This window comes from Gastrolobium bilobum, unplaced genomic scaffold (assembly GCF_033153095.1).
Source record: "Gastrolobium bilobum isolate Gb01-03AN ecotype WA unplaced genomic scaffold, APGP_CSIRO_Gbil_v1 utg211162, whole genome shotgun sequence".
Taxonomy (NCBI): Eukaryota; Viridiplantae; Streptophyta; class Magnoliopsida; order Fabales; family Fabaceae; genus Gastrolobium; species Gastrolobium bilobum.
This window is the reverse complement of record NW_026898434.1, coordinates 1-52,726: the sequence shown is the minus strand read 5'-3', so window position 1 is coordinate 52,726 and position 52,726 is coordinate 1. Positions and strand designations below refer to the sequence as shown.

At 37.0% G+C, this 52,726-nt stretch overlaps 2 protein-coding genes and 1 non-coding gene across 3 annotated transcripts; 1 reads left to right on the top strand and 2 right to left on the bottom strand.

The window, feature by feature from the left end:
- Positions 1-4,257: 4,257 nt before the first annotated feature.
- On the top strand, positions 4,258-32,493 carry LOC133316313 (exosome complex exonuclease RRP44 homolog A-like). The gene is made up of 13 exons (XM_061518052.1): positions 4,258-4,320; positions 4,783-4,889; positions 16,184-16,238; positions 16,359-16,458; positions 24,850-24,961; positions 30,247-30,367; positions 30,609-30,668; positions 30,746-30,851; positions 30,925-31,020; positions 31,223-31,304; positions 31,399-31,464; positions 31,639-31,839; positions 32,155-32,493. Exons 1-12 carry the CDS (start codon positions 4,258-4,260, stop codon positions 31,835-31,837), a joined length of 1,167 nt encoding a protein of 388 aa, XP_061374036.1. The 3' UTR covers positions 31,838-31,839; positions 32,155-32,493.
- Positions 32,494-36,896: 4,403 nt separating this feature from the next.
- Positions 36,897-37,301, bottom strand: LOC133316312 (uncharacterized). The gene has a single exon (XM_061518051.1). The coding sequence runs from the start codon at positions 37,299-37,301 to the stop codon at positions 36,897-36,899; it is 405 nt and encodes a 134-aa protein (XP_061374035.1).
- Positions 37,302-51,640: 14,339 nt separating this feature from the next.
- On the bottom strand, positions 51,641-51,747 carry LOC133316314 (small nucleolar RNA R71). The gene has a single exon (XR_009752183.1). It is a non-coding gene; the product is annotated as a small nucleolar RNA R71 (small nucleolar RNA).
- Between the last annotated feature and the right edge of the window lie 979 nt (positions 51,748-52,726).

The following is a 52,726-nucleotide window of genomic DNA, read 5'->3' as shown; positions in this document are numbered from 1 at the left end:
ATACTCTTCATTTCCATCACTGCTCTACACTTATCCGGGTTAGCCCCTGCATTCTTTACTCGAGCATATTGTGCCAAAGGGCATGACGTTATAACAATAGACAACATTTTCTGTCACAAATGCTGTCTTCTCTTGGTCTTCTTTCCATAATGGAATCTGATTATACCCGGAGTAGGCGTCCATAAACGACAACAATTTGTACCCTGATGCCTTATCTACCAGATGATCAATATTGGGTAACAGAAATGGGTCTTTAGGACAAACCTTATTCAAATCTGTGTAATCCGTACACATCCTCCATCTCCCATCCGGCTTCTTAATCAACACTGGATTGGCTAACCATGTGGCATATTCTAATTCTCTAATGAACCCTGCTTCTAACAACTCTCTGGTTTTTTCTTCAATCGCCTTCCTCCTTTCTGCACAGAATCTCCTTTTCTTCTGGGCCACCGGCTTCGCTCCCGGAAATATTGCTAATCGATGGCAAGATAAAGCAGGATCCATCCCGGGCATATCCGAAGGTTTCCATGCGAACAGATAAGCATTTAATTGCAATAATTGCTTCATGCTAGCCTTCACATCAGGTTCTAACTCGGAACCCATTTTTGTAACCTGCTCTTTACCCGCTCCTAACTGAACCTCTTCCATGATTCCCACGGGTTCTACCCTCTCCGCATTATTTTCTACCCGGGGATCCATCCCGACTACCATTACTTGCTCTTCTTTCTTTTCCTGTGCTTCTGTCTTCTCTTTTGCCTTATCTCCTATCAGTGCTCGGTCCTTATTACTTTCATGTGAAATTCTCAGACTCATATTATAATAGCTTCTTGCCATTACCTGATCCGCCTTTATCGTTGCCACTTTGTCATCCTTAGCAACAAATTTCATTGCCAACTGATCAATTGACAAAAAGATCTTAAATTTCTTCATGAATGGCCTGCCCAAGATAATATTATACGCGGAACTCAAATCCACTACCGCAAACAACAAAATGACTGTCTTGTGTGTAGGAGCGGTCCCCGAGGTTAACCTCAATGGAATGTATCCCAAAGGTTTAATCTTGTCTCCTGAGAATGCTAATAAATCAGCTTCGCATGGCTCTAACTGGTCATAATCTAAATCCATTCTTCTGAAAGCATCCCAAAATATAATATCTACTGAACTTCCTGGATCTACCAACATCCTATCCACTTGATAGTTTGCCAACAACCCCGAAATCACTAAGGGATCATCGTGCTCCGGGTCTAATATCTCATCGTCTAAATCCTCAAACACTACCTGCTTGCCTGTCTTCTGGCGCTCTTTAAAACGCGGTTTCTCTGAAATGGCCATACACATTTTCAAGTGCTTTTTCCGGGCATTCCCAGATTCTCCTCCTCTTGCTCGCCCCCCAGCTATATTAATATGCCCAACTGGAACTCTATTCAGAGATGGTTGTCTTGCAACTTTTTGGTTTCTGTTAGGCTCCTTGTTCCTTCCCCCAGACGGGCTACGACTTCGGTCTAGCCGTGAGGGCTTATCTTCCTTACACCCCCGTTCTTCTCTTCTTACATATTTTTGCAGTTTCCCTTTTTGAATCAACCTTTCAATAACATTCTGCAAATTAAAACAATCATTCGTGTAATGTCCATAACCCCGATGAAATTCACACCATTTCGTTTTATCTGCTTGTGCATAACTCGACCGAATCGGCGGAGGCCGTGGAACATGCTGCATTTCTGTAGTCATTACCTCCTTCAATATCTGGGCTCTGGACGTATTCAATGGTGTGAAATCTCTCTTATACGCCTCTCTAAATCTTTCCCCTACTACGCGAGGTCGCCTTTCGTCAAACTGTCCTCTCCCAGCGGGCTTGTCTGGCCTTCTAAACCCTTGTTCAATTTGCCTCTGAGAAGATCTGAACTCTTCCAAATCGATGTACTTCCGAATCCTTTCTATCAACTCTTCCTTTGTAGTCGGTCCTTTTTTAGCCAAAGAATCCGCCAACCTGCCAGGTTGTAACCCGGTGGTAAATAACAACAAATACGTCTGATTCTCCAACCCTTTCACTTGTCTAGCTTCTGCTTGGAACCGTTCATAATAGTCTCTCACTTTTTCTCCTGGTTTCTGTCTCACTCCACATAAATTGTGTGTGGTCTTTGGTTGAGGTCCACAATGAGCAAACTGCTGTATGAAACGAAGAGATAAATCAGCCCAACTGTCAATGGAATTGACTGGCAAACCGGTATACCATTCCAACGCCTGCTTCCTTAAAAAGACTGGAAATGTCCGACATAACAAAGAATCTGATTCTCCGCATAATGACATTGCTGCCCTAAACACTGTTACGAACTCTTTCGGATCGGAGCTTCCATCATAAGCTTTCATATCAGTTGGTTGTTTGAACCAACTCGGAATAGGCTCCGCCCTCAATCTCCACGATAAAGGGGTTCCTGACAAACCTTGACCAGCAATAGGCTCTTGAATCTCCTGTGGCATCCGTTGTGTTAATCTTCTCGTCTGCTCATTCCGGCTTGGGCCTTCTGGTCTCATCATCTGTCCTTCATAGCCCTGTGGACTATAATTTTCTACAGATTGCCAATCTCCTCTCTGGACCCGGGTTCCGGGTGCATAATAATATTCCTCCTCTTCTGGCAGGAAATCTTCTCTATAACGACTATACTGTCTTCTTCCATCGATCCTCCTCCTCTCATCAGTTTCTCTATAACGTCTCTGGCTTCGCTCCTGCCCTCTATGGCGAGCGTAATACTGACAACCTTCCTGTTGTTGCTCATCTACCCAAGCATCCGTCCAAGGTTGATCCTCCACTTCACCTTGACGTATATGTCCTCTTCTTGCATCTCTGACATTCGCTTCATAAACTTCTTCTACCCTCCGGTTTACTCCCCGTCCTTCTCCCAGATAATTTCTCCTCTCTAAAAGACTTCTGGATGTCTGAGATCCTTGCCCCCTTCGAAATTCGGTCCTCCTATTCTCAATCTCTGGTGGAGGTGATAACGGAATGTAATCAGGAAAGGGAGATATAGAACCTCTCCATCTCTCCTCATCATGTGGCATATTCAATCTTTCTTCTGAATATTGCCTTCTTCCTCGTCTTTCTGGATGTTGCCGGTTCCTTATCTCCTCCATCAACTGCATTAAAGCTTCTCCAATGGTATCTAATGATTGGCTCCCTCCATTGGATCGGAAAGACTCCTATTCCCTTTTGTTTTCTTCATTCTCCTCTACTTGCTCATCATGGTTGTTGCTTGCCATGACTCAAGAAAATGCGTAGGATTAGTTTTACCTATTCCCACAGACGGCGCCAAATGTTCTGGACGAACATTAATCTGGATTCTCTCTGTGTAGTTAATGTCTGCTCTTATCTTAACCCTTAGACTATATATAGGTGTAGCCTTGGAACGGTTACCTGTGTCATGGGATTGGTGGTTACCATCGTGACATCGTGGCAGGCCCACTTAAAACTCCCTTACTGGAAGTGCTGGCTGGCTCAACTGACTGCTACTCCAGTACGCGCAGTCGTTAAGGACATGCTTACTCGCCTATTCCTGGTTCCGAGTATCTCACTTTTACAAGCCCGTCTAGCTCGCTGTGTTAACCCGGAACATTATATATATATATTTTTTATTTATTTTTTTAATCTCTTCTTATCTATCATTGGGTTCATCTACCACCGACCCCAGTTAACTTGGGTTAAAGGTGATGTAGATGTTGATATATATATATATATATGGGACATGATCCTTTGACACCGGTGTCAAATTTTGAATTTCGACATCAAATCCTAACAGTTGATTTTCACCAATAACGGTTGTAATTTCCATCAATCAAACTCATTAATTAATTTTTTATTCCCAATAAATGATAACCGTTGATTGACGGAAATCAATGGTTATAATTTGGTGTCAAATTTCAAAGTTTAACACCGGTGTTAAAGGATCCTATATATATCTCTCTCCCTCCCTCTCTCTCTCTCTATATATATATATATATATATATATATATATATATTATTGTCGCTGTACAGCCCACATATGTTCACGAAGTTGAATCCTGTTCATATTTAGTTGACCAACTAGTAGCAATCAACATTTTAGAGAAAAAAAAGTATTGCTTCTGCCTTGGTCCACAGGTACCAACCTAGGGTGTGGGGGTCTCCATCTTCTGAGTATGGAATATGCAGAAAGGGCATATGCATTTATATTGACTATTTATTATTCTTCCAAGTTCATTATATCTACGCTGTCTTTGATACGAATGTTAAAGTCAAAGGAAGAGCACAAGGAGCAGCCTATGGAACAAGTTGGAAGGTTTATACACGTAAGAATGTAATAAAAAAATAGGAAGTTTGTTAAGAGCTGGACATTCTGTTAGGGTGTGATGCATTAGGTGCTTGTTTTTGGCAGGAGTGTGGGATAAATGGTTTCTTGTTTAGGCACTTACTATGTAATAAATTGTTTCTTGCTTATTGGTTAGATAGAGAAATCTTTCCCAGAGTGAAGGGACCTTCCCTTGTTAAGTTTTCATAGCTTGTACTGTTTGTCTGGTTATTCAATAAAACAACTCTCCCATTTGCCCTGTTCCTTGTTTTTCTTTTCAATTACAAATCCCAGCTCTAATTTTTCAGAACCGGATCAGTCTTTAATGATATGATCAAAATGTTAATATGTTTACAGAATAGTTTGAATGTTCCAAAAGAAGGATGTCAACTGAAGAAATTTATATTTAAGTACATTTTATTGTCTACATTGATATGCACTTAAGCTATTTATAAATGTTCAGGAAATGACACCTGAGGCGGACATTATTTCCAGCAGATATACAAAAAGTGTCATTAAATCTTCTGCAGCATTGTCTTATGTTGAGGCACAAGCTAGGATGGATGACAGGTATTCTTTTATTTCTCCATATATCCTTTGTATTGATATGGATTGGCATGTTTTTAATTTAGCACTATTTGTAATAATTATGACTGAAATAAAAAAGTATATAACATGACGAATGTTTCTGTTCTAGGATTTGTTATCCCAGAGTAAGTGCCTGCTATCATTGGTTATGAAATAGCTGTACTGACTTGAGTGATTCTAGAAAAATAAACAAAAGGATAAGCTATAGGGTACGGATTCTGATAGTTAAAGTTAACAAGAACGAACAAAATATTATTAATTTAATGTGTAATAAAGCCTATACAATGGGTACCTTTTTGTAGAGAAGCTAATAGGCTTGAAGGAGTAAACCCAATCTTCGAATACAATCTGACTCAAATGAAACAATCTGGCTAATAAAGGAAACAAACCAATACAAATATTTTCTATATTTACAACACTCCCCCTCAAGTTGAGGAATAGATATTTATCATTCTCAATTTGTTAGTAAGTACTTCAAATCTATCGGTGGGAAGTTCTTTGGTCAGAACATCCCTTTTTATCCTTTTGTCTTTTGGCCGAGTCCATGCCAAAGAGACCCTGAGCTTTCTTATATAGTTCCAATTCATCCATAACCTGGTCCATCTCATCTCCATTGGCAGTTAGTCTCTCGAAGCATTTTAAATAACCATTAACCACTTCTAAATCTTCATCAAGCTTTGGATTAGAATAAAAATATTGAGGGTTAAGATAATGCATTTTGAATTGCTTCTTTGGCCTTATCCATTGCTTCATAAATGTAATCCGTTGCTGGCTTTTTTTTCATTATCAACCATCCTCAGCACACCCACAAGAGGCCCCATAGCCTTACGACAATAAACGTCATTCCAAAAAGATGTACTGAGTACTATATCAGTTGCCTTTTTCCCCCTTAGTGTCTTTGGCAGTCTTAGATTTTACCACTCATCAGAAGTGAACATCCTTCGGAGGTTGTTTTTCTACTTATACAACCTTTGCAATGTCAGGAATGTGGTGGCAAACCTTGTCACTCCGTGCCTCGCCAATTCTGTTTTGCTTGTGAACTTCCGCATAGTGTTCAATGCCAATGAATGATTATAAATGAAACCTACTCGATCAAGCTTTCCAATGTCTTCTACCATCAAGTCCAAGCAATATGCAGCATATGGAGTCCAAAACAAATGACATCTCTTGGCTTGTAAAAGTTTCCCTAATATCACAAGCATAAACTTAATTAAGAAAATGAGTCACAAATAAATTGAAATATTAACAATTGAACGAGTTTATTGTCTCTTACCAGCCAAACATAATTGCTTCCGTTGTCGGTCACCACTTGAACAACATTTTGTTCACCAATCTCCATCACAAAAGTGTCCAGAAGTTCATGTAATTTCTCACCAGTCTTCATATAATAAGATGGAACAATTCATAATTCCTAATGGACAATTCACCCAAAAATTGATCAAAGTTCTAGCCATCTTATTTGTCCATCCATCAGACATAATAGAACATCCATAGTTTACTCTCTCTATCTCACGCTCCTTCAGTAATTGTTGTGTGTACTCTAACTCCTTTTGAAGGAGTGTAACTCTACATTTATTATAATAAGATGGAACCTTCAAATGAGGACCATAGTTCTGTATTACTTCAACCATCAACCTAAAACTTCTAGAGCGTACAACATTGAAAGGTATTCCATTCGTTACTAAAAACCTCTCAATATATTGAATTATTCTTGCTCTAGCTTCTCTATCACAGGCATCATTGATACTTGTTTGCCTTTTCCCCAACTTGATGTTGTTTTCTGGTTTTTTCAAAAGAAGTAGGTCCATGGGACCTTTCACAGTCTTGCCTTTCTTGGCAGCAACAACAGAGGAATAACTACTGGGTGTTACTCCCTTTTTTCCAGTTCTAAGGTTATGGATTTCTTCCACCTCTTCAAGCTCATCATCATCTTCTTGTAGCTCATTTAGGGAAGCATTTTTATCAGCTAGCTTTTCATATGCTTCCTTCAAAGCATTTCTTACTTCTGGGTTTTTTTTCTTACATGGTGGCTCTACATCTCCCTTTATCCCCATTTGGTGTAATTTAGCCCTGGTACATTTGATGAGACCTTAGGATGCACCATCCTAAAAGCTAGCTCAAAGGGTGGGAGTGCCCAAGGCCTTATAAACCCCACATTAGTTGCTCATACAACCAATGTGGGACTCCAAGTCCCATACCTTGCAAATGAAACCCCAACATAACATGTCACGTTTCTTTTGTTATTAATATCCTTCAAGGAATTCCATTGCCATGCTATATCTCGATAAGGACCCGGGGGATTTAACCAAAGCACAAGAAGGAGATTCTTGTGTGCTGTTGTTGGATGCCATCACTAGCTATATTTATTATTATAGACGCAAACAAAAAATAAAATAGAAATCAGAAAAAAAGATAAAATAAATTTCAATATTTTTCTGTCCCCGGAACCACATTTTAGAAAAGGAAGGAAAAAAAGCTAATTTCAATTTCGTTATTTTTCTGTCTGGGACCACAAATCATCCTTGTCATCTACAATATAATGTATATCACTAGACGACATACTAGTAATGATCTTTTTATTTTTAATGACAAAAAAAATAGGAGGCCAGAAAAAAAAATATAGAAGGTAAGAAAAAAAAAAGGAAGAGGTAAAAAAGAAAACACAAAAAAAGGGAAGAAGTAAAAAAAAAATCCACAGAAAAACCTAGAAAAGAAAAAGAAAATAGGACGGTAGAAAAAAAAGCAAATTAAAATAAAAATAAATAACGTTACCTACGAAGAGGGAAGAGATGATTCCCAGTCAAAAGAGAAAGCAGTTCAGATGAATAAGAGATAAGTCAAGAGATAAAGGTAGACTAGAGACGCTGTTGACCTAGAATCCTAGATAATATTGTTTTTTCCAAAGTGATTGTAATTGTAAATGACTCTTAATTTGATATATATATCTTACAGGATAAAAAAATATGTCGGTCACAAATAACATAATATCTTTTGATTTAATTCTTTACCAATAAAATATAAATCAGTTTTTGACTATATATCTTTACTCATAAAAAATATATTCACTTTTCAGTGTCCTGCCCATTACTCAGAAGAGAGTGAGAGCGCTCCATTTTATAAAATAAAAGTCACGTGGGAAATAATATTATAATAAATATCAGATTCAAAACAAATTATACAACTCACGTGGGTTTCTTTCTCGTCTAAATCTTTATAACGCAGAAGAGAGAGAGAGCGCTCCATTTAAAAACGTAGAATAGAGAGAGAGCACTCCATTTCAGCCACGATTTTTGCCGAAACAACGCGATTTCCTCCGCTATTACGGCCGCTAAAGAAGCGATTACTTTTCGAAACGGTGTGAAGCTGTTTCTCGCGGTCGACCACCGCAACCCGCAAACGGTGCGGGTAGCGCCGCTTTAGTGCCGCTTTTAACTACTATGCTTCATAGGTCCTTCATACTTTAATGTGAGTTCATGTAGAATAATCTTCAGCCATAATAGTTCACATATGCCTAGAGCTATAGTCCAAAACTTTGCCTTTGCACTTGGCGGAACAATTACATTTTGCTTCTTACTCCTCCATGTCACTAGGTTCTCACATAGAAACGTGCAATATCTGAAAGTTGAATGTCGATCAATTATAGATCCTGTGTAGTCCGCATTAGTGTAAACTTCTAGGGAGATGTTTCCTCCTTTCTGAAATAATAACAGTTTAAAAAAAGAGATTATCTTATTGATAAAAATTGTGTATTACATCTGTACAATTGCTCTCTATTTAAATAGACAAAATAACCTAATGGGCTAAGCCCAAAGAAGATTCTAAAATGAAAATAAATAAGTAAATAAACAAATACAATTATTTACAACACTCCCCCTTAAGCCGAGGAATAGATATTTATCATTCTTAGCTTGCTAGTAAGCTCTTGAAACCTTTCTGAAGGAAGTCCCTTTGTCAGAATATCAGCTAATTGACGTCCAGAAGGGATGTATGGAGTGGTGATTAACCCGTTATCAAGCCTGTAGTGGTGATCCACCCGTTATCAAGTTTCTCTTTGATAAAATGGAGGTCGACCTCAATGTGCTTAGTCCGATCATGTTGAACTGAATTATGAGCTATACAAATGACTGACTTATTATCACAAAACAGCTTCATAGGTCCTTCACATCTTATTTTAAGATCACTAAGTATAATTCTCAACCACAATAACTCACAAACGCCTTGAGCCATAGCTCGAAATTCAGCCTGAGCACTCGATCTGGCAACCACGTCCTGCTTCTTACTCCTCCATGTAACTAGGTTACTACAAAGAAACATACAATAACCAGTGGTAGATCGACAATCAGTTACGGATCCAGCATAATCAGCATCGGTATAAACTTCTAAAGAGAGATTGCCTTTACGCCGGAATAAAAGTCCTTTACTAGGAGTGGCTTTAAGATATTGAAGAATTCTCTCCACTACCTGCATGTGTTTTTCTTTTGGATTATGCATGAACTGACTTACAATACTGACAGCATATTATAACAGCTTCTTGCCATTACCTGGTCTAGTATGAGCCAAATATATTAGTCTCCCAACTAACAACTGATATTGTCCTTTATCAACTGGAGGTCTCTCTTCTTCATAACCCATCTTGTGATTCTGCTCAATAGGAGTACTAGAGGGTTTACACCTAAGTTTTCCCGCTTATTTAAGAAGATCGAGGACATATTTCCTCTGGCTGATAAAAATTCATTCCTTTGAATGAGCTACCTCTATCCTTAAGAAATATTTCAATCTCCTAAGATCTTTAATTTCAAACTCAGAGGCTAGCCGTGCTTGTAGAAAATGTTTCTCCGTAATATCATCATCTGTTATAATAATATCATCAACATATACTAGGAGCACAGTTTGCTTCCTATCTTGGGAGTGCTTGAAGAATAGTGCGTGATCTGCTTAACTCTGTTTATATCCTAAGGCCAACATAACCTTAGTAAATATCCCAAACCAGGCACGAGGAGAGTGTTTCAATCCATACAAGGCATTTTTTAACCTGCAAATTTTCTTTCTTCCATCCATAGAGCCAAAGCCATGTGGGTTTTCTATATAGACTTCTTCTTCTAACTCTCCATTAAGGAAAACATTCTTCACATCAAATTGATTCATATCTCAGTTGTAATGGGCAACAAGGGACAACAAAGCTCTCAGAGTATTCATTTTTGCAGCTGGGGCAAAAGTTTCTTCATAATCAATGCCATAGGTCTGAGTGTAACCCTTGGCAACTAACCGAGCGTTATATCTCTCAAGAGTACCATCAGAATTATATTTCAAGGCATAAACCCATTTGCACCCTACTGCTTTCTTTCCATTAGATCTATCAACAACCTCCCATGTTTTATTTTTCTCTAAGGCATTCATCTCATCTTGCATGGCTCGAGCCCAATTCTTATCTTTTAATGTTTCATGTATTGATTTTGGAATTGAGATAGAATCTAGTGCTGCACAAAAAGGTTAGTAGAAGAGACAAAATGAGAGATAGGGTGTTGGGTACAAAATCTTTTCCCTTTTCTTAGGGCAATAGGTAAGTCATTAGAGGTACTGGGTAAGCTATCAGAAGCAACAGGCAAATCATTAGAGGCAACATTATTAGGTTCAGAAACAGGAGAAATATTAGGATCAGAAACAAGAGATTTAGGACTTACCAGTGGTTCATACGATTGAGGTTGCTGGTAAAGCAGTGTGGGCTGCTTTCTCCTGTGATATACCAACTCAGGTGTCACAATCTTCCGTATTTCCGGTGTATCAGATGGGTCAGACACACAAGAATCAGAAACAAGAGAAAGAGGTGTAGGAGAAGACATGAAAGGTCCAGACTCAAAGGTAGAAGGTGATGAATCTACTGAAGAATTGCTCTCCCCCTAAAGATGAGGACTTGGGAAAAAGGACTCAGATTCATAAAATTTGACATCCATTGAGACAAAGTATTTCTGACTAGCAGGATGATAACACTTGTAGCCTTTCTTATAAGAGGCATAACCAAGGAAGATACATTTGGGAGTCCTAGGATCCAACTTACTGTGAAGATGTTTATGAACATGGGCAAAGACAACATACCCAAACACTCGTGGCTGAAGACTCTGGCATAGAGGGAAAAAAGGGAAAGATTGAAGTCATTGAGTGAAGAAGACTTACATTGTCAAGGACCAGAGAGGGCAAGCGGTTGATTAAGAAAGCTGTAGTAAGAATGACATCTTCCCAATAGCACTTGGGTACATGATTCTGAAAAAGTAAGGCACGAGCAACTTCAAGACGATTCTTTCTCTCAGCAACTCCATTTTGTTGAGGGGTGTCCACACAAGTAAGTTCATGAATCATGCCCTGATCTTGGATGAATTTGGAAAGACGCTGATTGACTTATTCGGTACCATTGTCAGACCTTAGTCTTTTAATTCTTTTTCCAAATTGGGTCTCAATCATTTTATAAAATCGAAAGAAAAATTGTGGTACCTCAGATTTTTCATGCATTAAATAAACGCAGGTTACACGAGTGCAATCATCAATGAAAGAAACCAACCATTTATTACTAGAAGGATGAGGAACTTTAGAAGGACCCCAAAAATCAGAATGAACAAGATCAAAAGGCTCATCACTTTTAATGTTACTAGAAGGAAAAGAAACACGATGGTGTTTAGTAAACTCACAAACATCACAATGAAAACACTCAACAGACTTAGACAAAAATGATGATGGAAATAAAGACTTGAGCAAACGAAATGGAAGATGCCCTAAGCGTTTATGATGGAGCCAAAACAAAGAGTCGGAAATAGACCGAGACTGAGTCAACAAGGTGTGATCTTTAGCATACTTTGCAGAAGATTCTGGCACCAGTTAGTACAACCCACCTTGCTCCTTAGCATCCTCAATCGTTTTTCCCGTGGCGAGATCCTAAAAAACACAGTGAGTAGGGAAGAAAAAGAAAGTTACAATGCAATTCAAATCTTTGGTAATTTTACGGATAGAAAGAAGATTAGTGGAGAGTTTGGGAACATGAAGAACATTTTGGAGATGTAAGGAAGACTGTAAATATATGTTACCAGAACCCGCAACTGATGTGTGTGAGCCATCAGCTACGGCTATTGTATGGGTGCCAATAGTAGGGTTATAAGAAAGAAAGAGTCAACACAACAAGCCATATGATCAGTAGCACCAGAATCAATAATCCAAGAATGTTTAAAATCAGTACAAGAAGAAAAAAAAGAATGAGTAGTGGAGCTCATAGCAGTCATAGTCAAAGCACTAGTATTAGATGGCTTACTCAGAGAATCAAGCATAGTCCGAATCCGCTCCAACTCATCTCGGCGAATAGAAATAAATTCCGAAGATTCACCATTTGAACCCGCCATAATGTTGAGGTGAAAATCACATAAACGCAAATGCAAATGTTGTCTGACCGAAGAGAAAAACACAGATCTGGAAAGAGGAGACAAAACCAAGCAGTTCTGTCCTGGAATAGTTTTTTTTTAGTGAACAGTACCCAGTGAACAGTGTTGATGAACAGTGCGCGCGGTGAACAGTGTTGATGAACAGTGCACGTCGTGAACAAAGAGAGTAAAATAATCAGATCTGATCAAAGGAGGCGCGAGTGGCCAAAAAGATCCGATTTTTTATGACGAGATGAAAGACCCACTGCTAGAAACGTACGTAGATTGATAGATCTGGAAAAACAGAGTCAAAAAATGGTCCTCTTGGTCCAAAAGGTCCCCGGAAAATTTTTCCGATGACGGCTAGTGGCGTCGAAAGCTAACAAATTGGATTCTGCTCTAAAGGCAGCAATTGCGGAAGCAGAGCCCTTCGAGAGCTCTGTTACCAAGTTGAAAAAAAGAGATAATCTTATTGATAAAAATTGTGTATTATATCTGTACAATTGCTCTCTATTTAAAGAGACAAAATAACCTAATGGGCTAAGCCCAAAGAAGATTCTTGAATGAAAATAAATAAATAAATAAACAAATACGATTATTTACAACAATAACCCTATCCTAGGAGTAGCCTTCAGGTCCTGAAGTATTCTCTCCATAGTATGCAAGTGTCTTTCCCTTGGATTGTGCATGAACTAACTAACTATGCTAACAACTTTGATCAAATTTCTTCTAGCATGGGCTAGATAGATTAGTGGTCCCACAAGTCGTTGATATTGTGCTTTGTCAAGTGGAGAAGTCTCCTCAATCTCCAACAAATGATTTTGTTCTATAAGGGTGCTAGTGGTTTTATACCCAAGCTTTCCATCCTTTTTCAAAAGATCAAGTACATATATATGCTAACAAATAAAAATACCTTGCTTGAATAAGCTACCTCAATTCCCAGGAAATATCTTAGCTCCCTAAGGTATTTGATTTCAAATTTGGCAGTTAATCTTTCCTGCAGAAGTCATCTCTCAAATTGGATCATCATCTGTTACAATGATATCATCTACATAAAAAAGAACAGTTAAGTTTTCCTTGTTGAGAATGTTTGAAAAATATGGTATGATCTCCTTGACTCTGCTTATATTCAAACGACATCATGACTTTGGTAAACCTTCCAAACCAAGCTCGGGGAGATTGTTTTAAGCCATATATGGTCTTCTTCAATCTATAGACTTTGTCTCCAACAGTTGTAAAGTCAAACCTTAGTGGAATCTCCATGTAGACTTCTTCTAATTCACCATTGAGGAATGTATTCTTCATATTATATTGATTTTTGACCCAATTTAAGTGAGCAGCAAGAGATAAACTGCAAATTTGAATAATATAACAAAATTGTAAACTGCAAATTTAAAACAATAGAAAAAAACAAAAAGTAAAAACAGCCAATTAAATTATAGAATTTTTTTTTTTGAAAAGGATGAAAATCTGAAACATGTGGATACATTTAATTGAAAGTGGGAAAGTAGAAAAGACGTTTCTTTCTTTCTCTCTCTCCCATAACCAGAGGTTCGACGTTTATCTCTTTCTCTCTCTCCAATAACTAGGTTTGTTTGTAGAGGACACGACGACGTTCCTCTCTCTTTCTCCAGAATGGATACATACATTCTGCATCTTCTCTTCTCACTCTTTCTCATCCACACATTTCTCGCAGATTGATGATAGAGAGGAAAGGGTTAGGGTCCGCAAATGGCTGCTATTTGGCCGCAAATGCGGCCGCAATGGCGTTTCGGAGCGGGTTCTTGAGGCGAGGCAGCACAACTCGCATCCGGCGCATATGGCTGAAATGAAACTTTTATGCTGTATAGAAAGGTTTTTAGATAAGATATATTGAGAAATAGGGTATTGAGTACTTGATCTTCTTCCTTTTATTAAGGCAATCAACAAGTCACAAAAAAGCAGAATTATTAGTGTCAGGCTCAGAAATAGGGACAATTGTGTTTTCAGTACTTACCAGTCAATGGTTCAGACGTTGGTGGTAGCTACTGGTAGAGTGGGGTTTTTCTTTCTCTGATATAGCAACTTAGGTGTCCTTGGCGCCTTCTTTAGTATGCACTTTTGTAGGCTGCCAAGGCTCACGTCTTTGTCATCTGTTGAATCTTGCTCATCATGCGATACAATGATAGGCTTTGAGGCAAACTGAGAAGGTAATGGCAAAGGAGAAAGCTCGGGCTCAAAAGACAGGGTTGAAAATTCCAAATTACTCTCCCTTTGAAGGTGAGGACGAGGATAAAATGACATATCTTCATGAAATGTAACATCCATGGAAACAAAAAACTTACGGTTCTGAAGGTGATAACATTTGTATCCTTTTGTTTGGAGTATAATCCAAGAAGATACATTTAAGAGCCCGAGGATCCAACTTACTTCGATGTTATTTATGAATATGGACAAAGGTCACACAACTAAAAACTCGAGATTGTAGGCTTTGCTAGACAGGAAAAGAAGGACTTACACAACCAAGAACTCGGGATGAGAGTCAGTTGATCAGATAAGCCGCAATTAACATAGCCTCTCCCCAATAAGACCTGGGAACTGAAGTTTGGAAAAGTAAGGCTTGTGTAACTTCGAGCATGTGATGGTTCTTTCTTTTAGCAACTCCATTCTATTGAGGAGTATCAACACATGTGAACTCATAAATCGTGCCTTTGTCTTTAACAAACTGTGATAGGTGTTGATTGATGTACTCAGTGCCATTATCAGACCATAATTGTTTAAAACATTTACCAAATTGTGTTTGAATCATGTGATAGAATTGAACAAATAAGGCTGGCACCTCTAACTTGTCACGCATAAAAAATACCCATGCGAGTACAATCATCAATAAAAGTAACGAACCATCTTGTTCCAGAGTAAATAGCCGACCCCCAAAACGCTATAGCGGGTAGTGGTAAAGCTGTTACTGTGAAATCCATATAAATACTTTTAATAAATTATACCACATATAAATGCTATAAGATAAGAAATCACCTAAAATAGGAGGAAATGAGGAATATAAAATATAATACTACACATTCAAGTCAAGGATTCAAGGAACATAAAGGAAGTAACATACTAGTTCAATCAAAGTATCTAAATTAATAACAATACAGCCAAACACATTTTTTTAAGGTCATTCTTATTACTTCAAAAGATCAATTATCTCATATATTATTTAATATGATTTATTTTATGTCAGAGAATTCTAAATATTAATGAATAAATCAACAATAATAATTTTGTAATTTTCTATTTTAATATAAAATTGTAAATTGTAAATTATATATATATATATATACATATTATGGTAACAAATTATTTTTATATTACATTATAAGATCATGCAAATTATAATTTATCTAAAGTGTATAATATAAATCTTGATTAGTAAAAATAAATATATTTTATTAAAATGTGAATTGATGGATAGAAAAACAATGGGACTTCTCATGGTGCAATATAGGAGATACCTCATGCTATAGACACATTAGTGGGGTCCACCATTTAAAAAAAAAAATTAAAAATAAAATAAAATGGTGCACATTGTTCGAAGGGTCTGCATGAAGCATTCTCTTTCTCCATCAACATGATACTTATATTTCCCTTAAATAAAAGCCCATGCTAAATGATTGGGATCATGTTCATACTAACAATTCAAACTACTGTCTTTTTATACTGTTGTGATTAGAAATAATAACTGATTATTGATCTATGCTCACTTCTAATGCGCTAAAATGACTATTTCTTTTGTTGCCTTGTGGATGGCTGATCATTTCTTCTAGTCTTTTACTTAATTATGCAATTTTAGTTTCATGAAGTAGTTTGGTTACTGTATTTTGTGTTCTCTTCGGACAGTCGGTTGATGGATCCACTAACTACAGATTTGAGGAATATGAATAGTTTAGCTAAGGTACGGATTTATGGATGCAGGTTTATGTTTTACTCACATATATATTTATAAGTATGGTTGTGTTTGCATGCTCTGTTATGAAATTTCCTGAAAGTTATGAATTTGTTTATGATCTATCAGAAAATGAGATTAAGGCGTATTGAGAGAGGAGCTTTGACTCTTGCATCTGCTGAAGTCAAATTTCAAATTGACACAGAGACTCATAATCCCCTTGATATTGGTAGTCTTCTTACCTCTTAATGTCATTTAGTTATTCTTTTTGAGGTTTTAGAAGGTGAGCAATTTTGTGTTATTCGAATTGGATAAGAAGTTCTACTGGTGCCATTAGATTGTTCATAGTAAGAAGAATGAATGACCTGTCATCTATTGATACTCTGTCACATTTTCCAGATCGTGCTACCTATGTGTCCTTTGTGTCCCTTGCATTCTGTACATCATTTAGAGGAACCCATTCTGGAAGTATTTACCAGCTAGTTGATATCATTTAAACCACAAAGCTCGGTCCATGAATATGTCTGCCTTTAGATTAACACTGGTGTCCTGAACGATTTTAATTACTTTACTTTTTTGGGATGCTGGAAGTTCAGAAAATTAACATTATTTTGTTTTTTGTTTGATGTTTCTACACGTTTAATGCATTAGCTGATATCAATCTGGTACGATGTGTCATGATATGTAAGCATGAGTGTGACATCAAATGAAGAGATATTTATGAAGTTAATTAATCTTAAGGACTGATAAATGATAATAAGAGGGGCATAAAAAGTTCAAATTATTATGAAGGACGGTGTACACAGTTTTTTTGGGGAAAGGGACAATTAGATTTCTCTTAATATAGAAAATAGCCTTAATTAAAACCCTTTTTGCAACTGTTAGCCATTTTCTGAAAACAATTAGCCTCTTAATAATAAATAAGCAATAGCCATTAGTAATCTTCCAAACTAGTATCTTTACATTTAGAACTTCATTTACAATTGTGTGGTGTTGAACGTTGATTAAGTAGGATGGAGAGAGGACATCTCCCTAGAATTGAGATGGTAAATTAGTAGCCATCATGCTGGTACTTACCTTGTCTGTCTCAAATTTATATGAAGAGGGTATATTGACATGCTTTTCCCTTCCATAAGACAACTTTTCAACTGCCGGTTTTCCATTATTGAACCAGCATGTATTTTCTGTGTGGCTTGTCTTTCTACAATTCACGCCAAGTTCGATATTTTTTTTTTCCTGTTGAAAAGGTGGCTGATTGGACTGATGTCCTTTAGCTGACATGGCTGAGATTTTCTAACTAAGGCAAAGAGTTTGAGCTTCCCTTATCAACTTAGAAAATATTTGTGAACCTTTGCTAGTGGCTTGGTACCAACAATTGTCCCACTACTTCATCAAGCTTCTTATTAAGTCCAAGAAGGAACTTGTAGATCCTGTTGGTAATTGTGTTCAGCAGCAATGACATCACCTGGCTGTTCTCGAGTCTCATTTGTGGTTGTGATATGGACCAGCATACTAAGGTGTATGGGAGGGATAAGAAAAGGAGTGTGTGGGCCAGGCCCAGTGATGAGTCAGCTTGGAATTCCCAAATTGGCCCTCAACAGAGTGCAATGCTGGCAGGAGTTAGTTAAAATAGGCTTGAATGGAAGGAGAGGGGGTATTGAGTAGTCTTTGCTGGAATTGGTACCTAGGAGAGTGAGGAGCCTTTTGATTAATTGTTCTGTCTCTGTTTTAATCTGCTGTTGATACTGTTTCCATTGTTATAGTGGGTGTAATTTTCCATATCAGAATACAGAGATTTCACTTTCTTTGATCTATTGAAATCTACACATTTAGTTGAGCTGAGAGTGGATTGAACCTATAAGGTTACTAGGATCATCTTTCTCCGGTTGTTTGCCATCACTGATGATGTACTCTTTCCTTCCCTTTCAATGGTGAAATATCTGAATTAAGCTGGCCCATTGAATGAAGTTCTGGCTGTTCGGTTTGTAGCCAATGATAGGAAGAACAAGGCCTTCGAGCGGGTTGGTTCCAATCTTCGATTAGGATACCACCTTTGAGGTGCCACTCTCCTGGTCGTTTGCCATGGATGAAGCAATGATGAAGTTTGTAATCAACCCTGGCTCAGATCATGCTCTAATACCATAAATAAAACATTGTATTTTTCCTTTTTCTGTTGATTACAAGATGGTAGTACAAATAAGGAATTAGGGTAAACACTGTACATTAATGGATGTACCTTAATCTAGGCCTAAAAAACTAGGAGAGGAATTCTCTCCCTACAGATAGGAAATCCCTAAAACATAGGAGCTAATAACTACACCTAGCTGTACATAAAAGAAACAGAATCAGGAGATTCTATCTGAAGAAAAGAAGAAGTGGAAGAAGTGTTTTATCTAAATAATACTTTCTTGATTCATTGAGAGACCCAGTGGGACCTTTTTATATTGAGTACATCCAACTACCTCAACTACTTTAATAAATATGCAACCTCCAACTACATCAATAAATATACAACTACCAACTAAATATACAACTACCAACTACATCAATAAATACTATCTAGAATATTCTACATATTCTACACTCCCCCTCAAGTTGGGAGATATATATTGATCATTCTCAACTTGCAGATCAAATTCTCAAAGGTCGGCTTAAGTAATCCTTTGGTGAGAATATCTGCCGTCTGTTCCTTGGTAGGTATATATGTCAAGCATACACTACCTTCTTCTAACTTCTCTTTGATAAAGTGACGATCAACTTCCACATGTTTTGTTCTGTCATGATGAACAGGATTTTGAGCAATGCTGACAGCAGCCTTATTATCACAATATAATCTGATAGGTAGGGAATAAGAGATCTTCAACTCCTCTAGAAGCCTTCGTAACCAAATTCCTTCACAAATACCATGGGCTAGAGCCCGAAATTTTGCTTCTGCACTGCTTCTTGCAACAACAGTTTGTTTCTCACTTCTCCAGGTCACAAGGTTTCCCCAGACATAAGTACAATATCCTGAAGTAGATCTTCGGTCCATTGCAGAGCCAGCCCAGTCTGCATCTGTATAGATTTCAATCATCCTTTTGTGCCCATTTTTAAAGAAAATTCCTCGACCAGGGGTATTTTTGAGGTATTTGAGAATTCTATAAACAGCACTAAGGTGTTTTTCCTTAGGAGAATGCATGAATTGGCTAACCATGCTCACAGCAAAAGCAATATCAGGACGAGTGTGAGACAAATAGATTAATTTCCCCACTAGTCTCTGGTACTGCTCCCTATCAACATCTTCCCCGTCCTCAACACCCATCTTGATATTAGCTTCAATTGGAGTCTCTGCCGGCTTGCACCCAAGCATACCTGTTTCTTGCAACAGGTCTAGAATGTATTTTTTCTGAGTTAAAGAAATTCCTTCCTTCCTCCGAGCAATTTCCATGCCAAGAAAATATTTGAGAGATCCAAGATCTTTTAGTTGAAACTGGTCAGCTAAACATTTTTTTAAAGAGGTTATCTCCTCGCTATCATTACCAGTGATAATTATGTCATCAACATAAACGATCAGAATAGCAATTCTTCCTTTGTCGGAGTGTTTAAAAAATAAGGTGTGATCAGTCTGAGCTTGGGTGAACCCTCTTCCCTTAACAGCTTGAGTAAATTTCCCAAACCATTCTCTGGGAGATTGTTTAAGTCCATAGAGAGACTTCTGCAACTTGCACACAGAACCATCCCCTTTTTCAAAACCAGGAGGTGGATCCATGTAAACTTCCTCATGTAGATCACCATTCAAGAAGGCATTCTTAACATCTAACTGTTGCAATGGCCAATCAAGGTTGGAGGCAAGAGATAGCAGAACGCGGATAGTGTTAAGTTTGGCAACAAGAGCAAATGTCTCCTGATAATCTATCTCATGAGTCTGAGTAAATCCCTTAGCAACTAATCTGGCCTTATACCTATTGATGCTATTGTCTGCATTGAATTTTATTGTGAACACCCACTTGCAACCAACAATTTTCTTTCCTTTAGGTAATGCCACAAACTCCCATGTTCCATTTTTTGTAAGTGCATCCATTTCTTCTAATACAACATTCCTCCGTTTTGGGTCATCAAGTGCTTTTTGGATATTTTTGGGTATCCTGGTACTATCTAACATAGTGTTGAAAGCACGAAAACCTGGAGACAACTTTTCATATGAGATATAATGGGAAATAGGATGAGCAGTGCAAGATCTAGTACCTTTCCGAAGAGCAATAGGCATATCAATGTTGGTTGTACTAGTACATTCAAGTGGGTTGCTGGAACAAGGACTCGAATCAGGATCCTGGCAGTCTAGAGTATCTTCATGTGTTTTGCGCCTGCTATAAAATTTTCCCCATTTACCAGGAGGATCATTAGATTCAGGTATAGTTACTCCCCCTGTTTCCTTCCCAATAACTCCCCCTGTTTCCAAAGGCCAAGGTAAGACAGCAGCATCATTTGGTTTCCCAGGCTTATCATCATCCATACCAATACCAATAGACTCCCCCTGAAGAGAAGTCGGGGAAAAAAAGGATTGTGTCTCATAAAAGGTAACATCCATGGAAACAAAAACCTTACGGAGAGAAGGTGAGTAACACTTATAACCTTTTTGATTAGGGGAATATCCTATGAAGACACATCTAACAGATTTAGGGTCAAGTTTGGACCTGTGATGTGGAGGAATATGCACAAAAACCACACAGCCAAATATTCTGGGAGGAAGAGAAGAAACAGCACTGAAAGAGGGAAAAAATTTAGTAAGACAAGATAAAAGAGAATGAAAATTTAGTATCCGAGAAGGCATCCGGTTAATGAGATAAGAGGCTGTCAAGACGGCTTCCCCCCACAGATATTTAGGGACATGCATCGTGAATAAAAGAGCTCGAGCAACTTCAATTGGATGTCTATTTTTTCTTTCAGCCACCCCATTTTGTTGAGGGGTGTTATGACAAGAACTTTGATGAATAATTCCATGCTGGTTTAGGTAATCTCCAAGAACAGAATTAAAATATTCAGTACCATTGTCTGTTCACAGAATTTTGATAGAGGTCTGGAATTGAGTTTGAATCATAGCATGAAAATTTTTAAAGGTGGATGCCGCATCAGACTTATCTTTCAAGAGGTATACCCAACATACCCTAGAATGATCATCAATGAAAGTAATAAACCAACGAGCACCCGAGATATTTTTTTCACGAGCAGGTCCCCAAATATCACTATGAATCAATGTAAAGGGAGAAGATTCATGATATTTTTTAGGAGAATAAGTGGCACGAGAATGCTTTGCAAGCTGACAAATATCACAAAGAAGGGAACTTGGCTTTTTACTGATGAACAAGTTTGGGAATAACATCTGAAGATAGACAAAATTTGGGTGTCCTAACCTACGATGCCATAACAAAACATCATTACAATCATCTGATAAACATAAAGAGTGGTTTGAAAAAATCCTCCTTTCACAAGGATCCTCTTTAAAATAGTAGAGCCCTTCTTCCTCTCTAGCACTGCCAATCATCGTCCCTGAGTCCTGTTCCTGAAAGGTACAAGCATTTGCATAGAACCTAGCAACACAATGCAACTCAACAGTAAGTTTGCTAATTGGGATGAGGTTACAGGTAAGAGAGGGAACATGAAGGACTGAATTCAAAATAATATGCTCAGAAAGTTTAATGGATCCCTTCCCCGCAATAGTGGAGAAATTCCCATCAGCTGTTCTTATTCGTGACGGGTGATAGTAAGGGGTATAGGAGAAAAATAAGGTTGCATTACCTGTCATGTGATCAGAGGCCCCTGAATCAAGGATCCAGCGATTACTACGTTCAACATGGAATGCCATACCTTTTTGAGCAACATGACTAGTTGCCTCGGCAGGTTGAGATATCAGTTTCTGAAATTGCTCATACTGGGCCTTGGAGAGGAAAACACCATCAAGGTTTGAAGGGACATGAGACACCTCCCCTTTATCTTCGGAAGATACTTGATTAGCACGATTCTTGTTCTCTCCTTTTGGTTTCCAGTTTGGTGGTTTTCCATGAATTTCCCAACATTTTTCACGGGTGTGACCACCCTTATTGCAATGAGAACACCAACGGTCAGAACGTTTTGAGTCCCCAGAAAGACGAACAATATTCTTTGCTATAAGGGCAGACTCATCAGAGGACTTAGAGTCCTTATCACCCAACATTACCTTTCGGCGAAGCTCCTCCCTTCGTAATTCAGAAAAAGCAGTAGCAAGGGAAGGTAATGGGTTTTGTTCCAAAATTCTTCCACGAACATCATCCAGATCAGAATTAAGGCCAGCAAGAAAATCATAGAGACGCCTTTTCTCTATATAATTTTTGAACCTTGCATTAGCTTCTAAACCTTGAAGGTCTGCTTTATCATAAAGATCTAACTCTTGCCATAGTATTTTGAGAGCAAGGAAGTATTCAGTAACAGTCATCCCTCCTTGGCGTAATTCTTTCACCTTGGTGTTGAGATCAAAAGCCTGAGATGCATTGCCCAGGTCAGAGTAATATTCTTTAATAGCTTCCCAAATCTCAGGAGCTGTGTCAAGAAATAAATAAGTTTGACTGATATCTGGTTCCATAGAATTAGTCAGCCATGTCATGACTAAAGCATTTTCAGTCACCCAAGCATCATAACCAGGTTCACGTTCTGCTGGTTTTACCTTTTTTCCGTCGAGATACCCCATCTTCCCTTTAGCCTGGATAAACAACTTAACAGATTGACACCATTGCACATAGTTCCTACCGTTTAAACGGTGACTGGTGATCTGCATTGTTGGTTTGTCTCCAGAAGACGAAGAGTTGGGAAGGGGTGAGGTTCCAGACGAAATTTCAGAATTTCCAGCATCCATGGCTTTCTAACAGGTACCCAGAAAAAAGTTCCTCCAAATACGATTTTGACCCTCAAAACAAGAAGAGGGTTGGCGACACTGAAACAGTAATTGCTACAGTGATGAACAATACTGCAACGGGTCTTCTGTGGGCTGGCTCGGTATTTTGTTCTGAACCTAATGGTGGCCTTGGTTTCGTGGTTGGAGGTGTCTAGTAAGGATTCTGGCTTGGACAGTGGCTAAAACGAAAAAAAAGGAATAGGAAAATGACTTAAAAATAAATTAGAACGGGGAAGAGACTGGAATATAACCAGCTCTGATACCATGAAGAAAAGAAGAAGTGGAAGAAGTGTTTTATCTGAATAATACTTTCTTGATTCATTGAGAGACCCAATGAGTCCTTTTTATATTGAGTACATCCAAGTACCTCAATTACTTTAATAAATATGCAACCTCCAACTACATCAATAAATATACAACTACCAACTAAATATACAACTACCAACTACATCAATAAATACTATCTAGAATATTCTACATATTCTACACTATCTGTTCCTAAAATCAGGCTAAAAATGAGGAACTGATCACCACCAAAAACAATTAGCCACTTAGTTGAAACAATTAGCGAGAGTATTAAGTATTACCAATTTAGTGGTATTTTTTCCCATTAAGTGAAATCAAATGACCCGTCTTCATAAATAAATTTTGGATAGCTCTTCATAATTTGAACGGTTAATGCCCCTTAGAATTAAATATTTATTGTTAGCGGTCCTTGAAATTAATTATCCCTAATTCTGAACTCGTGTTGTTCATATATCTGCTGAGAGATGATCACTTTCAATATACGTTTTCTTGTTGCTTCTTGGTAAGACTTGCACTTCAAAGCTGCTGTTCCAGATCCTTGCTTTGGAAGACTGGTTTCTGAGTCAGTTCATATATCATCAGTGAGACCTCATGAGTTTAGGTTAAATTTTGATGTCTTCAGTAACTTTTAATGACTTGAAATTGTAATCGTTATGATATTAGGGTGGCCTATGTTAAATAGTATTGTTCAGTGTAAGTTATATTGTGTTAGTATGTTGTGAGTGTTACTGAGCTGGGCTTGTACCCAGTGATGATACTTCTTGCATATCTAGTGCTAAATGCCTATATTAGGCATTTTTGTACTACTACACTTGTATTCAACCTAGATTATAAGTATAAATAGGGGTATGAATATGCATTACATAACAGTTTAGTCTCATTTCATTATTGAAATATATTTCTCTTTTTCTGTTTCCATCGGTAAAGAACCATTTCAATCTAAAAGTTTAAGCTTTAGGTGACTGTTACAGTAATAGAACCATCTCTTTTTTTGGGTATGAAAGGTGGACAATACATAGGTCCACCAACCTGTGCTAAGAAATTTCGTAATATTTTATTATCTATTAATAGAATGGGAGCGGTAAGGGTCGAATTCGTGATCATTTGTTCACAGAGGCTCTGATACTATATAAAGAACCATATCAAGTTAAAAGCTTAAACTATTAGGTAAATGTCACATTAATGGTTTTAAATTATTTCAAAAATAACTTATTTGCTTTCTCTTAAGGATGTTTAGTTGTACCCATAGTTAAATTGGATATTTTGTAGGAGAGAGATTGAGGTTGATGGTTTTCTATTATACTTTAATTTCCCCTACTTCATGAAAGGAGAGGGGAAAAAAAAACTGGGTTTTATTTTTCCCCTTTCCTTTTTATAAAAATTAATTCTACTGTTTGATTTTAATTGCAGGCATGTACCAGATCCGGGAAGCCAACCAAATGGTGGAGGAGTTTATGCTTGCTGCTAATGTTTCAGTTGCACAACAAATTCTTAAAAGTTTTCCTTTGTGTTCCTTATTAAGGTTGTTTTTTGTTTTGACCTTTTTAACATATAGTTTTGAAATGGTTGTTTTTCTTGGGAGGGGCTGCCTTTATACTGTCTTTTTTTATGTTCTTCTATGTCAATTACAAAAATTTAATTTGTGAATTGAAGATTGTAAATCAAATTGAATATGCATTTGGTACATTAAGTAATTTGATTAATTTCTGATTTCATGGGTTAGTGCACTTAATTTCCATAGTAAAAGAGTTTTGGTTGATAGTGGATCAAAACAGAACAAACCTCACAAAGCTTAACTGGTATAGCACCCAAGAGAGCCAAGAATACACTAGTCTTTGATTGAAAACTCAGCAAAAGATACTGATAAAAGCAGGATCAAAACACATACAAATTATGATGAATCTACTGTATTATTCTTCTGTTGATAATGATATCTGAACCTGTGTGGTTGACTTTCAGTGGAAGATGAAGAAACAAAACAGAAAATAGGTCTAAGGGTCAGAGAGACCCTGCTCCCTCCTAATTCCACTTGATGGCCTCACCGGCAATCTGTTGCAGTAACCATTCCCTCCCCGAGATCTCAATTCCCCCTGATTGCCTCTCTTCCAAGCCGTTACATTAGCTATTCCCTCCCCAGGAGACTTGGTTTCTCTGCGCTCCTTCCTAATATACACCTTAGTAATAGGTGATTTTGGAACACATACTAATAGAGGACACGTGTCAGTTTGTAAGTCAGTTTGTAGTGTGTTCAGTTTGTTATTCAGTTCAGTCAGGGTGTTAGTGGCTTCTAGAAGATTATTACTCTTTGTATAGCCTATATAAAACTTGTCTCTTTTGAGATCTGCAAGAAAGAATTCAGTTGCAATATTAATCAGATAAATGTTTAGATCTCGCTTCTCTTTCTCTCTGATTCTTTCTCTTTGATGGTATCAGAGCCCTTCTTTGGGGCCTGATCTGTCTCTTTGTTCACCAACATGGCTTCCGCTTCAGCTAACACTAGCGATTCCGCTTCCTCTGCCTCGAACAAATCCAAATCTCCTTCGCTCTTCACAATGTAACTCTGTGTGAAACTAACCAGCAAAAATTTCTTGCTATGGAAACAAATCGTCGAGCCCCCAATCATTGCTCATCAGCTTGAGAAATTTCTCGTTATTCCAATATTCCAATGCGTTTCTTGTTAGAAGAGGATCGTACTATTGGAACGGTGAATCCAACCTTCTCAGAATGGGAACATGTTGATAAAATGCTACTTACTTGGCTACAATCAACAATATCAAAGGAAATGATCTCTAAAATCCTTGGAATTCGACAATCACATCTCACGTGGGATAAGATCAATCGTTACTTCAGTTCGAGGCAAAGGCTAGTCAAGTTCGTTCTCATCTCAGAAACATCAAGAAAGGTGATAAATTGTTGAAGAATTCTTGACACGAATTAAAGCTCTTAGTGAGACGTTAGTAGCCATTGGTGATCCTATTACGGAGTCAGAACAAGTTGAATGGGCCTTATAAGGACTGCCAGAAGAATATGCACCGTTCATTACGTATTTTCATGGTAGAGAAAGCTCCAGCACCTTTGAAGATCTGGAATCTCAGCTTCCTGCTCAAGAAACGATGATTGCTAAATATAACTTAGCTGGATCTGTGAATACAGTTCATAAAGAAAATCTTTTGTTTGCCCTTGTTTTTGGTGCCCCAGAACGGGGACCTGCAAATCCTACTAACAATTTCTCTACACTATTAGGATCATGCATTTCTAACCTCAGTCTACCTCATTAGCAGACTGCCAACTTCAGCTCTTAATTTCCAAATCCCCCTCCAACTCCTTTATCATACCCTACCTGATTACTTATCTTTTCGTATGGTTGTGCTTGTTATCCTTTTCTTCGTCCTTGCAACAAGCATAAACTAGATTTTCATTCTAAAGAGTGTGTTTTTGGGCTACTCTCCTAGTCACAAAGGATATAAATGCTTGGCTTCAGATGGCAGGATGTTTGTGTCCAAAGATGTCTTGTTTAATGAAATCAGATTTCCCTATTCTCAGATTTTCCCTTTCACTTCCTCTCCCTGTTCATCATCTGTATCCCCTTATACTACATCTCATCTACCTCTCTATAATTCACCTACTCCTCTACCAATCTTACCCACTGCCACTCCTAATACCTCACCCACTTCTTTATCTACTGCCACTCCTATTATCTCACCTACTCACTCACCTCCTATCTCCCGCTGCCCTCTCATCTATCCCCGCCAATACCTCCTCTGCATTGTCTTCTTCTACACAGCATCCCCTGCTACTTCTGCATCTGCTTCGAAACCACATCATCAATCCTTACACTCACAGGAAAATGGATCTCCTAGGTCTGCCCCCTCTCTGTCTGGGTCTAATAATCAGTGTATCTCCCCTGTTTCTTCTGCATCTATTTCCATAGGTATGTCTCCTATCTCTCCTGGGTCTAGTTCTACTCCTGTTATTCCTAGATCCTCCTCTTTTGGGTCTCTGTCTTCTCCTCTTTCTTCGGGTTCAGAATATGCCCCCACTGCTCCTCTTAAGTCCACGTCTCCTACTCACTCTATTAACACCAGATCCGAAGGTCCTCCACCATCTATTTTTACTGCTCACACTGAACCAACTTCTGTGAAACAGGATTTGACTCATCCACAATGGTTACTGGCCATGAAACAAGAATATGCTGCACTTTTGGCCAATAACACTTGGTCTCTTGTTTCTCTTCCTCCCTCTAGGAGTCCCATTGGCTGTAAATGGGTGTTTAAAGTAAAGGAGAATCCAGATGGTTCCATTAACTAGTATAAGGCTAGATTGGTGGCAAAAAGGTTCCACCAACAACATGGTTTTGATTTTAGTGAGAATTTGATAGACATCGATAGAACAGATTTAAAGAAACAACTAAACAGAAGCACTTTACTATGAAAGCAGAAGTACAATGTATCAGTAATTACAATAACAGAGACTAGTTTTCTAATAGACCTTACAATGACAATAATGAAAGGTAATTACAATAAAGGTAATAGACAATAGCAGTGACCACTCTAGAGCATTCGAGAGGCCCTAGTCTCTTCCAAGTTCCAGCTTAATTCCAAGATCTCAGATGATCCCCTCGTGCTTCCTATGCCTCCCTCTTATATAGCTAACTTTCCCACCCATTTTCAGTTGAACATCCCTTCCAGATCCTTCCCCTCCTAACAACCCATTAACCAACCGGCTTGCTTAGGCCTGGGCCGTATCAGAATTTTTCTCCTGTTGTGAAGCCTGTAACTATTAGAATCATTCTTGCACTTGCTCTAACCCGTGGCTTGAATGGTGACTTAGTTGAGGATGTTTACATGACTCAACCTCCTGCATTTGAAATGGCTGACAAGTCATTGGTTTGTAAACTCCATAAGGCTCTTTATGGTTTGATGCAAGCTCCAAGAGCTTGGTTTGAGAAGCTTGGCCAGTCCCTACATCATCTTGGGTTTGTTTCTAGCAAGTGTGATCCTTCCCTTTTTGTCTTGCAAGCTCATGGTCACTGCACTTATGTTTTAGTTTATGTTGATGATATTCTCATAACTGGCGGCAACTCCTCCTTTATTCAGACTTTGGTGCGCAAACTGAATTCTCAGTTTGCCTCAAAACAACTTGGGATTGTTGATTATTTTCTTGGTATTGAAGTAAAGCATCTTTCCAATGGGCACATGCTGCTCTCACAAACTAAATACATAAGATCTGTTATCTCGGGCTGGAATGATAGATGCCAAAGGAATCTCTACACCTATGCCCAGTAGCTGCAAACTTATCAACTTTGGTGGAAATTATGTTGCTGATCCTCACATGTACACAGATCAATCATAGGTGCATTACAATATGCCACTGTCACCAGACCTGAGATTGCCTTCATTGTAAACAAAGTTTGCCAGTTTGTCTCAACCCCTTGAAGAACATTGGACAGTGGTTAAACAAATTCTAAGATACCTTAAGGGCACACTGACTCATGGTCTTCTTCTTAAGGGCACATCTGCCCAGCCCCTTACACTGGTTGCCTTTTGTGATGCAGATTGGGCAATGGATCCAGATGAGGGACGCTCTACTTCAGGCTCATGCTTATTTCTATGGTCTAACCTCATTTCCTGGTGGTCAAAGAAACAACCACTTATTGCTAAATCTAGCAGAGGCTGAATATCGAAGCCTTGCTCTTACTGCCTTTGAAATGGTATGGGTTTAGTCGCTCCTTCATGAGCTCAATGTCCCTATACAGACACCTATTATCTACTGTGATAACCACAGCACGGTCTCCTTAGTCCATAATCCAGTCCTGCACTCTAGGACTAAGCATATGGAGCTCAATTTGTTCTTTGTCTGAGAAAAGGTTCTAGCTAAATCACTGGTTGTGAAACATGTTCCTGCTCAGCTTCAAGTTGTTGACACATTCACCAAACCTTTATCTACCCCTCCATTTTGTGACTTGAGAGATAAACTCAAGGTTCTTGATTGGCTATAGGTTGAGAGACCACCTTGAGTTTAAAGAAGGAAAGAGAGAAAAAAAAAGAGAAGAGGGGGGGGGGGGGGGAGGGGGGTAATAGAGCACACGTGTCAGTTTGTAGTCTGTTCAGTTTGTTATTCAGTTCAGTCAGGTTGTTAGTAGCTTCTAGGAGATTATTACTCTTTGTATAGCCTATATATAAGACTTGTCTCTTTTGAGATCCGCAAGAAAGAATTCAGTTGCAATATTAATCAGAGGAATGTTTAGATCTCGCTTCTCTTTCTCTCTGATTCTCTCTCTTTGACATACCAACATAAAACACCCAATGAGATAATTATAACCCTTACGTTATACTGATGTGAAATCCTAATCAAATACTAAATCTAAATCATAGTCAAACACTTCAACTAAGTCCTAATCAAATAGTATAACTAAAATAGAGATAGCTCATCCGAAGATAAATGAAATCCCTAAATTATCAGAACTCAAATGGCGTCATCTTCATTCTGCATCAATAACCTTAGTGATTTATGTAATCTTCTAATTTCTAAACATACTACTAGTGGATGATGAAGGTGGTTATTTGGGAAATTAAATTGGAATTTCTTTATAGGTCAAATGTTTATGGACCTTTTTTTTTAAAAAAAATAAATAAATTAGTTCCTGCTTTAAATAAAATTTGATTGAGAATTATATCTTTCCCAAGCATGTGAGACCATTGATTAGAAGCATTAAATGTTTCTACATTATAGAAACTGCCCAAACAATTACATGTAGCAAGATGATGCAATTGCTATTCTGGTAATTGTTTGTTGGTTCTTTTTTAGGCGTCATCCAACTCCAACTAGAGAGATGCTTGAACCCTTGCTACGTACTGCTGCTGCAGTTGGCCTGCACTTGGATATCTCATCATCGAAAGCATTGGCTGATTCTCTTGACCATGCTGTGGTAAATATTTTATTTTGTATTTGTATTTTTCTTTCGTTATTCTTGTTTTTTAATCTTTTTTTCATTGACTACATATAAATGGATTATGGATAATTACTAGCTACAATGATAAAATGTTTTTGGCTGCAGCATCTTTAATGGTTTACTTTTGGTTCACACATTGCTAGCTCAGGCAATTGATTTTTGAGAATCTTATTTGATCTCAAATTCTTTCTCCCTCTTGTACCAAATACTTTTTCAGGGTGATGATCCTTACTTCAACAAGTTAATCCGCATTCTGGCAACTAGATGCATGACTCAGGTAAATTGAATTTGTACAAGTGAACCCAGATTTAGAATTTACTAGAGATAATAGATTTTGTTTTTTGGTTTTTGTAGGCAGTTTATTTCTGTAGCGGGGATCTTAGCCCTGCAGAGTATCATCATTATGGGCTTGCAGCTCCTTTATATACCCATTTCACTTCACCTATAAGAAGATATGCAGGTATGTATCCGTTATAAGTATCAAATATTTACTCATTAATTGTAATGAGGTGAAACAATTTTTTTCCTCGCAGATGTCATTGTGCACAGGCTACTTGCTGCTTCTTTAGGAATATCCAAGTTACCATCTGTATTTCAAGACAGGCTGGAGCTCACTGGAATTGCAGACAGTATGAAATCTCTTTCATGATCTAATTAGAGCTTGGGTATTTTATGTTTTATGACTTTAATGATGTCACGGCCTTAATGGAAGTTTTTTCTAGGATAACTATATTCATTACAAAACTGATAGTAAATTTTTCTTAACAGGTTTTGTTCTTTTGGTGTGACATGTATTAAATCCTAATATCGCTTTTTATCCATGTGGTTTAGATTTAAATTATCGGCACAGGAATGCTCAGATGGCAGGGCGGGCCTCTGTAGAGCTGTACACACTCATTTATTTCCGGGCGAAGTACGTGAAATAGCTTCCCCTTTCTGTTAGTTATTGTTATCAATTGGCATTTCGCAACTTACTCTGGTGTATTTCTATCTTTTCCGTCATGCAGGTCAACAGATGAGGAGGCTAGGATAGTGAAAATAAGATCTAATGGATTTTTTGTGTTTGTTCCCAAGTAATGTCTCTTACCTGTTTCTTGTTTTTATTTTGCTTTGTCATATGACCTATGAAAGGGTCAGATTTAATCTGACCAGATGGTTGTTTTAAGCACCGAAGCAGCTATTAGATGTCGTTATACATTCAGTGAGTTTGTCATTTATAGTTTGTGTGTGACCTTTTTTCTTTTTAGATATGGCATAGAAGGACCTGTATATTTGACAACAAAAGCAGAAAAGGGAGGTGGAGAATGGTATGTAGATGAGCAACAGCAGAAGATTAAAAAGATGGATGGTAGTGTTTCATACAGCGTTTTGCAGACAGTGAAAATTCACATGGAGGTTGTGGAGCCTCAGCCTAACCGGCCAAAACTTCAGCTTACTCTCATCTAGAGGTATTGGGGATGCATTTATTTCAGCTTTGAAAGAGTTTTATGATATTAGCTTTTCTTAGAGTTTTATTTATTTATTTATTTTACTATTTATAGTTTCTAAGAAAAGCACTAAAACAGTTTTTTTCCGAGAATTTTTTTTTTTTTTTTTGTTTAAAAAAAGTTATCTGATTATTTTGAATTTTTTAAACATGTTTTTTAATTAAAAAACACTTTTCTTTTAAAAAGCACAAACAAACGGGCCCATAGCTCTTATTTAGATTGCCATCTGCATCTCATCATTTCTCAAGTAAGGTTTCTGATATTTGGAAATGGCAGGAATGAAAAACTTGTGTTGGACGGAGCACAGGATTTATGAACAAAGGTTGAAGAGTGGAAGGAGCAAAAGTTGTGGATAATTCTGAATTCGAACGGCTTTAGTGTATATTTTGAAAAATATGAATAGACATTATATATTTATTTGAACACAAGTCAAATTTGTCACTACAAACTTAGTTCTGTGAATGATAGGCCTTCAAATTTCGTATGCTAGGTCAGGATGCTATTGATTTTCATTCATCTTTTAAAGTTGGTTTTGATAATTTTATTATCTGTGAAAAATATAATGTATGTTTCACTTCGATGAGAGTATCATAATTGTTTCCCTCGATTGTAATCTTTACCGAAACTAAAAGTGGAAATGATTTCATTTGAGTTGGTTTATTAATCAAATAATTTTTTCAACATTGTAAAAAATTGGATTTAGATAGATTTTTAAAGATTACTTTTTATGTTTAGAAATCTTTGAATCTTTAATTTTTTTTTTATCCGTTTGACTAGCAAAATCAAAATATAGTCTATTTATTTAGAATCCAGTCAATTGTTAACAATTCTTACCATATTTTATTGGATTTTAAAATTTAATCTATTTGAATTCATCCACTTTTAATAATCAAATTATTTCCTAATTTGATATTCCAAAGATAAGATTTGGTATGTTATGAAATCCAGACCGACCTGGCCGAGTCGACCTGGGAACTGGTAAACCGGTCATATAATTGGTCTGGTTGAAGCAACAGATCGGTCATGCATCGGAACCGGTGCGACCTGTTCCGATCCGGCCGATTTTTATGAAAACCGGTTACCCGGTGACTCGAAGCGAGCTATGTCTGAGTAAAAATTGGAGATGAAAGTCTTCTTTCGTTTCTCGACGGTGAAGTAAGACTAAGCTCATGAGCTTATTATCCTAGGCCCAGTCCAAAAAAAATTTAATTTAAAAAAAAAAAAATCATAATAGACATTTTTGAATATTTTTTTTTACTTATTGACTTACATAAGTTATGTACCTATAACACTAATATTATTTCAATTATGCACTATGCAGAAAATTTTGATTTGATTTATAATTAGATATGTTATTTTCTGAACCTAAAGCCCCGTATCACCATCATTATATTTTTGTTTGATCTTTTATTGGATAATAATATGTGATTTATTATTTTTTATATTAAAATATTTGAAATATTTATCATTTTTTTTATATATTTGAGTATATTTATAACTTTTTAATATAAATTATAAAATTGTATATAATTACCGGGTCATGCGGTTGAACCAGTGACCCACTGATTGAACCAGTGACCCAGTACCTCGACCGGGTCAATGATCAGGTCGGTTTTAATAACATTGATACAAAGAGAGATTGCAAAACGGGCTGACCCATTCTTACTCGTTTTAAATTTGCCAAAAATTGGACGGAGTTCGCCAACGCGTCAATAGATGGTGAATTGGAAATATCAAGTGGGTTCGCTTATTAACTCACCAAAAAATTATTTGGGTTAACTCGAGACAATATTCATTGAAAAAAAAATCAAAAAGAAATGAATAAATAATTGTACACAATTTTTTCCCCCCTTTTTAGATATCATTCGAAGATACCATTCGATTCTTTTGTTTTTTGCATAACTTTTAAACCAAACTAAGAAATAACTAACTAGAACACAAAGTTAAACATAAGATTCAACTCGAGATACAAACCAAAAAGGGAAAACAGTCTTTTCAAAACACCATTAGGTGGTGCTTCTTGCACCGATGTAGATGCCCTTTTCGAATCCAAACAGTCTTTTCGTTTTTTTTTTTGTTTTTTGGTTTAGTAAACAAAAACAAGATGGTAAATTAAAAAAGAAAGAAAAAGAAAACAAGATGAAGGCTTTTCGTAGAAAGATATTGTTGGTCTTGCTAAAGAATATGCAAGATATACGCAAGTATACGCAGCCACAAGTAATATTGGGTCTTTAAGTCCCAGTTATCGTTCCTACAAGGATTTTTTGGTGAAAAGTTTAAAAGCACAAGGTGCAATTGCTTAAAACTGAATTTCTAAAAAGAGAGTAATAATAAAATTAACACAATACTATTCTGAAATAGCACTGACTACGTTACTAATTTTTTTTAGACTTTTCTGAATTAATTTCTTGAGTCAATTGTTCTAAAAAATGAAAAATAATAAGAAAGCAATTTAAGTATTGTTTTGTCTATTTTTGATGTAAAAAGATTTTTATAAAAAACATGTAAAACAGAAGGATGATTAAATTAAAGAAAGAAAAGAAAGGAAGAAGACCATAAAGAAGACGAATGACCCTTTTTCATGGTGCTAATTGCTCCATTTATAGCGTGCTTTCTACACACGCATGGGCTTTGGGCCATTCGTCAGCATCCACACGCGCTCTTGCAAATATCGTGACCCCTTTTCGCACAATCACCTCCACGGTTTTGCCACCCAAAATCTATTTGCACATCCATTGCATGTAACAACTTCACCAAAAATGACAGCTAAGACCTTGGCTCCTTCTCACACGATTTGGGTTAAGTCACGAGTTAGGAAAAATGATATGGCAAAAGAAAACAATATGAAATATGGTTTGGTGGCTCATGGGTTCAATGAAATTTGAGGTCAGGTGTGGTTATGGTTTTATGTAATGGGTGGATTTGGTGATCTGTAGTTGAGAGAGGGATATGGTTCAAAGAAGGGCAGAACAATGAAATTGGGAACGTGACTACCTTGCTGCCATAGTCGCTTAGTTACTGACGTGGGCTGAATTTTCTTTGTCATGCTCTCTAATTTCACTTTTTTGAGCTTCACCTTTTGGGCCTTTAAAATTCTGAAATAAGAAACCAAACGTAAGTATCACAACCCACTTTAACTCAACACAAACTAGAAATGGAGTATACTTAGTAGTGAACAAGTCTTCTAATAAAGAATTATCACACCCCAAAACTTGCATTGTTACTTGTCCCCAAGGAACAAATACAGCGCAACACCACAATTCTTTCAACAGAACAGTTCCTCATCAGACAAACAAAGCTTTTCAATTCACATCAGATATGCATAAGCAACAGAAATCTCAGAATCTACATTTTTCATTCAAACACACAACTCTGAATCACCACTCACAAATATCCACGGCTCTTTTTACTTCACAGAAGTTTAAAACAGGCATTAGTTAAAATGAGCAGTTTCTCAAATCCATCAATCTTCCATTCAAAACTTTCACAGGATCAGTTCTTGACTTTCACTAAAGGACTTGCAATTAACTCAACAGAAGTTTATTCATCAATCAGAGAAAAGGATTGCAGTTAAAGCATCAACAATTCGATGATCATTGTTACTTCATTGTTAAAGTGCAATCAGTGGCAAATGAACAATAACAAGGGAGACCATAACTCATCATTTCATAACACAAAGAACTATATTTTCACAAAAGGCAAATGAGAAGGAATCAATCTCTCTCCTCACTTACGTACATCACTCAATAATGCAGAGAGCTGTTTAACTCACATCTTTACTGGGAATAGCCTCAACATAGAATTGATAGGATGCTTTGGATTTTAAATGACACACAAATCAGACTTCAATCAGAAGGACATCATGGGTTGTATCTTGGCTTGGGTTAAGGTTGGAAATTAATGGAGGAATGGCTAACTCAGCTATGATGGACAATGGATGCAATCATCAAACTTTACTAGACACTTCCATTGTTGCCAATTTTTTTTTCTTTTGTAATCCTTTCCTTTTCCTTTTTCTTTTTTTTCTTTGACAATCTTTTTCATTTTTTATATAACTACATTCTTTTTTTCTTTTCTTTTTGAGAGTGGTGTACACTCACACCTTTTTCTCTTTTCTTTATCCTCAATCATGGAACTTAATTCTTTTTCAATAGATTGCAACTTCAAACTTTTTCTATTCCTTCATAGCTAAGTGGGCAGGTGGTCATGGAATGGGGAATAATGAAGGAGTCAAAAAATTAAGCTACAGGCTCAAAGTTGGTTAACAAAAACAAAAATTCAAGGTTGGCCTTTTGGCTCTAGGGGTTAATTAGAAAAAATTTCTCCTCTCCTTAATCCACCAAACAACTGGTAAATTCTTGCAAATCCTCCCTATATCCGCTCTCCTAATTCTTCTTTAAACATGAACTAATACTTTCTTACTCAGACAAACTAATAAACAACAAACAACCATCCTATAAATCTAAAAATAGCAACAACTCACCACCAAGCACAACTCAATAGATATCAAATAGAGAAAATTAAATCTTTTGTTTTTTAAAACAAAAAATATTACACTAAAAAATTTGAACAAGCACTATATATACATCACCAAATATTAGACAACCAGCACATAAACTTAGAAATTCACTCCCCAAACTTAAGAGGAACGATGTCCTCACTGTGGCCGAAACAGGTTACCAAAAAAAAAATTAAAAAAAATTAGGAACAAGGTAACCTGGGGCCAGAAGGGGTTCTCGCCATACTCAGCATTCTCAGAGTATTCTTCATCCTTCTCTTCTGCTTTTCTTTTTCTTTTTTTTTTAGCAATTTTCTGCTGCACCATCTTACTTAACCAGAATTTCCACAACTTCATGTGAAAAGACTTTAACAACTTTAAAGGGGCCTAACCATCCAAACTTTAGCTTCATAGGAACTAGCCTTAGTTTTGAATTAAAAGGTAGAGCTAGTTGCCCTATATCACACCACTTCATGACCTCTTTCTTCACAACCTCCTTCATTATTGGGTTCAACTTCCTCTACTGTTCTTTAGAGCTGTTGTTTTCCTTGTCTGCTAATTTTTCCTTAACAGCCAAGTCAATAATGTCCAACATGGAGCACTCTTCAAACTCTTTTGGGTATTTCATGGCTTTCAAAATGTTAAACTTTATTTGCTCCCCATTAACATTCATGGATAATTCCCCTTCTTTTACATCTATCACAGCCCCACTAGTGGCTAAAAATGCTCTCCCCAAAATTATTGGCACCTCCCTATCCTCCTCATAATCTAAAATTATGAAGTCAGCAGGTAAAATAAATTTATCTACCTTGACAAAAACATTTTCTAATTTACCTTCAGGATATACTAGGGACTTGTCTTCCAATTGTAAGGTGACAGTTGTGGGGCTGGGCTCTCCTACTCTGAGCTTCTTAAAGACACTCATGGGCATCAAATTAATGCTAACACCTAAGTCACATAGTGCTCTGCTTACATAATGGTCTCCTATGGTGCAAGGGATTGTAAAACTGCCCCGGGTCTTCTAATTTGGGAGGTAACTTGCTCAACAAGTATTTGCTACTCTCTTGAGTGAAAGCCATAGTTTCAAACTCCTCTAACCTCCTTTCTCGAAAAAGTATCTCCTTCATAAACTTCACATAAGTGGGCATCTGCTCTAAGGCATCTACCAATGGAATATTGATGTGAAGTTATTTTAGGAGGTCCATGAACTTCCTAAATTAAGTATCTTGCTTCTGCTTTTGAAGCCTTTGAGGAAATGGTGGTGGAGGTCTATTGGAGACTACAAGTGTCTCAACAATGGCTTAGACGCTTGGCTGTTTCAAAAAGCCTTTTCCTTTGAATTAGCCCATGTTTCATTGCTATTTTCCATGGCTGTTGATTGTTGTCCAGCTGATGTATTTTCAACCTGATGTGGGCTTTGTTTTTTCTATTCTTTCTGAAGTGCTTCCTCTGCCTTTTTCTTTAATGTTGAAGGCCTAATTACAGCTTCAGGTTGGTTCACAATTCTGCCATTTCTCAGCTCTATCATTTGACACTGTTCAATATTTCTCCTAGGCTCTTTAGTATTGCTAGGAAAGGTACCAGGAGGCCTAAAGCTCGTAGTTTTTACTAAATTAGCTATCTATGATTCTAAATTCCTCAAAGAAGCAGGAATGCTTTGCATAACAGCCTCTAAACTGTTGATATTTGGCTTCAGTCCTATTCAAAAATTCTCTAAGTAGAGTTTCTAGAGAAGAAGAAGGCTGGTTAGGTTGTTGGGTTTGAGGATATTGTGATAGAGGTTGCTGCCTTGGAGGTTGCTGATAATTTTAAGGAGGAAAATGTGGTTTGGTTTGGGCATTGGAGGGTCTAGCTTGCTGCCCTTACCCTTGAAAATATTGGGGCCCTTCGTTTTGCCTCCAAGAATTGTTGAAAAAATTATTATAGTTTCTATTGGGGTTTCGCACATAGTAAACAGACTCTGGGTTGGATGGACAACTATCAAACAAATGGGGTTCACTACAGAAAATACAAGATTCACTTGAATTCACATCATTGACATGAGGATGAGACATTTGAACTTGAGGCTGAGCTAATTTTGCCTCAATTGCTTGACCTTGGTTTCTAACTAATATGGATAATGCATCAATTTTGGCTGATAAGTCTGTTACAGAATCCACCTCAATCAAACCAGGCACTCTCCTTGGCTAATTTCTCTCAATAGGCCATTGAGAATAATTCCGAGTCATTTGTTCGAACAACTCATGGGCTTGATTATGGGGATCTTCCAATAGTAGGCCGTGAAACTGCCCCATATTTTGGAGCATTGTGAACATGATGGGTTCTAATTTGAAAGGCACTTTATTGTCAGGTTGGACAATGCTTGGATCAAGTTCATCCAAGATGAGAATGATAAAATTCATCATAGACCTATCATTGTCATCCATTGGTTGGTTCTCTATCCTCTCTAGCTGTTCCTCATTGTTATTCCCATTTCCTAGGTCCTCCATTTCTTCAAAATCAAGATTTGAAATATGCCTATTTGCTCTTTGGATTCTCCTCCTAATCCTAAAAGTCCTCTCTGGTTCAGGATCAATAAGGACTATGAACTACATAATTATTCAAGGATCAATGCAAAAAAAATAAAATAAAATAGAATACACTATCATTGTATGATATTTACTAACTATTCTAATTACTATAATGGCATCAAAATATCCTTTTATTATTGGTCAACGTGTTCTTTCTAAATAAAAAAGTATTGTTCTCCGTGATAAAATTAAAACATAAATTTGTGCAAGAAATCGGTTGTATAATTTTATTTTAAATTTTAATGGTATTACTTCATGTTAATAGGTACATTTTTTTAACGTTATATATAATCTTGGCAGATTATGTTACCTTGATTGTCTCATTATTTTTTAATTGATTGATTTTTGAAAAAGATGAATGTAAAAATTTTGTTCTTGTCATATTCATTGATAGTGGAATCCAATGACCATAAAAATATGGTAAATTCAAGATGGAAGAGAAAATGCATTTTTGACATAATCATGACTGATGTGTATTATTTTGATATGTAATTAGCAAAATACTATAGTGGCATTTGTTATTGTCAACGTGTAATCAAAATTTTCTAATTATACCAACGTGTAATCATGACGAATATGTAAATATTTTAAGGGGTTTGTTTATTTATGTTGCATGAGAAAACAAACCCTTCCTACACACATTATAAAAAGTGTGCCATTCATTTTTTTTGTTTTTGTTTTTTTGTTTTAAATAAGTGAGTCTCACACTTGATGTATCTATGACATGAGATTAGAATTTTTCTACAACATAAAATTTATTTTTCCCATATTCTAATTACTGTAATGGCATCAAAATATACTTTTATTATTGGTCAAAATGTTCTTTCTAAATAAAAAGTATCGTTCTCCAAGATAATATTAAAAAATAAAATTAAATGATGGTAGTTCAGTTAGTGTATGAGTTGATCAGGTAGGGGTGAGACGTGAGAGCATGTATTCAATCTTTCCCAGTATCATCTTTGGGAGGAGTTTAAAATCTTAATCCTGGACCCGTCTCAAATAGAATTGCCTCTTGTAAAGGATATCTGTGATTTATTATATATATATATATATATATATATATATATATATATATATATATATATATATGGGAGAGGTTATAGTTACTACCTCTTACTACTAAATTTTAACAGTTGATTTCCGTCGATCTAACGGTTGTAATTTATTGTGTCATTCTTATTAATTAATTATTAATTGCTAATAAATTATATCCGTTAGATTGACGGAAATCAACAGTTAATATTTAGCCGTAAGAGGTAGTAAGAAAAAGAGATAGGAAGAAAAAGATCTCCTATATATTAAAATAAATTTGTGCAATAAATTGGTTGTATAATTTTGTTTTAAATTATAATGGTATTACTTCATGCTATTAGGTACACTTTTTTATGTTATATATCATTTTGGTATATTATGTTGGATTGATTGTCTCATTATTTTTTAATTGATCGAGTTTTGAAAAGGATGAATGTAAAATTTTGTTCTTGTGACATTCATTGATAGTGGAATCCAATGAGCATAAATTAAAAATGGAAAATTCAATTAGTGCTTGGGAACTGAGCAGATGAGGTGAGGGTATGTATTTGATCGACATAATCATGACCCATGTGTATTATTTCTATGTAATTAGCGGAAAAATTTTATATGATCCCGGCACATATTATTTTTTCCCGTCCTGCTCACAGTCAAAACTTTTTTTTTTGACTATTGTATACCTGCTTTTTCTTTTGTTTTCCTTTTTTGCCTTTTACATTGTGAGATGGAGCATTTGTAAATTCTATGAGACTGATCTGATCTATGGAATAACTTCTCGTAACTAGCAAAATGCTGGGGGTAATGCTAGACTTTACTATACCGTTATCAAGTTAAAATAGTCCCTTTATCTAACCTTTTATAGTTTTATTTCATATTTGCATTAAGTTTGGGGTTTTATAGTTTTATTTCATATTTGCTTTAAGTTTGGGGTTATGGATGGTAACAATAAAAGCTATCAACTAAGCGCCTTTAAATTAGAAGCTATTTATAAGCGGAAATTAGGCTAAATAAATTTTAAAAAAAGTTCTTATAATAAAAAGTTCTTTTTTTAATAATGAAGAAAAAAACTAAAAGCCAAAAACTCCTAGAAGGAACTTTTTTATAAGATCTTATCAAATTTTCTTAAATTATGTGTTTTTTTAAACAAAAAACTATAAAGATACAGAGAGAACTTTTTTAAAATATATGCTTTTAATCAACTTAAAAGTGTTAGGTAATCACTGAATAGTTTTTAACTTTATTTGTTTAATTTTTCTTTTTAACTTTAACTTATAAATAACTATTAATTTAAAAAAAAAAAAACTGCAAACAGATTATAAGTAACAGATTAATACTCCCTAGCTGCCAAGACACCACGTCATCAAGTTGATGGCCAAAACTCACCATTCTTAAATCTTAAGTGTTAAGATATTGAGCTATCAAGTCAACACTCGAAACTCCTTAGTCGAGTCATCTAGCTACCTGTTTACGCTAGAGCCAAATAACATTTATAGGTAGTAGTTGGGCTGACACCAGTCTTGAATGCACAGCAATTGTAATGGAAAACGCACTTTAATAACAATTAATAGGGGGAAGGGAGTTACATTACATGGACCTGAGGGTACCCCTTCTCAACTATAAATTGTTAAGACCTTTGGAGATGCCAATATATTTTCTTCTATAAACCTTTGTTTTACTTCGTTTTCGTTTGCATCTTCGAATTAGTACATATGACAATGTCGCAATGCCTTTGACATCTCTTTCTGCATCGTCAAAGCTTCGACGACCTGCTTCTCTTCGAACCCTTTAAACAAAGGAAGACATGCAAAATCATACCAATTCATGTCAAATTCGAGATGATTGATGAGGAGAAGGTTGTCGAAGCTATTGTCGATGCAAAAGGAATTGTCAAATACGAACCTCCGATGGTGGGATCCGCTTTGCGACGTTTCCTACATTGGCTAAATCCCCATAGATTGTAGACACAGCTCGGTCAAGTTTGGTTCCATCAACAAAAATATTCTTTTTTATCTATTTTTTTAATTTTCTTATTTGGATTTTGTTTTAGAGGTGGAAAAAAAAAAACTAAACTGGAATAGGATTGGGGTGTGCATGACAAACTTCTCAAAATTAATTTTTTTTTGTTCGCAGGACAGTAATGGATAAAAAACTCGTTGACTAAATGATAAACTTCTCAAAATCAAATTTTTGTTTGTTTGCGGGAATAGATAGAAAACTCGTTTGCTAAAATCGCTTTATTTTTTTGTTCCTGAGATGAATCAATTTAGTTTGTGTGAATTTTTGTTTTTGATCCTGAGACGAATAAGTTTAATTTGTGTGAATTTTTGCTTGTTTGTTCCGGGCATAAAATGAGAAACACTTGTCTCTCTCAATCACCCTCCACCTGTACTATCATCGCTACCACCACCATCATCTCAACATGACCACCTTGTAGCCGCCGCCATTGTAGCACAAGTGTTGTCGTCACCTCGATCACCACTACTGTAAGAACCCGCACCGTTAATTAAGGTATTTAATTAATAAATTATGAGAAAATAGGAAATGATTCCATAATTGACCCTAATAATTATTATGAGGCTTTAATAATTATAGTGAGTGAGTAATAATGCTGAAAGTCGCTTTTCGGAAGAAAAGTGCAGATACCGGTTCTGCTAGTCGATATAAATGCGTACCGAAAAAGTATCCCGGAAAATTAATGTAAGTGCATGATAATTAGTAGAATGATATGTAGGACTTGTAAAACGAGTTTCAAGTCCAAATAATGAAAACTGGTGCTAGAAACCGGTACTGGCTTGGAAAAGCGCGTACCGGAAAGGTGCTCAGAAAATTATAAGAAAAATATGTAAATTCTTGGAAAAATGTGTAGTTTCAGAATCCAAAGTTTGGGATTAAAATGCTAAGTGTAGCAATTAAAGTTAATACTGTGTGTTTAAATGTTAAGTGGCTATATATAGGCTTGTTAGCACAAAACCCTAGGCCATAACACATTCTCTACGTGAGTCTTGGGGCTGGCCAACTGCTGAGTATTGTTCCATTGTGTTCCTCTTCCATTTCTTGAGCTTTGAGGCAACTTCCTTCACAAATCCTTCTCCTAAACACTTGGTGTGGGGTGAGAGTAGCTTTGGGGTTGTGTTGTTGACCCTGTTCTGTGTTGGGGCTGCTGTTTGTGAGTGTTGGAGGGGCTGTCCTCTTGAGTTGAGGTGGTGAGAGTCTTGCTCTTGGCTTGTGAAGCTCCAAGGAGCTTCCTTTGTGTGGAAAGGGCCAAGCTTTAGTAGCATTTTCGTGTACCCTTCAAGTCAGACTTGGAGAGGCAGAGTGTGGAGCTCCAAGAGCCTTTACTTCTGAGTTTTGAGCCTTGGTATGTTGTACCAACCTTTAACTTGAGTTCTAAGGCTTAAAAATGGTACCTTGATGCATCTAATGGCTAAAAGATGATAACTTGTTGTTGGGTAATGTTGAACACACCTAAAAATGCATGTTTAGGTGTTTAAAATCGGTAAAAACTCAACCTTGGAAGGATATCTTCACGAAATGCAGTTTCTGCATTCTGTCGTGAAATATCCGGATATCTGCCCGAACAATATCCGGATATGTGATATCCGGATATGGGTTTTGAGTATCCGGATATTAGATATCCGGATATGGGATTCTGGATATCCGGATATTGCATATCCGGATATGTCCAGTTAGATATCCGGATATTGCATATCCGGATATGGTCCCGAGGAATATCCGGATATTCTGGGATTTCGAAGAACAGTAGCTGTGTTGTGAGGACAGTAGGCTATTAGGGGTTTATGGACCCTAGATTGATGAAGTTGAACTTCTGTTTTAATTAAATTAAGTCAGAATCAAGTGATTAAGGACTTATGAGTATGGAGCCTTAAGACGTAAAACGTAAGGAGATGTGTTGTCTTTAAGTTATATGCTTGTGTTGCATTATTATTGATATAGTATTGGTCCATAACAGATTGTGAATCTGCTGTGTTTGGACTTTGAACTGTGGACTCTTGGCTTTTGGAGTTAGCTTGCAAGGTAAGCTTTCGTGTCCTCGGTTTAGCCATGTTGTGGTTCTACCATGTCCCATGGGGGTATGGTTTATGCATGCTGTGTACATGCTTTTGGATATTTGATATGTTGATTGAACTTTACCTGTAATGGCTTTTAATATGCATGTGTTGTTTCATCTTGACGGGAAGCCTGAGTATGTAGCGCCATACAAGATGGTGTACCGGGGTGAATACAAGTGGTACTTGCACGGTGTGTAGGTGATAGACGTATACCTGCACTGTCTCTGGCCAGTAGATTAGTATTGACACACATGACATGATTATCTGCTGCATTGCATTGTTTTTGAAATGATAAATGATAAACTGTTTTGAACTTATATTGCACATGTAAGTGAGCTTGGGGTGGAAGATCCTTGAGGACTCACTGACTTACTGAGATCTCTAGATTAGAGATCTTACCCCACGTTTGGGGAATGCTTATTTCAGGATCAGGTAGTATGGGTACTGATGCCTCAGGCGGCAGGAGGCCGGAGCTTAGCTGATTATGTTGTTTCTGCTTATATGTTAGCATGACTGGATTTGGATGCTATTTATGTTTTCCGCTATTTATGATATGATGTTGTTGAGACTGATGTTGGACATGTTGCCTTATTTGAGTGAGCATGGGGATTGTCCATGACACTTTCTGTTAGTACTTGTAGTTTGGAGTTGTATAAACTGTTAGATGGTCCGGTCTACATTATTGTAGTTCCGTGACTAGCGCCACAATTATATTATCTATGTTATGAGGTATTTCAGTTAGCTGTTTTATTGCAATTACATACAGGCGATGTTTTATTAATTGATTATTAAGCAAGTTGGTAATGTTAATGGCATCATAATTGAAAAGAAAAAGTAATTCCGCATTTTAATTAAGCACAACTTAATACGATATTGTGATAACATTACCGGATATATACGGGGTGTTACAACTACCACGATACCACTAATACCATTACCACCACCACTACCACGATACCACTACTACCATCACCACCGCTTCCACTCATCACTACCACCATGCCACCGTCACCATCGCCACTATCAGCATCACCGCCGCAACCATTTTCATCACTGTCGTCACCACCATCGCTGCCACCACTACCACCATTGCCACCATTATCACCACCACCATCGCCACCACTATCACCGCTGCTAACACTACCATCGCCACCATACCACCACCGTCGCGGCGGCCACTGCCATCAACACCACCACTTTTACCATTACCACGCCACTACCACCAACATATAGAAAGAAAAGTAATGATCCGAAATTTTTTTATGTTTAATAGGAATTATTTTTTATTATATTATTTGTTGTGCTGTCAAACGTAATTCTTATTCTCGGAATAAAAATAGAACATGTTATTAAAGATTTTTTTCTCAGAAACTGTTCAAAGACACAAAAATAAAATAAAAAATTATTTCTTTTCAGAAGAACAAAATAATTGGTATGCACACCCTATATGTTATCTGCTTTGGACTTCACTTCATTACTATTATCAGAGCATTGATTATATCAATTCTAAAACACCAGTTTATCAATGATTACATATTTACATACATACCTATATATGTTAACCGTGAACGAAATATATAAAATAACAATACTAATCACACTGAGCAGTGGTTTGGCCAAGCTTTCTTCAGCTTCACTTGTTTTTTCAAAGAGGAGCTAGGCCAAACACTTCTTACAAAAACACTTTAAAAAAGTCATTTTTCAAATGAAAAAATAATAAAAAATAGCTTTTGAAGATAAATTCTTAAGTGGAATTTCCAACTTCTTCGATATGACATTTTTCAAAAAAGGCATCAACTTTATGGGAAAGGTATATTTTTTAAAATTTTATATTCTCATTTTAAAATTTTATTTAAAATTTTAAACCAAACCCAACACTTCTCTCATGTCATCTTCCCCTTCCCCACTAAAACAAAAAGAACAACTCAGAAAATTATAGGCCATGCTTGATTCCTATTCTCAAAAACAGTTTTTAAATTTTTAAAACTAAAAAGTAAAAAAATCTGTTTGAAAATGATTGTTTTGCAAAATGATTTTGAAAACAATTATTGTTTTTTTTTAAAAAAAAAACTGAAAAACCAAAAAAACCTATGGATGTTCTCCAAAGCGGTTTTATGAAATTTTTTTGTTTTCACGGTGGCATTTTTCGTAAATATCAGGATTCATTAATGGCAATTTTATAAATATGAAGACTCAAAACAATTACTTTACGGTGGCATTTTTGTAATTCTAAAACATCATTAATGAGGTTTATGTAAATAACTACGGCTCCTTTATAGCTTTAGTTTAACTACACTCAAACAAGTTTTTTTTTTTTTTTACTCTCAAAATTAGTTTTTAAAATTCATATTCAAAACTGTTTTTGAAAAGAAAAAAAAAAACAAAAACACTTTCAAATATACACATAGTTTCGTCTAATGAAGATTTCATGATTGCGTACCTTTTTGTTTGCACCTTTATGAAATTTATATAATTTAAATTCATGATTCTTGTGTGGAATAAGCAGGAAGGCAGGGGCACAATTCCTTTAGTTCATTCTGAACCTACATAAGGTACAGAATTATAGATGTTGCCTATGTAATTGATTGGACCAATACAATATGGGCTTGCTAATATGTTCCTGGTCTAATCACACATGGTTGATGTGAGCAAACTTTGGGTCGATTATCTGTTCTCTGGGTTGTTGATAGTTGTTGATGATGGGGTGATTCTCCTTTGGCGCAATGATCAGGACTGGGGGGTACCTGCAATGACACCCCGACGCTCAAGTAGGGGGTTGCAGGTAAGGCAGACTTTTGGTCAATTCAAGAGGGGTGGAGTGTAACACCTCGTGGATACCCGGTTGTTTACTTGTCATCGTATTAAGCCATGCTTAATTAAAAATGTAGAAAATATTTTTCTTTTCAATTATGACGTCATTATACTTAGTCAAGTTGATTACTTAATCATTTTCATAAAAATATCGCCTGTATGTAAATTGCAAAAGACAGCTAACTAAAATACCTCATAAAATAGAATAACAGTGAGTATCTAAAGTCACAAATCTACAACACGTAGTCCAGACAATATCCTGATACATTAAAACAACTCCAATCCAAACTAAGACATAGTCAAGTCAACATGACATGGACAATCCCCATGCTCCCCAAATAACAACATAATAACAGAGTCTCAATAAGAAAATCCATAAACTGAAGCTAAAAGCATGAAGCAATAAGCATGATCCAGCATCCAAGCATAAACAACAAATCAGCATAAGCAGCATAAACAGGTATCAACTAAGCTCTGGCATCCTGCCACTAGAGGTATCAATCCCCTGGTTACCTGAACCTGAAATAAGCGCCCCAAACGTGGGGTGAGATCTCTAAACAAAAATCTCAGTAAGGCAAGGGGTCCTCAAGGATCTTCCACCCTAAGCTCACTTACATGTGCAATATAAGTTCAAAAAAAATAATCCAATATAAGTTCCAAAACTATGCAGTACAACAGATATTTATGCCATGTGTGTTGTAACTATTCTACTGGCCAGAGAAATGCAGGACGTACGTCTACAACCCCACAATAAGTACAAGGAACATCGCTTGCACCTCACCCACAGCCTCACCATCTTGTATGTCCCTACATACTCAGGCTTACCGTATAGGTGGAACACCACATGCATATCATAAAGGCACTCGCATATAACAACTTAATACCATTTATCAAAATAATACATGAAAACAACATCATGCATATAAACCATCCCCCCAAGGACATGGTGGAACCAACAATGGCTAAACCAAGGACACGAAAGCTTACCTTGCAAGGTAACTATCCAAAGCCAAGAGTCCACACTAGCTCAAAGCCTAAACACAGCAGAATCACAATCTGTTCCGGACCAACAATAATATCAATATCCAAACTCTACAAGCATATTCATAAAGACAACGCCTTTCTCTTACGTTCTAAAACGTCTTTAGGCTTCTCACAAAGCCACAAGCCCTTAATCATTTAGATTCTGACCTAGTTAAATCATTACAGAAGTTCAACTTCATCAATCTAGGGTCCACAAACCCCAAATACAGTTCTGTATGAACAATGCAGCTACTGTTCTTCGAAAACCCAGAATATCTGGATATTCGTCGGGGGCATATCCGGATATCAATATCTGGATATCTGACTGGCAATATCCGGATATCAATATCTGGATATTCAGAACCCCATATCCGGATATCAATATTCGGATATTTCTAACCCAAAATCCAGATATTTTGCGGCAGAACTCAGATTCTACATTTCGCGAGATATCAATCCAAAGGTCCAACTTTTACCGATTACAGAAGCTTAAACATGCATTTCTAGGTTTGTTTAGCATTACCCAACCTTAAGTTATCAACTTTAGCTTATTACATGCATCAAGGTTCCATTTTTAAAAAAGAAAACTCAAGCACAAGGGTGATGATCATACCACAAGCTCAAAACAGAGCAAAAAGGTGCTCTTGGAGCTCACACAACAACTCCAAGGATAATGACTTGTTGGAGTACAAAAATGGCACACCCCCAAGGCTCCTCCTCACCAAAAATGGCTTCTTGGACCAACACCAACAAGACACAAGCTCACAACCAACTCAAACAATGAAGTCAGCCCCACAACTCTACACACAGTAGCTGGACATCCAGAAAAAAGCTACCTCTCACCCTCACAATGCCACACACAAGTGTTTACAAGGAAAAAGTGTGAAAAATCAAGCAAAAGATGGCAACTTGGCTCACAAGAGGTGAAGGAAGACAAAGGAACAGTGTTTTCTGGTCAGCCACCAAAGGAGTCTCACGTAGGATAGTGTATGGCCTAGGGTTTTGGGCCAAAAAGTTACATTTATAGCCCGCTAAGTCTTAATCGCACTGTATTAGCGCTAAATTCTATGCTTATCATTTTGATTCCAAACTTTGGAATCTGAACCTACTCATTTATCTAAGATTTTATTTTATTTTTCGCAGCACCTTTCCGGTATGCGTTTTTCCATGGCCAGTATCAGTTCTGGAACTAGTTCTCATTATTTTAACTTGAAACTAGTTTTACAAGTCCTATATATATATCTAGGAATATTCATGCACTTATTATAATTTTCCGGGATACTTCATCGGTACGCATTTATACCGAGTAGCAGAACTGGTATTTGCACTTTTTGTCAGAAAAATGACTATCAGCATTATTACTCACTTGCCATAATTATTTAAGCCTCATAATAATTATTAGGGTCAATTATGGAATTATTTCCTAATTTCTCATAATTAATTGATTAACTTCTTTAATTAACGGTGCAGGTTCTTACATGGAGCCCCTAGTGGTGGAGCTGTTGATAGATATTATACCCCATAATGTGAGAAGTGCAAGAAATACCACAAAGGTGTATGTGGTACGACCCCGGGGGAGTGTTTCAAGTGTGGTCTGACTGGCCACTTTGCTAGGAGTTGTCCATCTTCTGCTGGGCAAGTTGCGAATCTGAAGGCCTGGTCATCTGATCTGCCTTCAGCATATAGATATTTCAGCGTAAAAAGAATAAGGATTTGACTGTAATTCAGTAATAAAAAATATTAATTTTAATGAATTATTGATAAACCATCTTCAGACACACTTTCACGTTGAATTCAATGTTTTTGCAGGAGGAAAGCTTGCAAATGTGAAAATGGTGCTTTAACCACTTTCTCACGCTAATAGCTCGAATTTCATCCTATTAGCGTGAAAACCAAGGAAACATGTTTCTCCACGCCAATAGCGTGGATTTGAAGCTAGTTGTGCCAAAATGAAGAGCCTCCACTGTACTCCCACGCCATTAGCGCCAAGTTCATGCTAATGGTGCCAACTCCATGTTAAAGACCACGCCAGACGCGCCACCAAGTGAAGGAGCCACGGCCATTTCACGCTAAAAGCGTGCTGTCCACGCGGTTCGCGCCAAGAACCTTACCTCTCCAATTATCGCCCGCTCGAATCGCGCGGGCGTCGTGATTTTAGTATCCGATTGCAAATTTGGACAGAAACAGAAAGAAAAATAAAATCTCTCGGGAGATTTTGACCTGATTGAATTGTCGGTTATAAAAAGGGAGTCATAAACCTAAAGAAAGAACTTTTGCACAGAGAGAGATTGATGGAGGAAGAACGCAGAGCAAGCTTCTTCTCCAATTTTTTGGTTTTTATTTATTTATGAATTCTTTTCAATACTTTAAATTGTCAGACATGAATATGTCTGGCTAGTCTTTTTATTATTGTGATAAGGGTCACAACCCTTGATGTGAACCCCTTGTAGTTTAGTTAATTTTTATATTTAATTATTTCAATTGTATTTATTTTATCCTTCTCTTCATCTATAATTCTTCTAGAATTGATCACTCTATTAGGATTGCGAGGGTTAGGGTTTTCAATAGGAATATTGAGACTCTAGTTCCTGAGAAAGGGTAAAATAACAGTTTATGTACGCACTAGGGATAGGCTACATGAATTGCAAACGTGGAAAATTCACTGGTTTAAAGGATTAACTTGAAAAAGGATTTCTAAGGGATTAGGATTCTAATAGGGTTAATAAAGTTAAGATCACTAAGGAATTAGGGCTTAACTAATTAATTGATAGATGGTGAACTGTTTGATCAATGGGTAATTAAATGTAAACATTAATTAATATTACAAGGTGGGGATCAGAAAGGTGTTGACGTCCTTTACTACAATAGCTTTTTAAATATTGTTCTCAACCTTAATCTTTTATTCTCAAGTTTTCAAATCATCTTTTGAATTGTTCACAAGTTTTGAATAGTTCTTAATTTTTACAATCACAAACATTCTCAAATCAACTTTTATTCGTCCAACAAGAAAGGAATAGTTAAAATAATTTCGGTACCTCAATCCTCGTGGAGACGATCTCTACTTACCCTTTTATTACTTGGTACGATCGGTGCACTTGCCGATTTTACGCAACAAGTTTTTGGCGCCGTTGCCAGGGATTGACTATGCCAATTTTATTAGTAACTTTTGAATTTCTTGATTGGATATTGTTTTGTTACTGATCTTTTTTCTATAGTTTGTGCGAGGTAAAGTAGATCGAGATTCTTTACAGTTTGATCCAGAAATCGAGAAAACTGCAAAGGAAACTCAGAAACGAGCCAAGAAGAGAAAGCAAGAAGAATCTGCAAGTTCCAAGCCATACAAAGAACAAGTTATTGCTGCTAATAATCAACCTCCGCCTCCACCTCCTGCAACTGAGTTGATGGAGTCAATTCTTGCTCCTATGTTCACAAGGCCGAACTCTAGTGTTGTCCGGCCACACATAGAGGCCAATAATTTTGATATCAACCCGTCTCTGATTAACTTGGTGGAGAAGAACCCTTTCGGTGGAGAGGATTAAGAATATCCTCGCGACTTCATGGATAGATTTCTGAGAATCTTTGACACCACTAAGCATCATGGAGTGTCTGATGATGCAATCAGACTCAGGTTGTTTCCTTTTGCTGTGACCGGAAAAACCCTCAGATGGCTAGATCGACAAGCTCCTAACAGTATCCGAACATGGGATGAACTAGCCGCTAAGTTCTTTGCTGAGCATTTTTCTCAAGAAAAGTACAATAAGTTGGTGAAGGAAATCACCAACTTCATTCAGCAACCGGGAGAGACACTCTGTGCAGCCTGGGCTAGATTCCAGGAGTTGATCAGAAGATGCCCTCAATATGACTTCCCTGATGACAAGAAGGTCAGAGTCTTCTACTATGGGATGACACCCGACTCCAGGATGGTTGTCAACGGTGCAGCCGGTGGAACCATAGGAAGGAAGACAACAGCTGAAACTCTAGAACTGATTGATTACATGGCGAGAACCGATAATGCTTCAATGGAAGTTCAGCCAGTTCAACCCAAGAGGGGAATCTTACAACTGGGGAACAATGATGCGTCACTAGCTGAGCAAAAAGTTATCTCTCAACAGCTAGCCAGTCTGAATGCCAAGCTCGACAAGATGCAGATCTCAACATCTAAAGTTAATGTATTTAACTGTGAGTACTGCAAGGAGTCGCATTATACTAATGAGTGCCCTACATTCAATTAAGCTGAACCATTCTAGGTCAATGGAATTTGGTATGATCCAAGGCCACCACAAAATACCCAAAGTTACCAGAGAAATCCGAATGGCGGCCAAGGGAAAAACTTTCAGAGGAGAAATCAAGGTGGAGGTATGGATTACAACTCCAACAATTATCTGCAACCTCCTCCTCCTCCACATAAAGAGCCATCCGAATTGGAGAAAGCGATGATACAGCTTTCCAAGATCACTAATGATCATATAAATGAGACAAGAGCCTACCACAAGAATCAAGATGCATCCATCAGAAACTTGGAGACTCAAATAGGCCAACTTTCAAGATAACTTGCTGAGAGGAGTCAAGGAACAATCCCTAGTGATACCATTGTGAATCCAAGGGAGCACTGCAATGCCATCACTACTAAAAGTGAGGAGCTAGAAAAAGAGGAAGTTGAAGCTTCTACAGGCAAGAATGAGCACACTCAAGAAGGCAAAGAAAAAGCAAAAGAGCAACCTCCTGCAGTTCAAAAGAAGCAATGAGATTTCTCACATTTTGAGAAACTTCCATATCCAGTGAGGCCCAAGCAAAATGAGCAAAGGAAGCAATTTTCTAAATTTTTAGTTATTTTTAAGAAATTA

What these genes read in the sequence shown, in the direction of transcription:
- LOC133316312 (XM_061518051.1), bottom strand. Translation starts at nt 37,301, where the DNA reads ATGAGTGTCTTTAAGAAGCTCAGAGTAGGAGAGCCCAGCCCCACAACT.
- LOC133316313 (XM_061518052.1), top strand. Translation starts at nt 4,258, where the DNA reads ATGTTAAAGTCAAAGGAAGAGCACAAGGAGCAGCCTATGGAACAAGTT. An exon ending in CAACTAGATGCATGACTCAG is followed by an intron (nt 30,669 to 30,745) that starts GTAAATTGAATT and finishes TGGTTTTTGTAG; the next exon opens with GCAGTTTATTTCTGTAGCGG. An exon ending in TTTTTTGTGTTTGTTCCCAA is followed by an intron (nt 31,465 to 31,638) that starts GTAATGTCTCTT and finishes TTTTCTTTTTAG; the next exon opens with ATATGGCATAGAAGGACCTG.